A 61,923-nucleotide genomic window follows, 5' to 3' on the forward strand; every position below is an offset into this window, starting at 1 on the left:
AGATACCTCACTGGCACAGTCGACCTCGGCATCACCTTTGACGCTTCTATGCCTATTGATGACCTCGGACTCCATGCTGCCAGCGACGCGGCCTTTGGCGACTGTCGCCTTACCCGAGTGAGCACTGGAGGATACGTCGTTATCCTTGCCGGTGGCCCAGTGATATGGAAGTCGAAGAAACAGACTTACGTCACAACCAGCTCCACGGAAGCTGAATTCATTAACCTTACTCCAACGGGACTTTCGGTCCAATGGGTTCATAAGCTGCTGAGACTTCTCGGCTGCACTCAACCTCGTCCTACGGTCCTATTTACTGATTCCCGCAACGCGCTGATCAACGTAACGAATCCACTAAACCAGGCGCGAACCAGGAACATCGATCTACGATACAAGTGGATCATCGATCAAGTCAAAAACGGCTTGTTCAACCTCAAACTTATCCGAACACATGACATGCCTGCTGACGGACTCACGAAGCCGTTAAATCACGAGAAGCACGCCAACTTCGTCAAAATGCTTGGCCTTACGAAAATCGCTTGCAAATGAGCATATAGATATCCTTATACCCGACCGAACAAACAAGGGATAAAGGATTATTTGGCTCAGGCACAGGACGGAGGATATAGGCGGAGCATGGGATACAGCGGAGGACTAATTGGGATTGTCGGTATTTGAGCCTGCTTCTCACATGTACGATAGTTTTCACTGTGGCTGGCCTGAGGGGCGGTGTGGCAGGTGCAGGTGGGTCACGTGAGGCAGCTCCTTCACATCTCGGAGCTGCCCCACCTACACCTTGCCCAGATATCCAGCCCAGCCAGCGCTCAGCTTTTCCTATCATCATCATCATCAGATCCAATACAGTAGTATTGCCTCCACAGTATATCGTATAGGTCATCCCGGCGGAGCGGGCGCTCCGGCATAAGGCCCAACTAGCCGAACCGCGCGGGGAATAGCTAGAGTTCATATAGCAAGACGGTAACTCGCGGGTATAGGATACTAAGCAGCTCAGCCGGACGATAGCGCGCATAATACAGGCGGCGACGGGCATACGGCTCGGCATAGGACGATACCGGGCTATAGCTATCGAGATAGGTCGTCGAATACGGGGACTCGCGCTAAAACAGATCGAGAGCCGGCTAAACGACGACGACGATAGGGCGAACGACGACGTCAAGGTCGATCCCGTCACTAGCAAGCCGGTATACTACAGAGGAAGCTAGAATATCATATAGGATCTAGCGTCGACTCACGGGAGCCGGGTTACGCAACAGTATTATACCGTATATATTAAGTTCCTAGGAAAGCTACAGCCGGAAATAATCGCAACGTTTAAGGAGATCAGCCGGCTATAGTATCGGTTTCTAGACGGGGAGGCGACCAGGGACGGTAAATAAAAACGGGCCGGCGAGGCGGCGGAGCACGGTACGCGATAGTAGGCGGGACTCGGCCGCTCTAAGCGTATACGGGGCGAGGCCGCCGTAGAGGATACGGAAGAGGCGATGGCGGCGGGGTTGCGTAGGCTGCTCGGGCCCGGGGCGATATAGCGTAATAGTAAATAGGCCGAGAGTATGCGCGCAATTATAGTACTAGAGGGTAGTTAGTCCGTCGTGAGCGTACTGTCGATAGGGGCCGGCAAGAGTATACTATTTATGCTGCCGGCCGTTATGGCGAACGGCGGGACCAATATCGTGGTTATGCTATTCGTGGTGCTGATGGAGGATCTGGTCATGCGCGCCGTGTCTATAGGCGTGGACTATATCCGTTTCCGATCGTTAGCACACGCCGGACGGGAAGGGCTACTACGGGCCGCCCGGCTAATAGTCGTTAGTACGGACGTCGTTAGCGCGGGGGAGTTTTCTACGTATGCCGACGGACTACTATATACCGGCTTACTCCGACGGATATTCATCGATAAATGCTACACTATTATCACGGATATCGGTTTCAGGGCTCGGCTAGGAGAGCTCCGAAGCTTATACCGCTACAGCTACCCGTTAGTACTCTTAACTACGACGATGCCGGAGGTACTCAAGGACTGGTTCCGGGAGCAGATGCTAATAGAGGCGGTAACGATAGTGCGGGATCGGACAACAAAGGTAAATTGCCGGTACCGGGTGGAGCAAGTCACGGCCGGGGGCGGGGCGGTGGAGCGGCAGGTGGCGGAGACGGCCAAGCGGCTAGAGGCTACGATGTCCGGGGGGGAGAAGGGCGTGATCTACTGCCGATCGAGGCGCTAATGCGTCGTCATAGCCGGCGAGGTCGGCTGCGGCTTCCACCATAGCGGCATGAGCGAGGAAGAATGCCACGGGGTGCGGGCAGGGTGGGCCGGGGGTGGGGGACAGCGATGGATCACGGCCACGTCGGGCTTGGGGATAGGGGTGGACATCCAGGGCATCGTGGCAGTGATCCACGCGGAACAGCCGTACGGGCTCGTGGACTTTGTGCAGCAGACAGGGCGAGGAGGACGGCGGGCAGGGGAGGTAGTAGAGTCGGTCATCGTGCACGACGGACGGCCGAGCCGGCCCGACCCGCACGGCAGCTCCGTAGACGAACGTAACCGGGCCGAGATGGAGGCGTTCGTGTCGACGGCAGGGTGTCGACGGACGGTCGTCAGTGCGTTTATGGACGGGGTTGCCGGCGAATCGTGCAAGGACATAGCGGGCGCGGAGCTTTGTGACCGATGCGAGGAGCAGGCGCGGACCGCTGCCCGGTGGAGCAACTTTGGGAAGGGGGAAGGGCGACGGGTCCGGACGCTGTTCCGCTGGCTGGACGAGGTTGCGGATGAGTGCGCGGTATGTCATGTCCGGCGCCACCACGCAAGAACCGAGAGGGAGGGGACGCCAGACGAGCCACGGCACACGCGCCGGGACGAGTGGTGTAATAAGGTATCCGGCGAGGGTTACGCGGTGGTACGGAAGAAGATAACGTTCGGGCCGCTATCGTGCTGCTTTACGTGTAAGCTACCGCTTAACTGGTGCGAGGAGAGGAGGGAAGGCGAGGCGGACGAGGAAGGGCGCTATGAAGATATTAACAAGGTATTACCGGTGGTTCTGATGGGGCTAAAGAGCGGGAGGGTTCGGGAACTAGCGAAGAGGGAGTTTGGGGTTAATGGTGGCGACCGGGAGGGCTTTTTCCGGTAGCTCGGAGGACGGCGGCGGTTCCACGGGTCGGAGGGGACCAATATACATGCATTATGGGAGGCCATTATATGGGAAGCATATAAAGGGGGTATATATTGGTTCGGGACGTAGCGATCTAGTTTCTACCGAGAAAAGAAGGAGAAACTAATAAAGAAACGAATTCTAGGTTTTTTTTTAGTATAGAGGAGGAGGATAGAGAGGTGTTATAAATAAAACGAGGGTTACTTTATATTATATAGAAAAAAGGGTTAACGTGGTTGATAAGCGAGTGGATCAGACAAGCGAGTGGATCAGCCGACCGCGACCACAGCACATTTGCGACCGATACGCAGCACTAAGAAAAGTAATTCAATTGAAACTATTTAAGATCCTCTTCTTCAGACATTTCTTCAGCAAATTGACATGTTCGTGCATTATGACCAGTGTTCCCACAGACGCCACATCGCCGTTGGCCCGTCTCGGTCCTCGGTCGGCGACCACTACTCCGGCGTGTTTCCTCCTCGATCTGAGCTGTTGCTTCTCTCTGCGACTGAAGGTCCTCAGCCTCAGCTATAGTAAGACTTCCTCCTTGTCTGAGACGTGTTTTCTTAGCCCTCCGGCGCCGGCTTAGTAGGTTGTTTTCCTCACGAAGGATTTTGTTCTCAGACCTTAATAACGCAATCTGGTGCATAAATCCACGCGCCCCCTTTGATAGATGCTCAACAGCTTCAATAATTGAAGTTGGTGAGCTATTCTGATGGCGGGAGATCCTCCTTTTGATGAGTTCAGACTGAGAAGATGCTTCTGTTGGGTTGTTTGGCGTCTGAGAAGTCCACGCAGGGGGTGTTGTTGGGAGGGATCCTGGAGGTGTTGGAGTGTGTAACCTGATATCAAGCTTTGAAAGCACACTTTCGGCACTCAAAGGGACAAGCCCAGCCCCTCTGAAACCTCCCTGAATGTTCTTTTCCGTAATAGCTTGGGCAAAAGCCTCGCGAAACGCAGGGAAGAAGTCTTCCTTTGTAATATGCGTATTACCCCGGCGCATCTTATCCTCAATTTGTCGACCATAAGCCGTCTTTAGTGGCCCAAAGCACCCAACGTCTAAGGGCTGAAGCAGATGAGACGAATGGGCCGGCATACAGAGTGTGACGATATTGTTTTCCTTGCAATATATCTCGAAGTCGGCAGCGTGGTGACTTTCATGCCCATCGACGACGAGGAGGCGATAACTGCCAGTTGCACGCAGTTTTGTATGCCGATCAAAGTGCTGGAGCCAATCTAGGCCTCTTTCGTTTGTTGTCCATCCGTTGTCAGACGTTGCAATGACCCAGTCGCGTGGGAGATTGGTTTCCGTGTACCAGGTGGAGAGGTGATATTGGCCTGCAACGATGATATACGGCGGGACGCTGTAGCCCGACGAACTAATGGCCTGAATGACTGTAACCCATTCACGGTCACCAGGCTGCATCATTTTCGTGTTTGAACGCCTTTCGGCGCTCGTGACGACCATCCCAGATGCAATCTGGCCCATCATAAACCCAGTCTCATCAAAGTTATAGATATCAGAGTCCACAATACCATATTTCGCGATTGTGTTCGCCACAAGGCGAAACTACGCGTTTATGGCGTTTGGATCTTCGCATTGGGCCCTCTTGTAGTCGTACTTGCGAGAAAAGCGCGTCTGGAGCTGTGGTTGTCGCTTGACGAAGTTCGAAGCCCAGCGCTTCCCAACTGGGGGCGCGTTGCGGTCGGCGAGCAGTCGATTAGCCATTTCTTCCACACCTCTAATGCGGGGAGGGAATGATCGGGAATCTAGGTCGAGAATATACTCAACTAGCTTCTCTTCTTCAAGCGTAGTCAAATTCCGCGATCTAGGCATAGTGTCGCGTCGTGATAACTTTCCCCTTAGACGATGGCGTAAGGTTGAGAAGGGTACTGAGTAGATCCGGGATGCCGCTCGGATACTAAGATTTGGTGTCGTTTTGATAGCCTGAACCGCTAAGGTTAGCTGGCCTTCATTACTTTGTGATGACATGCTTGGTTGTGGCGTAACGCCTATGAAGGGTGGAAGATATGTTGGTCGCGGTCGGCTGATCCACTCGCTTGTCTGATCCACTCGCTTATCAACCACGTTAAGTTAATGAAGTATATAAAGAAGGTAGAGAAAAAGCGATATATGTTAGGGTTGAAAAGGTCATTATAGATAGAGTTTGATGAGAATAAGGGTTATTATTGATATTGATTTACGCTCTATTGCGAACCTTTATTGTAGTTCTTAGGGTTGTCTCCGTCGCCCGGCGTACTTGTATGCGGGGGCAACCCGTGGTGTCCAGCACCCGGCAGGGCAGCGGTAGCCAAGGTTAGGGTTAGGTTTATAAAGAAAGCTTAGGGTTAAGAATATGGAGAATAAAAAGTAGGTATAAGGTTTGAGGAGGGGTTGAATTTGTAAGAGGAAGAGGGAAAGAGGGTATAAGAGTAAGGATAAAGAAGTAAAATAAGATTATATTTTAGAAGAAGAGTAGGTATAATTAATAGAAGCGGTATTTGAAGCGCTGTTGTAAGCGGTATTTGAAGCGCTGTTGTAAGCGGTATTTGAAACGCTATTATAACCGCTGTTAAAACCGCTGTTAAGACCGCTGTTAAAACCGCTATTTGAGCCGGTATTTGAACCGCTGTTAAAACCGCTATTCGAACCAGTATTTGAACCACTGTTAAAACCGCTATTCGAACCAGTATTTGAACCGCTGTTAAAACCGCTATTTGAACCAGTATTGAACCGCTGTTAAAACCGCTGTTAAAACCGCTGTTAAGACCGCTGTTAAAACCGCTATTCGAACCAGTATTGAACCGCTGTTAAAACCGCTGTTAAAACCGCTATTCGAACCAGTATTGAACCGCTGTTAAAACCGCTGTTAAAACCGCTGTTAAGACCGCTGTTAAAACCGGTATTCGAACCAGTATTGAACCGCTGTTAAAACCGCTGTTAAAACCGCTATTCGAACCAGTATTGAACCGCTGTTAAAACCGCTGTTAAGACCGCTGTTAAAACCGGTATTCGAACCAGTATTGAACCGCTGTTAAAACCGCTGTTAAAACCGGTATTCGAACCAGTATTGAACCGCTGTTAAAACCGCTATTTGAACCAGTATTGAACCGCTGTTAAGACCGCTGTTAAAACCACTGTTAAAACCGCTGTTAAGACCGCTGTTAAAACCGGTATTCGAACCAGTATTGAACCGCTGTTAAAACCGCTATTTGAACCAGTATTGAACCGCTGTTAAGACCGCTGTTAAAACCGCTGTTAAAACCGCTGTTAAGACCGCTATTCGAACCAGTATTGAACCGCTGTTAAAACCGCTGTTAAGACCGCTGTTAAAACCGCTATTTGAGCCGGTATTTGAACCACTGTTAAAACCGCTATTTGAACCAGTATTGAACCGCTGTTAAAACCGCTATTCGAACCAGTATTTGAACCACTGTTAAAACCGCTGTTAAAACCGCTATTCGAACCAGTATTTGAACCACTGTTAAAACCGCTATTCGAACCAGTATTTGAACCGCTGTTAAAACCGCTATTCGAACCAGTATTGAACCGCTGTTAAAACCGCTGTTAAGACCGCTGTTAAAACCGCTATTGGAACCAGTATTGAACCGCTGTTAAAACCGCTGTTAAGACCGCTGTTAAAACCGCTATTTGAGCCGGTATTTGAACCAGTATTGAACCGCTGTTAAAACCGCTATTCGAACCAGTATTGAACCGCTGTTAAAACCGCTGTTAAAACCGCTGTTAAGACCGCTGTTAAAACCGCTATTCGAACCAGTATTTGAACCACTGTTAAAACCGCTGTTAAAACCGCTATTCGAACCAGTATTTGAACCGCTGTTAAAACCGCTATTCGAACCAGTATTGAACCGCTGTTAAAACCGCTGTTAAGACCGCTGTTAAAACCGCTATTTGAGCCGGTATTTGAACCAGTATTGAACCGCTGTTAAAACCGCTATTCGAACCAGTATTGAACCGCTGTTAAAACCGCTGTTAAAACCGCTGTTAAGACCGCTGTTAAAACCGCTATTCGAACCAGTATTGAACCGCTGTTAAAACCGCTGTTAAGACCGCTGTTAAAACCGGTATTCGAACCAGTAGCGGGCTCCCACGGCACCGGTCGGGTGGGGTTAAGGCTAGGCCAACAGGGCTAACAGGGCTAGGTACAAAAGGTACAAGTTAGGGAGGGGGAGGGGGTAGGGTAGGGTAGGTAGGCAGGCAGAGGTAGAGGGTAGTAGTTGGGTTTGGGAGGTATAGGAAGATTCGGGTTACGGTAGATAGAGGAAGGTAGTACGTGGAGAAGGAGGGAGGGATCAAGGTAGGTAGAAAAGCCCCCGGGGGCTTTTCCCAAGTCGCTCGAGGATGGAAAATGAAGAAGCCCCCGGGGGCTTTTCTGAAGTTGGTCGAGGATGGAAAATGAAGAAGCCCCCGGGGGCTTTTCCCAAGTCGCTCTGAAGTTGCTCGAGGATGGAAAGTGAAGAAGCCCCCGGGGGCTTTTCCCAAGCCGGTCGAGGATGGAAAGTGAAGAAGCCCCCGGGGGCTTTTTCAAAGCCGGTCGAGGATGGAAAGTGAAGAAGCCCCCGGGGGCTTTTCTCAAGTCGCTTGAGGGTAGAAAGTAAAGAAGCCCCCGGGGGCTTTTCTGAAGTTGCTCGAGGATGGAAAGCGAAGAAGCCCCCAGGGGCTTTTCTGGAGTCGCTTAAGGATAGAAAATGAAGAAGCCCCCGGGGGCTTTTCAAAGTTGCTCTGGGATGGAAAGTGAAGAAGCCCCCGGGGGCTTTTCAAAGTCGCTCTGAAGTTGCTCGAGGATGGAAAGTGAAGAAGCCCCCGGGGGCTTTTCCCAAGTCGCTCGAGGATGGAAAATGAAGAAGCCCCCGGGGGCTTTTCTGAAGTTGGTCGAGGATGGAAAATGAAGAAGCCCCCGGGGGCTTTTCCCAAGTCGCTCTGAAGTTGCTCTGGGATGGAAAATGAAGAAGCCCCCGGGGGCTTTTTTAAAGCCGCTCGAGGATAGAAAGAGAAGAAGCCCCCGGGGGCTTTTCAAAGTCGCTCGAGGATGGAAAGTAAAGAAGCCCCCGGGGGCTTTTCAAAGTCGCTCGAGGATGGAAATTGAAGAAGCCCCTAGGGGCTTTTCTCGAGTCGCTCTGAAGTTGGTCGAGGATGGAAAGTGAAGAAGCCCCTAGGGGCTTTTCTCGAGTCGCTCTGAAGTTGGTCGAGGATGGAAAGCGAAGAAGCCCCCAGGGGCTTTTCTGGAGTCGCTTAAGGATAGAAAATGAAGAAGCCCCCGGGGGCTTTTCAAAGTTGCTCTGGGATGGAAAATGAAGAAGCCCCCGGGGGCTTTTTCAAAGCCGGTCGAGGATGGAAAGTGAAGAAGCCCCCGGGGGCTTTTCAAAGTCGCTCTAAAGTTGCTCTGGGATGGAAAATGAAGAAGTCCCCGGGGGCTTTTTTAAAGCCGTTCGAGGATAGAAAGTGAAGAAGCCCCCGGGGGCTTTTCAAAGTCGCTCGAGGATGGAAAGTAAAGAAGCCCCCGGGGGCTTTTCAAAGTCGCTCGAGGATGGAAAGTGAAGAAGCCCCCGGGGGCTTTTTAAAGCCGCTCGAGGATGGAAAATGAAGAAGCCCCTAGGGGCTTTTCTCGAGTCGCTCTGAAGTTGCTCCAGGATGGAAAATGAAGAAGCCCCCGGGGGCTTTTTTAAAGCCGCTCGAGGATAGAAAGAGAAGAAGCCCCCGGGGGCTTTTCAAAGTCGCTCGAGGATGGAAAATGAAGAAGCCCCCGGGGGCTTTTCAAAGTCGCTCGAGGATGGAAAGTGAAGAAGCCCCCGGGGGCTTTTCAAAGTCGCTCTGAAGTTGCTCGAGGATGGAAAGTGAAGAAGCCCCCGGGGGCTTTTCCCAAGTCGCTCGAGGATGGAAAATGAAGAAGCCCCCGGGGGCTTTTCTGAAGTTGGTCGAGGATGGAAAATGAAGAAGCCCCCGGGGGCTTTTCCCAAGTCGCTCTGAAGTTGCTCTGGGATGGAAAATGAAGAAGCCCCCGGGGGCTTTTTCAAAGCCGGTCGAGGATGGAAAGTGAAGAAGCCCCCGGGGGCTTTTTCAAAGCCGGTCGAGGATAGAAAGTGAAGAAGCCCCCGGGGGCTTTTCAAAGTCGCTCTAAAGTTGCTCTGGGATGGAAAATGAAGAAGTCCCCGGGGGCTTTTTTAAAGCCGTTCGAGGATAGAAAGTGAAGAAGCCCCCGGGGGCTTTTCAAAGTCGCTCGAGGATGGAAAGTAAAGAAGCCCCCGGGGGCTTTTCAAAGTCGCTCGAGGATGGAAAGTGAAGAAGCCCCCGGGGGCTTTTTTAAAGCCGGTCGAGGATGGAAAGTGAAGAAGCCCCCGGGGGCTTTTCAAAGTCGCTCTGAAGTTGGTCGAGGATGGAAAATGAAGAAGCCCCCAGGGGCTTTTCTAAAGCCGCTCGAGGATGGAAAGTGAAGAAGCCCCCGGGGGCTTTTCAAAGTCGCTCGAGGATGGAAAATGAAGAAGCCCCCGGGGGCTTTTCAAAGTCGCTCGAGGATGGAAAGTGAAGAAGCCCCCGGGGGCTTTTCTCGAGTCGCTCTGAAGTTGCTCCAGGATGGAAAATGAAGAAGCCCCCGGGGGCTTTTTTAAAGCCGCTCGAGGATAGAAAGAGAAGAAGCCCCCGGGGGCTTTTTTAAAGCCGGTCGAGGATGGAAAGTGAAGAAGCCCCCGGGGGCTTTTCAAAGTCGCTCTGAAGTTGCTCCAGGATGGAAAATGAAGAAGCCCCCAGGGGCTTTTCAAAGTCGCTCAAGGATGGAAAGTAAAGAAGCCCCCAGGGGCTTTTCTCGAGTCGCTCTGAAGTTGCTCTGGGATGGAAAATGAAGAAGCCCCCGGGGGCTTTTCTGAAGTTGGTCGAGGATGGAAAGCGAAGAAGCCCCTGGGGGCTTTTTTAAAGTCGCTCGAGGATGGAAAGTGAAGAAGCCCCCGGGGGCTTTTCAAAGTCGCTCTGAAGTTGCTCCAGGATGGAAAATGAAGAAGCCCCCAGGGGCTTTTCTAAAGCCGCTCGAGGATGGAAAGTGAAGAAGCCCCCGGGGGCTTTTCCCAAGTCGCTCGAGGATGGAAAATGAAGAAGCCCCCGGGGGCTTTTCTGAAGTTGGTCGAGGATGGAAAATGAAGAAGCCCCCGGGGGCTTTTCCCAAGTCGCTCTGAAGTTGCTCTGGGATGGAAAATGAAGAAGCCCCCGGGGGCTTTTTTAAAGCCGCTCGAGGATAGAAAGAGAAGAAGCCCCCGGGGGCTTTTCAAAGTCGCTCGAGGATGGAAAATGAAGAAGCCCCCGGGGGCTTTTCTCAAGTCGCTTGAGGGTAGAAAGTGAAGAAGCCCCCGGGGGCTTTTCTCAAGTCGCTTGAGGGTAGAAAGTAAGGAAGCCCCCAGGGGCTTTTCTGAAGTTGCTCCATGATGGAAAGTAAAGAAGCCCCCAGGGGCTTTTCTGGAGTCGCTTAAGGATAGAAAATGAAGAAGCCCCCGGGGGCTTTTCAAAGTTGCTCTGGGATGGAAAGTGAAGAAGCCCCCGGGGGCTTTTCAAAGTCGCTCTGAAGTTGCTCTGGGATGGAAAATGAAGAAGTCCCCGGGGGCTTTTTTAAAGCCGTTCGAGGATAGAAAGTGAAGAAGCCCCCGGGGGCTTTTCAAAGTCGCTCGAGGATGGAAAGTAAAGAAGCCCCCGGGGGCTTTTCAAAGTCGCTCGAGGATGGAAATTGAAGAAGCCCCTAGGGGCTTTTCTCGAGTCGCTCTGAAGTTGGTCGAGGATGGAAAGTGAAGAAGCCCCTAGGGGCTTTTCTCGAGTCGCTCTGAAGTTGGTCGAGGATGGAAAGCGAAGAAGCCCCCAGGGGCTTTTCTGGAGTCGCTTAAGGATAGAAAATGAAGAAGCCCCCGGGGGCTTTTCAAAGTTGCTCTGGGATGGAAAGTGAAGAAGCCCCCGGGGGCTTTTCAAAGTCGCTCTGAAGTTGCTCTGGGATGGAAAATGAAGAAGTCCCCGGGGGCTTTTTTAAAGCCGTTCGAGGATAGAAAGTGAAGAAGCCCCCGGGGGCTTTTCAAAGTCGCTCGAGGATGGAAAGTAAAGAAGCCCCCGGGGGCTTTTCAAAGTCGCTCGAGGATGGAAAGTGAAGAAGCCCCCGGGGGCTTTTTAAAGCCGCTCGAGGATGGAAAATGAAGAAGCCCCTAGGGGCTTTTCTCGAGTCGCTCTGAAGTTGGTCGAGGATGGAAAGCGAAGAAGCCCCCAGGGGCTTTTCTAAAGTCGGTCTCGAGTTACTGTAGGATGGAAAATGAAGAAGCCCCTAGGGGCTTTTCTCGAGTCGCTCTGAAGTTGCTCCAGGATGGAAAATGAAGAAGCCCCCGGGGGCTTTTCTAAAGCCGCTCGAGGATGGAAAGTGAAGAAGCCCCTAGGGGCTTTTCTCGAGTCGCTCTGAAGTTGGTCGAGGATGGAAAGCGAAGAAGCCCCCAGGGGCTTTTCTAAAGTCGGTCTCGAGTTACTGTAGGATGGAAAATGAAGAAGCCCCTAGGGGCTTTTCTCGAGTCGCTCTGAAGTTGCTCCAGGATGGAAAATAAAGAAGCCCCCGGGGGCTTTTCTAAAGCCGCTCGAGGATGGAAAGCGAAGAAGCCCCCGGGGGCTTTTCTCGAGTCGCTCTGAAGTTGCTCCAGGATGGAAAATGAAGAAGCCCCCGGGGGCTTTTCTAAAGCCGCTCGAGGATGGAAAGTGAAGAAGCCCCCGGGGGCTTTTCTCGAGTTGGTTGACGGGGGGAGGGAGGCAGGCTGTTCGAGGATAGAAAGCCAAGATGCCCCAGGAGGCTCCTGACTTACTATAGCCCAGCCAAGCTCAAACCCTGAATGTACCCAAGAGAGCGTTGCCGTACGCTATGAAAGTGAGATTGCATGAGCCCCTGGGCGCCTTCCCCTCTCCTGCGCTGGTTACACTCAACCCTGTAACCCAGATATCCTTCTTAAGGAGAAAAGACTCCTTGGTGGCCTCGGTCGGAACTCCACTAACTTAACTTTACAGCCTCATAATAAAGAGATATTATACGGCCTATAACCTGTATATCCGAACGTATACCCGAGGGCAAATCTAGATATACGGTTAGCCTAGCCGGAAAGTTTCCTATATAGATCTTTGGAGAATTGTAGCAGCATTCTCGCCATAGCTCTGATAACATCAAATAGAGGACGCCTACTAGCTGGAATAGAGTGGTATTAGTGTGAAGAGTACTAGTAGCACTAGAATAGTTGGTAGGTGTCAGGCCCATCCCAGTACACTCGTTACAACGATTGTCACACCATGCCTATGAAACAATATGGTCTTACACAAGCATGACTAAGTTTGCCAAGGATATGCCAGTATAAAGGGTCTTCCACTCACTATATAGATAGTCGGGATATTCCCATAGCCACTCGTTCTTCATACTCATCAATACATCCCATTGACCCCCTACCTGATAATCGCTGCCCAACAGTTATGAGCCCAGTTGTCTTTCTGACCACTGGATACTCTGAATAAGCATCACACAGTCAACTACCTCTTTGTATATTAGCAGCCCAGGCAGGCACCTGGTCAATCCACGGGTATCACAACCGACCTATTAGTCTATCGGACAAGATGTCTACCGTACAGACTACTATTCGCCTTAAAAGCCAATCTGACTGGCCAGACTGGTATACCTTCATCAGGATGAATGCCAAATCTAACGGGATATGGCAGTTCTGCAACCCTGACTCTGATGAGGCCTTGACTGCGCCTATCAGACCACAACTGCCAGTCGACCCAAATAGCGACCAAGTTACTCTGTTTGACGCCAACAGCAGAGTATATATCGAGGAGCTTAGGCAGTACGAGCGAAGAACCCAGGCGCTTCAGAAAACCATGAGAGACATCACCACCACTATCGAGCCAACCATGCTCTCCTGGCTAGTGGATGCTGATACTCCAAGAGAAGCCCTGCGAAGCCTGAAGGACAGGTATCAACGATCTCCTCAAGCGGAGAAAAGACTTACCTACAAGACCTATAGAGATCATCTCATGAGGATCAAGAGATCAGGCACCCAAGAGTGGATTCAATCTTGTGAGACCAATCTCTCCAAAGCAGTCAGATTGGGCTGTGAAGAGATGAGTGTACCTCATCAACAAACCACCCTTCTCAACGCATTGAAAGGGGTATATCCAGACTTCGTCGCTCCCATGGCTAGGGATACAACCAGGGAAGAAATTGACGACGTTGATCCATCAGAACGGCTGACAGGCAAGAAAATCCTTCAGCATTTGAGAACCTGGCTAGAGGCTGGGCATGGAGATGAAGACTCCAAATCAGGCGGTGCATATGCCACTTGGCAACAGCGTGAAGAAGGCCAATCTCCACGGGTTTCAGCCAAGGGCAACACCAACAACGCTTCTTTTGGCCGAAAACCAAAGGATAAGGACAACAGGCCGAAACCCTTTTGTCTATTAGATGGGAAGAAGCACTTTTATCAGGAATGCTTCTATTTGAACCCATACATTCGTCCATCCGGCTGGACTGGAGACACAGCGAAGATCCAGATGGCTCAAGATTTCCTTGCCAACAACCCTAGGCTAAAGGAAAAGATAGAGCAAAGCAGGACCAAGAGCGTCTCTCCAGACCAATTGGCAGAACAGAAGGCCAGCAAGGCCAACTACATACGGGCATCCAGTCCATCAGACTCAGATACTGACTGGTCGGATACCAGCTCAGTGCCAGAAGAACCAAATGGCAGCTGTCAGCACATCGCTCAAGCCAGCGATAACAAACACGCTGTACTTGTTGACAGCGGGGCATCAGATACCCTCACATGGGACAAATCTCGCTTTGCAGATCTAAACCCTGTCAAGAAGACCTTTGACACCCCAAATGGGCCTATTATTGCAACCGCAAAAGGGACCATGATAGTCAATGCAGTAGATGCAATGGGCCAACCTCATCAATTGCGAATCAACAGCGCATATTTAGTACCAGACGCTCCAACTACCCTGATCAGTACCATCAGATTAGAGGAGCAAGGACTTTGGTTCTCGGCAAGGCAACGATGCCTTGAAGACAATCAGGGCAGTCCTCAATTTCAAATCTGGATACTAGAATCACAATACCATCTCGAGCCTCCTGACGGCCAAGGGGCAGTCTATTTCTCATCCTCTTCTCAGCCTCGAGCAACCAGCAAGGAGAACGCCAAACTGTGGCACGAACGACTCAGCCACGCAAATAAGGCGGCTCTTCAACACCTATCCAAGGCATCCTCAGATGCAGGAATAGAGGGTCTTCTGATAGAGGACTGCGAGACATGTAGACAGGCCAAAGCAATGAGGAGCATCTCAAGACGTCAACCAATTTACAAAACCACTTACCCATTCGAGAGGATCAACATTGACTTCTTTCTGATGGAGGAAGCGTACAATGGGGCGAAAGTCAGTATTATCGCCACATGCCCATACACCAAGCTGAAGCTCCAGAGAGCACTTCCACATCGACGACTTCTTGGCCTCCGATTTATCAAGCAACTAGTCAAGTTTCTCTCAGTGCAATACGATATTGTTGTACGATTTTTACGGCTTGATGGGGATGTGTCTCTACAGACCAACATAGAGGACTACACCTCCGAGGAAGGGATCATTCTGGAGAGAACAGCACCATACACATCAGCACAAAACGGCCAAGCCGAGAGAGCTGGGGGAGTTATATTTGCAGCAGCAAGAGCTCTCTGTATACAGTCAAACTTTCCCCCACAACTCTGGCCAGAGACAACAGCGGCAGCCGTCTATCTTGGCAACCGAACTCCAAGAAGGAAGATCAACTGGATGACACCAGAAGGAAAGACGAATGCGTGGCTGAATGCCAACAAGGGTACAAAGCGCCCAGAACTATCATCGCTTAGCCATCTCAAGAGATATGGTTGCAGAGCCTATCCTCTGACCAAAAACTACATGGCTGGCCGCCAAAAGTCAGCCAAGATGGCACCTAGAGCTCATATTGGCTATCTCTGTGGATATGATAGCTCGAACATCTATCGCATATGGGTCCCTACTCTGAATCAGGTTTTCAGATCCAGAGACGTGTCATTTGACGAATCAGTTGTCTACAATCCTTCAGAAGTCCAGCAACTTGATGCCGTACAGATAAGAGAGCAGACAGGGCATCTAGACCTGTTGGAACTCCATGACGATATTGATCACGATATCGAATCCATTCTAGAGGATTTCGCGGCCCCAGATACCTATGCAACTCATCCGTCAGACCGCCAAAGTTCTATTTTCGCTCCAGATAATAGTCTTCCAACTCTACCTTGTCTTAGGGAAGAAGTGACGCTAGGTAACCGCCTATCCAGCCAGCCTGGCAGTTCTGTAAGAGGAACAGAAACCAGCCTCGATATCTCTTCGGCTGGGGGGGTGATGTCTAGTAGCCCTCCACTTCCATCTTCATCGTCAGCCATTACTTCAGACGAAGTAATCCATGACACCATCTATGTCAACACAGAAGAGACAGTGTCTCAACAAGAAGAAAATCAACCCTTACATAGGGACCATCAGATCGAACCTGGGTGGGTGGAAGGCTCCCCTCGACCAGAAGATTCATCACCAACCCAATCAGCGACTTCACCAACTCCAACGAGTGGAGATGGTAGCAATACTTCCAACAATAACACTTTGGAAGGTGTAGGTCAACAGCCCCTCAGCAACGTTATCAAAAGACGCCAGAAATACGACAAAAGTGAAGGGGTTGACTCTTCCAACATCCTGAAATCCCCGAGGCGACGGAAACCAAGTAAAGAGGCAGCAGGCTCTGAATCGAGAGGTCTCTATCAGAAGCAGTATATCGCCTACATATCCGCCAACACAAGCGCACTCCATAGCGCAACGATGGATGCGACAAGAAAGATGCACAAGAGAGATCTTCCTCCAACTCCCAGAAACTGGAGAGAGGCTCAAAAGCACCCCTTCTTCAAGGAATGGAAAGCTGCTTGTGAATCTGAGCTAAAACACCATTGGGATATCGCCACATGGAAGAGAGTTCAGATCTGCAACGTCGACAAGGAAAAACACTTTATTATCCCCTTATTATGGGTGTTCACTTATAAGTTCGACAAGCACGGCTATCTTCACAAGTTCAAAGCAAGGATTTGTGTCCAAGGCAATCTTCAACCGCCGAACGATCTCGACACTTCAGCATCAACTCTTGCTGCCAGAACCTTCAGAACCATGATGGCCCTTGGAGCCAGGTTTGGACTTCGTTTCTGGCAAAAAGATGCAGTCAATGCGTTCACAAACGCCTGGCTAGATGAGGTGGTGTATGTCAGACACCCACCTGGCTTTGAGGAATATGAGAGTTGTCTTTTGCTTCTCAGAGCTTTATATGGCCTCAGGAGGTCGCCTCTCCTCTGGCAACGTCACATTACCAAAACTATGAAGCAAATAGGCTTTCGCCAACTTGAGGAAGACGAGTGTGTCTTCATGAGAGATGGGATCATCGTCTTTATATTTGTAGACGATATAGTGATCGCTTTCCTCCCTGACCTGCAGGAAGAGGCCAAAAAGATCACTGATGATCTTCACAACCATTACCAACTCAGAGATATGGGCGATCTCCGATGGTTTCTTGGCATCAGAATTATCAGAGACATCAATGCCAAAAAGATATGGCTATCCCTCGATAACTACATTGACTCTCTTGAGACCAAGTATAAGGTCCAAAACAACAAAGGATGGCCAATGACTCCAATGGCACTTGATCAACTTGTCAAATACGATGGTCAAGCGTCAAAACAGACAATCATCGAATATCAGAGCAAGGTTGGATCTCTCAACTATGCAGCTGTTATTGCCAGACCCGATATATCACATACAACATCAAGACTCTCTGAATATCTTCAGAATCCTGGTCCATCGCACATGGAAGCGGCAGACAGATGTCTTGCCTACCTTGCCCGAACCAAGGGATTAGCAATTGAATACGATGGGTCAGCAGACGGAAGACTGTGCTGTTCTTCCGACGCAGCATTTGCTGATGACCTCAATACACGACGAAGCAGTCAGGGGTATATCACCATGCTCTTTGGTGGTCCTATTGAATGGAGAGCCACAAAGAAGACCTGTGTAGTTACCTCATCAACGGAAGCAGAACTAGTTGCTCTCACTCAAGCCACAAGAGAGTATATGGCAACCATAAGGTTAATGGAGAATCTCCAGATTCAACCAGACGGTTTCCCTACTATTTACTGCGACAACAGTCAAACTCTTCGTCTTCTGACAGATGAAAAGCCCCACAGAACCTCCAGGCTGAAACATATCGATATACAGAATTTGTGGGCTCGCCAAGTCTGTCGGAAAGGAGACATCACTTTCAAGTGGATGGATACCAATAGCACTATCGCTGATGGTCTAACCAAACCACTGAACGCACAAAAACACCGAGAATTCGTTCGTCAACTTCGTCTTGTTAACATCACACACCTGCTGGGCCAGGAAGAAGTGTGAATAGCTTCAAGCAAAGACTTGAACCTAGGGGGGTGTGTCAGGCCCATCCCAGTACACTCGTTACAACGATTGTCACACCATGCCTATGAAACAATATGGTCTTACACAAGCATGACTAAGTTTGCCAAGGATATGCCAGTATAAAGGGTCTTCCACTCACTATATAGATAGTCGGGATATTCCCATAGCCACTCGTTCTTCATACTCATCAATACATCCCATTGACCCCCTACCTGATAATCGCTGCCCAACAGTAGGTAATCCGAGTGACAGTGGTGGTGGCGGCGGTGTCTCCGTCAGTTACCGGCAGACGGTTCCCAGCAGCCACCTACATCGTCACTCACCGAGGAGGGCAGGGCCTAGCACGATAGCTCTACGTAAAGAGAGGAATTCGGGTTCTATTTCCTTAAGATAAGGTTGAGAAATAAGAACACTAGGCGGAATGGCCGTCCATGCTAGTAACGGAATTAAGGGATACTGGAATGTGCTAGTGAGTCAAGGGACAAGCAGTAAGGATAAGGTCGGAAACAGAAAATGCAGATCGCCGATGACGATGGGGTTTGGCTAGCCGCGCGATCCCCTCTTGGGCCGGGGCCAAAGAATTAGGGTATCGCCGCTGTCTATGTCGTAGATAGTACTTTTTGTTTTATACTATTGACGGCCATGTTTAGAAGCCGAGGCTCTTAACTGCGGCGCCTCCCGCGCCGGCTAGAAGTACTTCCGCCTATGCTACGTTAGGGAGGTACTATCTACCTGATACTTTAGTAAACGAGGCCAGGCGGTATAGCGACGGTATATATGGTGTCGTAGCATTGATAACAAATATCGCCGGAACCGGCAGGTACGGAACAGAAGTGCAAGGGTCCTTCAGCACAAAGGAACCTCTATCGTTGCAAAATAGGGCTTGGAGCTCCTGGGTAGCCTTTGGAGATCCGAGAGATAGTAGGGAATCAGGCAGCTTTGTGAAATATCGTGCGAGATAATAAGAGAGGAAGCGTCTCCCTAAACGCGTATGCTGAACAGGAGCGGGCTGGGGCCGCGGCTTTAAATAGCTAATCTATAGACCACGGGTCTCGTTGCCCAGCCTCCGCGTTCGAAAGTGAGGCTAGACCTATGTCTTTCTTCTTTAGGGAAAGGTCGTACTACATTAGGTATGTAGGGGCAGTCCTTGAGGAAGACGGAAATAAAGGAAAGCTCAGAGGTACGTACTGGGGACACTCGTAGGCCGTGTTATTATGTAAGCAGGGCTGCTTAGGTAACCAGAATCGGCCTGTCATCACGAACGTAGTCCAGCATCACGACCAACGCCGTGATAATCGACTAGATATAAGCGACACGTAGTATAGACATACCGGCCCAGGTAGGTAGAGTAGATGTATACTTTATATACATATACGGAATGGTTTTATTCTATACCATCGCCAATATACCTTAAGAAGAGGGCAGCATGATTTGTTTCCGGTATAACTATGTCGTTTCCTTATTACTTCTACTAAACCTTAGAAGAACAGGAGATTCTCGCTTACCTGACCCCATTTACACGACCAAGTCTTGCTCCCTCCGCTGGCCGTAGACCTCAGACGCCGAACATGGCTTAGTACTCGGAAACTCAACCAAGGAGGAATATACACTCATTCAATTATCCTCCATATTGACTGCCTCATACACACTCTTGTGATACCATAGTCATATACTACTTCGTTATCGGGAAACGATTCCGTAATCAAGATACTCGCCATACGGTTGTATTATCTATCCTATCTCACCTACTGCGCGGATAGCAAAGTGGACTGCTTAATCTCTTTCACCTATCGAACCCCTCATTCGTCCACCGTAGCCCGCGGCGTCTCTACCTCAATCGCTCCATGTGCATCAGCAGCCGCCGGATACTCCACCACGTGATCCACCACGTGCCCAGATTGCTGCACTGCTTTCCTTTTCCATCTTTCCTTCCCTCCAAAGTCATACCACCAATTTATCTCCCTATATTATGATCTATGATAACATATGAGTACCTCGAGGGTACTACTAGCCTACTACGCTTCTTTATTATGGTATCCTTTCTCCGGGACGCGTCGCGCCTCCAGCCCGGAGCCTCGGCTCCTTTCCCGGCCCAAGCAGGCAGAGTATCGGGCAGACGTGCGATAGTCAAGATCAAGGTATTTATAGCCACTATAGCCTGAGACGGATCCAGCTGAGAGAGAGGCGGGACAGGCGACCTTATCCCGGCGCACTAAGGAACTCCGTACTACTATAGTAACTATTACGAGGTGCTATCCGGGGGCACTGAGACTCTTAGAGTCGATTCATCGTAGATAACCTGTACCATACGGGAGCATCAGGCCAAGGTAAGTAAGCTTCATATTATGCTTAGCTACCATACCATCGTGACGTCGGGCTCCCGATAAGAAAGCAAAGCAGGCGTGAGAAGCTGCCCTCCGTCGCTTGAGCAGGAAAAAGCAGACGTTAGAACTCCCCCTTAGCGTACTAGCTCAGTCAGAAGTAAGCCGTCCGTACGTTCGTATGCCTAGACGATTGGTTATGGCGAGGAAATGCCCTCGGAAGCCCCCGGGGGCTTGCGGCGGCACCCTCACACGTCCTAAAAGTGGCACTGGGCAGCCTCATGCCGCCACACCGGGTCGATCTCTATCCTTTCGGGGAGCAGGAGGGCTTGCCTTCGCGGCGGCGGGATGTGCACCACGGCCGCCTTTTGCTCCTACACCAAAGCAAGTGGTGTCCGCCATTGACAGCGGACGAGTGCGGTCCGCCGTGCATTCCACCGCAGTCATGACTTAGACCCATTGCACCACTGCGGCAGGGAGATGCTGGTGGTTCCGCGTAACGTCAACATGAGCGGGAATGCTGGCATCGAGTGAGTAATCCCGATGACCAGTCGTAAAAGGGAAGGATATGCAAGGGAGGCACGCCTGGGATGGGCAGCGCGGCCTGCGCCTTAGGAGCGAGCGACGGCGACACGGCGTCCGAGACACGACAATTACTCTTCGATAGATAACGCCAGGGAGCATGGAGGGGTAACGATAAGGTAGCCTACGGGTCGTTTCCCGGATTAGCGCCGCGACCTAGTTATCAAAACCCTTCGTATCTCCTTCCTATCCCCGCGTCCTTTTTGCTCTATCGATTGTACGGCGATAGTAACGATAAAGAGGAAGCATAGGACTCTCCCGCCCTGCCTATAATAGCGTAGCGGACGGTATAAAGCGTAAAAGAAGCGGCGACGAGGTTATAGTAGGCGATCCGGCGCCGAAATGCCGCGTCCAGGACCAGGGCTTCCGAGAAAGCGAGTCTATCCGGGAGCGTGCTAAACCTTACCTACTGGCGGTAGGCAGGCTATACGTCGACGTACTAGAGACGATATGGAGTACGGGTAAGAACCGTCGCGTCGAGCCGGCCCACGTGCGGGAGCTTACGGAGGTCTTTATAAAGGGCGGCCTTGAACGCGGGGCTCCCGAGAACCGGCTCTTCGTCCTCTGTAGCGCGGACGAGGTCCGGCGGATCCGCGGGTAGGAGCCCCCCGATAATAACGAGAACGATGACGATGGCGACGACGTAAAGGAGGAGGCTGCGTTCCTGCAGTGGGCCGCCGTGAACGGGACGATGGTGGAGGTGATGGCCGGCTAATACCGGTTGTGCGCCCTCCGGGCCTATATCCGGGCGACGGGTACGCCGGCATTGGACGGCTGGTGGACGTGCGAGCTATACGATAGAGGTGAGTCGCCCCCGTCGTCCGTGAGTGGGCAGGGCCGCGGGAGAGAGGCGCTAAGGAGCCGGGACAGATCGACTACCCGCGGACCTGAACATCAAGCTGCGCATCAACCGCAGGGACCCGGGCCTACCCGACAACCACGGCCAGATCTGGACACAGCTCGTCTCGGTCGCCTCGGCCGCGGCCGAACCCGCCGCGGAGAACCAGGTAACCGTCGACCATAAGCTCGTAGAGGCCCTGCGCCTGGGCGGCGAGAAGAGCTTCCCGACGCGGAGGCTCGTGACGCTATGGAACCACGAGCGGTGGCGGAGAATGACGACGCGCTGGTGCCAGACCCGGCTGGGCCTGGAGACGTTCAATATCTCGACGTTCGAGTGGATGGCCAGCCTCCGCGTCGACGAATACTGGTTCTCGACGATGGAGTCCGCGCTGGCCACGCTCGCCGCCCTGCCCCTCGACGAGACGCAGGAAGTGGGACTGGACGACTGGAACCGGCTGGCCGCGGCGGGAGAATTGTCCCCCCCAGCAGCCGAGCGGGACGCCGCCGAAGCCGTCTTCTTCACCGGCGGCGACCTCGGGCGTCGCACGGCGGGCCTGCTCTCGACCCTCGACGACGACGCGTACAGGAGGGTCTGCCGGGCCGTGCTGGACTCGCACGACCTCACGTTCGTCGACCTGAGGCGCCTTCTCCGGGCCAGGAAACCGGAGGCAGAGGCCGCCGTCCGGGCGCTGCACCACGTCGTCGCCTGGATCCATCCTGGCAGCGCGGCGGAGCTCGACAGGGTGAACCCAAAGTCGAAGAACAAGCCGCAGCTCATCGACCACCTACGCACCGCGCTCGACAGCCTCGGCTCTTCCAGGGGGGGCACGTACACGTATGCCAGAGACGCGGCGTCACAGCTCCAACGACGCGTCCTAGACATCGCACGACATAGCGCCGAGGCTTTCCTGACGCCGGACGGACGGGCGCTCCTCGCCAGCAGCATCATGCTCGTCGACGAGCCGGCGTACGGGAGACGCTTTGGCCACGTCTCCTGGGCGCAACTACTCCGCACCGCCCGGCGCATTACCGACCCGGAGCATACGACCTACGTCCTCCGGCCCGATTGGGACACGGCCAACGCCAGCGACGACCGCGGCCGCGCGCGCATGCTCACGCTCGTGTCCGCCTTCTGCAGTGATCTGTTCCGTCTGGGCGACCGGCCCGTCACCTCGAACGACGCCGCACTCCTTGCACTACAGCGAAGAGTCCAGCAGGCCCTCGCGTCGTCCGCCGGGGAGCTGCCAGGTCTCCCGCTCCTCGGACCAGCCGAGCCTGAGGCCAGGGAAGGGAGGGAGCGCAGGGAGTCGGAACTCGAGCGGGAGGGGGGGGCGTTCGACGGGGACGGGCCACACCGGCGCACCGACGCATACGACGACGACGCTGGAGCCGGCGAGCAGGGCACACGCGGGCGTGTTCGAGGGTCCGAGAAGCAACGCCCCCTCCGCCGGCCGCCTCCGCCATCGGCCCAAAAGCCAAGGGAAGTCCGGAGTGGCGACTACGGGAAGACACCCTCTATCAGCGGCGGGGGCCGAGAGACGCAGGCACATGACGACGACGACGACGCCGCCGCCGACGGCCATACCCCGCCCTCGAGCTCCCCAGCGTCCCGGCGACCGTCGCGCGATGGGCAACGGCGAGTGGGGGCCACGTCGCCGACGCCGGGTCCCCCGCGGACGCCGAGCGCCTCTACCAACAAGCCAAGGCCACAGTGGAAGACAGGACCTAGAGCGAGGAGGTTATAGCTGGTCCGCAGCCATGGACGGAAGTCGAAGACGGATAGACGGGCCCAGGAATACCAAAAGATCATCATCATACCACTAAGTTCATCCAATAGCACATTCAATACGTAGCGCCGTAGGGCCCATTCCGAACATCATAATCGTATCTTACCGTCCAATTTCATACATTCTTTCCACCACCTCTATTATTATAGCACCGTATACGAGTAACATATCGGGTTCGGGGCCAGGATAGTCCAGCCTAAAGAGACGGCGGATACGATACGTTATATCATATATATTACTACCCCTGCAAAGCCCCCGGGGGCTTTTCTTCTCTCTATCCCCGTTAAGCAGGATCATCTCGTAGCTCCCGACGCCCCATGCCCGCGTCCTTCTTTCGCCCATCCTTCCCTCCCCACCCCCATTCCGTTACCCACAATAACAACAACAAGGCAGAAGCGGCACAGATCTAGCTACGCAGAGGCGTCTACACATATCCCCAATACCCTCTTACATACGCTCCGAGTCGCCCCCCTCCACCCTACAAATCGGTAACAGGCGCGTTCTATACATACAAATAGGCAGGGAACCCCCCCTCTCCTGTCCCGTCCGACGCCCGATATCGACTAGCCCACCGGCAACGTAACTACTTCCAGACTGTATACTAGTAGCAGCACCAGTACGATGTCCGCCAGTTCGTCTCACGACGTCGAGGATATGCTATGGATGGATGCCACCGAGGCAGGCGAAGAGGAGGAGGAAGAGGAGGAAGAGGATCAGGAGGGCAACGAGGAGAGTATAAGGAGACCCGGCGGCACATCACAGAGGTGGGCGGTTGATCACTCCACGGGTCACCACCGCCTCCACGGTAAATAAGCAAGACCCGACGAGTGAGGAGGACGGGGGGCTAACCGACGTGGCCAGCCGCCCGATTCATCGAGAGAGCCCTCGCAGAGGACTTTGAGCCCGCGGACGCGCTCAAGATGATCCAAGAGAAGCACACCGTCGACTTCGGGTCGGCCCGCGCGGGGGGCACCCAGGCGAGGCCGTCGGACCGCTTCTACCCGTCCTTCTACCTCGACTTCTTCAGCGTGGTCGGCAGACCGGGCCGACCGATCTCGAGGCCCGACGGTCCCATCTTCGATAACATCACCATATCCTTCCAGCGGTGGTCGGCGCCGTACGGCGCAAAGCACGTCAACAGGATCCCCTTCGACATAACAGGCCGGACGTTCAAAATCGCGCAGGCGGCCACGCGCAAGATCTAGTTCATCGTCATACACCCGGTAACGGGGGAGGTATCGGAGCTACCGTCATCGGCCGCCGACGCGCAAAGGCGCCGGGAGCAGGCCGGCGAACGGAGCGGCATACCGGTGCCGCTAGCGTACGAGCTAGCATCGTACATCACCGACATCTTCCAACTACCCGCGCTACTAGGCGAGGGCGTCGAGCGCTCGTAGCGGCCGGGCGGTCGGGAGACCCAACGGATCAGCTCCACGCGGTAGATGGCGTTCCAGGAAGCGTTCATAGCGGGCTAGGCGGCCTAGTCGGCGCACCGCGGGGGTAACAAGTCGTTCTAGGCAAAGCACGAGCCGGCCTTCCACGCTTATAACTATAGCGCTAATATCAAGATCGAGGTAAGCGACGAGCTCTACGACCTACCGCGCAAAAGGCACTGCTCTATAAAGGAGACGGACGACGATAAAAACGAGGCGGAGGGGGGGGATAAGGAGGAAGGGGAGCGGGACGACGACGCCGGTAGGGAGATACTCCGCCTAAAAGAGTTATCCATAGGGGATCGGCCGACCGCACGGGAGAGAGGCGGAGCGGCAAGAGGCCGGCGCGCAGACGGTACGGAGGATACCCGCTACGAGCGGATCCTATGCGAATATAACGGCCTAAGGAAGCTAGTATCCGAGCTCGAGACCCGGTTCTATCTGCGGAACATCACGGCCGTCTCGTACGCACTCGCCGTCTATATCAATAGCGATAGGGCGACGGGCGGCGATGCCGACTTGTCGGAGACACGGTGCCTATTAGCCGACAGGAATATGCTCGGGAGGGAGTTCGCGAGCGCGCGGGACTTTACCTTTTATCTACAGGCCTTCTACCCGGTATACGGTAACGTGTCCTCCTACTACTCGCCTATGTTCCTTAACTCGCTCTTTACCGCTATAAAGGGCAATATAAGCGACCGGAACGAGGGCGCGGACGTCCTCTCCTTCGGCTACTTCCAGGGGTACTCCAATATCAAGCACAGCATCCGCCACAGCCCCCACGACCTGCTAGCTACTAAGGGATATGCAACGGCGGCCATAACCGTGCCGGCGTCGGACGCCAGGGCCACGGCGGCGGCGCGGGAGAAGCGCGAGCGGTTACTGTACATTCTCCACGGACCCGACGAGGCCAAGCCGTTCGCAAGGGAGCGGCGGTAGATGGACGTCGCTATCGAGGCCGAGGAGGTAGCATTCCGCCTCGAGCAGGTGGTCTCGTTGGACGTCCGACGCATAACGGCGGGAGAGCGGACGTTCAAGACCGTAATACGCCCCATCTTCCAGATGATACGCTTCTTCCTAGTCGAGCACGAGTCCTTCGTGCACATCTTCCGGTCGATGCCGCTCGAGGTCTTCCCGCGGATCATGTGCGCCTACGCACGGCTCTTCAAGCTGGGCCTCGACGAGATGCACCGCCAGTTCGTCCTCGGCGGCGAGCAGGGGCTCGACCTGGCGCGGTCCGAGGCGGTCGCCGTCATAGACCGGCTAGGCGGGTTCATGTTCTCGGGCCACCCGCGGCACCTCGCCGGATCGGTACTGCGGCCGCTCGGCACCTTCGCCAGCCTCTGGGCCGGTGGCTGGCCCTTCCTCGACCCGGCCGTCGTAGACCTCGGCGGGTCGGGCTCGGGCGGGGCCGTCATCAACATAGCGCGGTAGCCCCACTGCGCGAAGACGGGCCGGCCCGTGCTGCTCCACGTGCGGGAGCTGCGCCACTACTACGGCGCCCGGGTAGCGTCGTCCCGCAAGAGCGCCGTCTGGTTCGCGCAGCTGGGCAACGCCGCGTTCACAAGCAAGACGGCCGTCGCTGCCTTTGCCGAGGAGCTCGTCCGCGAGCTGTGGGTGCCGCAAACCAAGGCCTTCATGGTGCAGCAGCTCAGGCGCCGCCTTCACGAGGGCGGCGGCGGCAGAACCGGCGACGCGGGCGTGCCCATCACGATGGAATCCGTCGCGGCGTGCGAGCAGGCCCTGACGGACTGGGACGCAGCCGGTGACGCATTCACCTGGAAGGCTCTCCAGCGGCTCTGTCGCGGCCTGAGGCCCGGCGGCGAGCGCGCGGCCATCTCGGTCTCGGCCCAGCGCGCACGGCAGGACTTTATATCGGAGCTATTGCGGGTTGTTGGCGGTGACGCCGGTAGAGATTCGTTCGCGGCTAAGAACGTAACGTGGCCGTCGACGCTGCACTTTACCATCGCCAACGGTCGCGCGTCCCTGGGCGGTAGTGTTAATACGGCGACGTAGGAGGCCGTCTTCACGGGCTGCTTTCTTATCGCCGGTATCGAGTAGGTGCCGGGTCCGTTCCGCAGCCGGCTTACCTCGAGAAGTATTATATAGCTCGGGGATAAGGCCGGTGCCACCTCGGCCCCGACTAGCGTACCCGGATCGCTATAGCGGGCGGCGTAGGAGGCAAAGATCAAGCACGAGAAGACATTAAGAGACCGGGCCGAGCGTCGGGAGCGCCATCTACGCATCGACTTCGGCTGTCCGGTACCCTTCACCAACATTCCCGGACTCGTACTATCCGGCTTTAGTCAGGCGAAATCCATCTTCTCTAACAAGGGAGACGCCAAAATGCTCGACCACTACTAGCTCGCTATAAACTGCCTCGCTAATAATATCGACGATACGTTCTACCATTTGATGCTCATAATTGTCCTGACCGTCTGCTCCTTATCCGAGACGCCCGAGGTCGCGCCCGGTGCCCGGACCTTTAGCGCGGCCCCGAAGCGGAAGAGCCCGGCGTAGCTTGCCCTCGTCATGGTCACGTATATGATGTAGTTCCTTTACCCGGCGTCCTTCCCGTGGGCAAAGAGCGCGAGCGGCACGGCGTACGATATCGCCGAAATGACAAAGAAAATCGGTACGTGCTAACAAGCCTTCGATCCGGTGTTCAAGACTGATACGGCGCTAGAGCACAAGGGTTGCAGTAACCGCATGCTCCGAGAACTGGGCTAGGTAACGTCTAAGAGCTAATAGGATAGCCCGCGAAATACGGACTTATAGCTCCGTCTACGAGACGAACTCCTCGTTCTCTTCCGAGAGCTGCGCACTATTATAAAACGGCCGGACGACTTCATTAGTATGGTCTTCCATAGCCAGGACAAGATTTGGGTAGATCGTTGTACTAGTATTATCTACGGGTGAGGCCAGGTAAAAAACTACATCGAGGAACCTTCCTCTGCCGCTCAGATTAGTTAGCTATAGAACATAGTAATTCTAATTATCTATAACAGAGTTTCGTTATTATTACTCCTTTGATCAATAAGGTGCTGCCTACCGCTTAGGGTCAGCGTCTTCCTACGCCTAACAATCATTGTTTACGTCGATAGCCTGCCGACGATTAAATTTGTATGGGAGAAATTTCGGCGCTAGCAGGTCATGGGGGTTGCGACGATTGGGATCAACGTCTGCCGACGATTAGCGGTCTGGGCGCTACACGTGTCGCGGTGAGTTCAAAACAGGTAAGCTTGTCAAAGGATCAACTACGAGCCGATTGATGTCAACAGTAATACGTTTATATGTAAGTACGGTCGCTTTGAAGCCAGTCTGCTTTTCGGTCGGTTTTTTGATGGTCGTTGAAAGATAGGGTATGTAAGTACGGACCATCTCGTCATATGCGAGCGGGCGGCCTACCTAGACAATATGGTTGCTATTATCTCTGCTACTACGTAGTAAAGATAGCTAACCCTACGATTACTACCTCCCTCTAGCGGTCCCTTAACGGAGAAGATGATATAAATAGGGCTTTAGTAGGATCTAGTTTTCATCCGGTATGTATTCAGTTACGAATATGCATAATATAATAAAGGGACATGGAAAGCGAAGTAAACAAAGTATGAATGAAATCGATGACATGGAGATGTATTTAAAGTAGAGTCAGTGCGAGATGCAAGGGCTCGGGAAGAAAGGTCCAGGTAAAACCCAGACACAAAATGCCGTGCTATTGGGATGCTGGCTGACAGGTTGATGGCGAAGAGGATTAAGTAGAAGTAGTGTTTTTATATAGAGTGGAAGTGTCAGAGCCCTCCCGGGTAAGGGCCAGTTAGAGGTAGTAAGGAGTCCAAGTAACAAAGGAGCAACTCAGATAGATATACAGCGCGGGGAGTGCACGTCGAGGGAGGAGCAGATTTCAGTAATCCATCATGTTACCCCTAACCGCAGTTGGCCTCTAAGAGCTTCCACCCTAACATACAGACAACGATGAATCCGACTCAGATTCATTGAAATGCCCATAGAAATAGAAATGGGTCCCTAAAAACAAGGGGTCAGATTCATTGAAACGACAGGGGGTCAGCTTCATTGAGTTTTTCTTATCTAAAATAGACGATATAGACATGCATCGAAAGCTGAGAATTAGGCGAGCTCAGAAATGATCTTACCTTTATTATAAACCCAGTATTCACCTCTATATGTATAGATTCGTGATTGACGGTTTGATAGGGTCAAGATGGCTCGTGCATGGCTGCACCAATGATCGGTAGGGTGGCCGTTACTCAGATGGCTCGTGCGTCGAACCTTTGAACAGCATCACTACCAAAGCTAGACGTCTAGTAAAGGCTAAGAGCAGTCAAGATCTCAAATCGCATATGTTTAACGAGTTTGTATTTGGCCGTTTGATTCAGCAACTAGTATACTATAACCCCTCCATACATAACCATAGAATCTGCATTCTGTAGCATACGTTCATCATGCCTATAACATCATAAAGCATGCCGACCTCATCCATCTCGGTAAGCCTAACCTCTAGGACACGACGAACTGTAGTAGAGTTCATAGAAAACGCCATAGAAAATAATTATGGGGCGTGAATACTAGGGTGTAGAGTTGATAGAGATTATAGGGGTAGAGTTGGTAGAGGTTTCCTTAGCTAAAATAGACGATATAGATATGCATCGAAAGCTGGCAATCAGGCGAGTTCAGAACTTATCTTATCTTTATTCATAACCCAATATTTATCTCTATTTGTATAGATTCGTGTTTGCCGATTTGATGGGGTGAAGATGGCTCGTGCATCAGTGCACCAATCAACGCTAGAGCTATCATCACATAACCTTGCTATGCTCACTGAGGCAGCAGCCAATCATAGTATTTCTACCTAGCGTTTCCTTTGTGGTAAGCGTTTAGTATAGTTAAACGAGATAAGGAATGCGCTGCAGCTACCGAATGAGGAGATAGCGCCCATGTCCAGTTTAATGCTGTGGTTAAGATAGTTGCCCGTCCAACAGCATCTTAACTCAACCACAGTCAACATCAATCCACCAATATGTAAGACTAACACCACTTATCTCGGTAGTAGCCCACAACTACCACGGCCCAAGACTATCGTAATTACGCTAGTAATGGAGCCGTTTATCTTTTATGAAGAGTATGCACTCGCTATTTGTAAAACATGTCAGTTTGCTGTGGTTAGTGACGAGTTAGCCACCCACCTACGGACACGCCACCGCCATATCCCACCGTCGACCCGTAGTAGCATCGTCAAGGCCATCTCTAGTATAATGGGCATACGTACGAACCAGGCCAGTCTTGCGCAGCTGCAGTATCCCGACCCATCAATAGCCCCATCGACCATCTTGCCGACCTACGTACGGACGGTATCCGATATCACCGATACTCCTATGTTTATTGCCAAACTTAAAGGATCCAGGATCATTGCCGAAGACATCACGGGTGGGTGAACGATTAGAAGAAGGGCGGTAACATAAGGGCGAGATCTTATTAGGAACGTAGTATACCGTGGACGTCCGGTATACTATACTAGCGGTTCTTCTTATCACGGGCTAGGAGCCAATAGTTCGAGGTAGGGCGTGGCCAACCGCTAGACCAAGCGCCGGAGGCGGTCGCCGAGGAGGTAGCGTCACGGCAGGCTACCGAGCTACTCCGTCAACTACGGCAGAACTAAGCCGAGCAGGTCAAGGCGAGCTATGACGATCTCATCCGTGCTACCAACGACAAGCTCGAGCCGAACCCGTGGCTCCAGCGGGTAGGATGGGCAGAGCATCTAAGTGGACTACGCATCAGCCAGCTCTACGAAACCACCGGCCTAATCCAGGAGGCCGTGGAGGACGTGCTCCATGTGATGTGGACTTCGGTCAACGAGGTCTTGGAGTACGCCAGGGCCATATCTACGCCTAATAAGGTCGGGCACGCCGTATTATTCGAGGTCTAGCGGAAGGAAGCATATATTAAGCCCACGAGGCCGTTTAATAACCGCATTGAGGAGGATACTTAGGTACGGTATAAAGATGTCTAGAGGGTCTTGCTCTATGTGTGGTTCCGGACGTAGGAGCTACCGGACGACAGGAGACCGCCGTACCGGCTCACCGAGAGGCAGTACGATGCGTAGGACGAGTTCGAACAATTAGCCAAGGCCGTGGTAGAAGGGGACTCCGAACTACGTCGGATACGCTCCGGCCGGTAGCACTTAAAATGCTCGTTAGCATGCTGGACCACCAGCTTAAGAGAGGGCAGTACGAGAACGCGATAGTGAGCACGCTCGCTATAATAGGCATCCGGGCCGACGGTGGCTAGATGGATATTACCGACTATACAACAAAGTATTCGGCGATCATTAAAGTAGCACGTATGTTAGTCGTTTATAAGGCATATACGCAGAGGCAATACGATGTCGCTCGTCAGGCCGCTACGACGGACGAGGGGGCGGCCGATGATGGCATAGAGAGTCTCTTTGTCTACGTCCGTCGCATGGTACAGAGGTTCATGACGCGTACGCCCGGGGCCCCCCAAGCCGAGCCAACACCGATGGATTGGATTCTCGAGACGCGGACGTATGGCATGCACATACAGTATAACACGCCGGCAGACGGCGTAATCGACTGGGTAGGCGACCGCATATCGTATCGGCGCGTACGGTTTACCATGGACCAGTTATCGGACATGCTCCACGGCGTCGTCGACGAGGCCAGGCTGCTATTAGCGCAGCTCACGATGGTCACAGGCGGGGACGAGCAGGGCGACGCAGTGTCGGACAGCAGCCAGGCGAGGAGCTGTCTAGACGAAGCGCTGCCGCGTATTCACTGGCCGTCGATCGAGGACGACCATAGCGAGACCCGAGAGGGTTACTCGTTTCTATACGACGACCGCAACGCGTGGCTGAGGGAAGGGGACGGGTGGGTGTTCCGGCGTATCGTGGGGTCCCAACCGCGGCGGCGTCAGTGGGGTATAGAGGGACCGACGTCGGGCAGCAGGGCGTTCAGGGAGGAGGTAGTGCGCGAGTACGGGCATACGTTCGAGCAGTTCCGCGAGCGGCTATGGTTGCTAATGCATATGCTAGGGGGCCAGCCGGGACGGGCGACGGAGATGGGTAGCTTACGGGTAGCTAATACGGTAAACAGCGGGGTACGGAACATCTTTATACACGACGGTATAATATATTTCGTAACGGCGTACCATAAAGGGTACCGGAGCAGCGGGCAGACTAAGATTATCCACCGGTATTTACCGAGAGAGGCCGGCGAGCTACTTGTGTGGTACTTATAGCTCGTACTTCCGTTCTGGCAGGAAGCAGAAGGCATCACGAAGCAGGCCCACCACTATAGCGCTTTCTTATGGGCCGACGAGGTCACATAGAAGAGGAGCGGCGGAGGAGCGGCGACGGTAACCAGCATAGATGTCGATAACGCGGGCGATACTGCCGAGGACGGGGACGAGGGTAGGGCGGCGTGGGCTTGGATAGAGGATCGGACGTGGACGACGGACCGGGCCAGGCGAATTATACAACGGCACAGCAGCCGGCTACTCGGTAACAAGCTGAACGTGAGTATGTGGCGGCATATTGCCATCGCTATCGCCAACCGATTCTTACACGAGGCGTTCGGGCGGTGGGATCCAGGGAAGAAGGGAGACGACGAGGACGAAGACGAGCTCGGTGATAGCCCGTGGGATCTACAAGCCGGGCACGGGACGCGGATCGCCGGTATGATCTATGGGCGGCTACTAGTCCAGTTCGGTAGCGGGGTAGCGGCTAAGCAGCAGCAGTTTCGTAAGGTCAGCTCGCAGTGGCATCGGTTCTTGGGGTTTGGGGACGAGGACCGGGCGAGCGACGGTTACCGCAGCGGCTCGAAGCGAAAGGTAGAGCTCTACGACGGCGTCCGTCTCGAGGCCCGGCTACGGCGGTTCGCACGGCTACAGCAGGCGGACATGGCCGGCCGGCTACGGCAGATGACGGGGGACGACGCAGCGACGTTCCGCGGGAACCAGGCGAAGGTAGTCGGGGCTATCGTCAACGGGCATAGCCCGATCATCCAGGTAATGGGCACGGGCAGCGGTAAGAGTTTATCGTTTATGCTATCAGCGTTCTGCTCACCGGACGGCGTAACGGTAGTTATTATACCACTTACCGCGCTTCGGACCGACTTAGAGGCGCGGTATACTAAATTAGGGATCGCCTCCCATATATAGCTTAGCCATAAGAACAACCAGGCCGCATCCATTATCTTCGTTATGCCCGAGTCCGCCGTCAATAAAGGCTTCCAGGACTTTATAGTACGGCTTACGTCACGATAAGCGCTCGACCGCGTCGTAGTTAACGAATGCCACGTTATACTAGAGGGGACCCGGTCGTTCCGGCCGAAGCTATGCGAGGTTAACGTAGCGATACGAGAGTTCGGGGTACAGATCGTATACTTAACGGCCACGTTAGCGCCGGGCGACGAGAAGGCATTCTTCGGGCTTATAGGGATAGATCGTAACCGGACGCAACTATTCCGGGCCCCGATAAGTAGGAGGAATATTAAGTATAGCATCGTAAGGGTAGATAGGCACGGCGGGCGGAGCTCGTCTTAACGCACCGGCAGACGCGGCCAGGGCGGGAAGGGGAGCAGGGAGTTTAATAATATTAACGAAGTATTTACCGCGCCGCGGAAGGGTAGCTCGCTAACGGGCAGCCGGGTAAGGTAATTATCTATGCCATATCGATAAAGAGGGTAGAGCGGTTAAGCGCGGCGCTAGGATATCCGGGGTTCTATAGCGACATCGATACGAGCTAGGGCAAGGCGGATCGACTGGCGGTATGGCGACGGGGTAGCGGGGCTAAGGGTGGGCTGGTGGTCGTAACGAATGTATAGGGCTCGGTATCGATATACCGGACGTACGGCTAGTAGTATACGCGGATATGCCGCGGTAGCTTTACGTTTTATATAAGAGAGTAGTCGAGTAGGGCGGGACGGAGGGCTAAGTAGGTCGGTCGTAGTCTGCCGGGCGGCGGTAGTAGTAGCGGCAGGACTAGGGCGAGGCGGTAGCGGCAGATAAGACAGAGGCTAGTAGACGAGTTTATACGAACGAGCGAGTGCCGGCGGGTAGTGCTCGACCGGGTGATAATAGAAGGACGGACCGGTTATAGTGCGAAGAGGGGGAGGCCAGTACGATAGGTGCCAGCGGCGGAGGTAGGCGGAGGATATAGACGGTATACTAGAGTAAGGAGCGGCGGAGGAGACGGTGCCCGAGGGGTATATAAGAGCTTTTAGGACGGCGAGCGGTAGACGGTAATAATACGGCGCGGGCTCGAGAAGGAGCGGATAAGGGAGGCGGAGTAAGTGGAGAGATTCCGGAGACTACTAGGGACATAGGGTCAATAGTACATATACTACTAGTACCAAGAGCAGGCCCACGAGCACCGGTCGGCGGAGTATAGAGAGCGCAGACGGGCGGAAGACTAGGCGGATATCGAGAAGGGTATCGAGCTAGCGCATCAGGAGATATTTAGGAAGAAGCGGCTAGAGGACTTTTCTACGTACTTCGAGTACGGGCTACTATAGGAGATATATAAGGCTTAGGATAGCCGGGATAAGGAGGGGGAGCGTTATAGTAGGGCGACGGACCGAAGTTACCTATACGGTGGGCGACTACTCGAGATATACGGGTAGGGTATAGTACGAACGGACCCGGACGGGGTAGAGAGGGTAAAGCAAAGGGTGATGGAGGAGGAGGGGGAGGTAAGGGCGTTAGTTACGAAGGACGATTAGCATATCTAGTTAGGCAGACTGATTTTATGGGGTGGGATACAGAGTAGTCGGTTATGTAAGGTGATATATATGCTCTAGGAAGAGGATTTAGAACGTATTTAGGTAGATATTATATAAGGATCTTAGGGTTAGTACTAGTATGAGTATCTTAGGGTCTTATATTTTAAAACTTAAGTAGTAGACTAAATAGAGGATAGGAGTTAAACTCAGTACTAGTATTTATTAGTTATACTTTTTATTAGATTACTTATAAAGATTATAAAAAAGTAAAGAAATAGTAGAAAAGAGGATAAAGGTAATAGAGATAGTTAGAGTTAAGAGGGGTCATAAACAGTATTCAAATAGTAGGGTATTTCTAGAAATATAATAAGAATAAGGATTATTAAAGAAGGTAATAAGGGTTTAATGGACGACGACAAGCGGCTACCGTATAAACTAACGTCGTTATAGGGAGAAGCGTGGGACTCGTTCGAGCAGATAGCGGAAGTAGCTAGCACGGGGACGGGGCACCAAACGCCGGAGAAGCTAGAACGCACAGCGTTTAATATACTCATCAGCATACTGGACTACTAGCTGAAGGGCGGAGATTATAGTAGTGCTTTTTTTTAGCATACTCGCGGTAATAGGCATTACCGAGGATAGCGGCTAGGTTTAGATTATAGACTATATAATAAAGTACTTAGCCGTTATTAAGGTAGCGTATATGCTAGTGATTTATTAGGTATAACGTACTTGATAAGCGAGCTGCCCAGACAAGCGAGCTGCCCACCTAACCATGATCACATTATAAATCTGTCTAAGGAGCAACATTAAAAACATAAAATCAATTGAAACTACTCTGAATCCTATTCCTCAGATATTTCTTCATTAAACTGACATGTTCGCGCATTATGGCCAGTGTTTCCGCAGACGCCACATCGCCGTCGACCTGTTTCTGTCCTCGGCCGACGACCACTACTCTGGCGCGTTTCCTCCTCAATCTGGGCCGTAGCCTCTCTCTGCGACTGAATGTCCTCTGCCTCAGCTACAGTAAGACTTCCTCCTTGTCTGAGACGTGTTTTCTTAGCCCTCCTGCGTCGGCTAAGTAGGTTATTTTCCTCCCGGAGGATCTGGACCTCCGACCTTAATAAGGCAATCTGGTGCATAAATCCCCGCGCTCCCTTTGATAAATGCTCTACAGCTTCAATAATTGAAGTTGGGGAGCTATTTTGATGGCGGGAGATCCTCCTTTTGATGAGTTCGGACTGAGAAGAGGCCTCTGTTGGGTTATTTGGCGTCTGAGAAGTCCACGCGGGGGGTGTTGTTGGTAGGGACCCTGGGGGTGTTGGAGTGTGTAACTTGACATCAAGCTTCGAAAGTACACTTTCGGCACTCAAAGGAACAAGCCCGGCCCCTCTGAAGCCTCCCTGGATGTTTTTTACCGTTAGGGTTTGCGTGAAAGCGTTGTGAAATGCAGGGAAGAAGTCCTCCTTCGTAATATGGGTATTACCCCGGCGCATCTTATCCTCAATTTGTCGACCATAAGCCGTCTTTAGTGGCCCAAAACACCCAACGTCTAAGGGCTGAAGTAGATGAGACGAATGGGCCGGCATGCAGAGTGTGACGATATTGTTTTCCTTACAATATATCTCAAAGTCCGCAGAGTGGTGACTTTCGTGCCCATCGACGACGAGGAGGCGATAACTGCTAGTTGTACGCGGTTTTGTATGCCGATCAAAGTGCTGGAGCCAGTCTAGGCCTCTTTCATTTGTTGTCCATCCGTTTTCAGACGTTGCGATGACCCAGTCGCGTGGGAGATCTGTTTCTATATACCAGGTGGAGAGGTGATATTGGCCTGCAACGATGATGTACGGCGGAACGCTGTAGCCTGACGAACTGATGGCCTGAATGACTGTAACCCATTCACGATTGCCAGGCTGCATCATTTTTGTATTTGAACGCCTTTCGGCACTCGTAACGACCATCCCGGATGCAATCTGGCCCATCATAAACCCAGTCTCGTCGAAGTTGTAGATATCGGAGTCTATAATGCCGTATTTCGCGATTATGTTCGCTACAAGCCGAAACCACGCGTTTATCGCGTCTGGATCTTCGCATTGGCCCCTCTTATAGTCGTACTTGCGAAAAAAGCGCGTCCGGAGCTGTGGTTGTCGTTTAACGAAGTTTGAAGCCCAGCGCTTCCCAACTGGGGGCGCGTCGCGGTCGGCGAGCAATCGATTGGCCATTTCTTCCACACCACTGATCCGGGGAGGAAACGATCGGGAATCTAGGTCGAGGATATACTCAACTAGCTTCTCCTCTTCAAGCTCCGTCAATTTACGTGAGTTAGGTATAGTATCTTGTCGTGTAGGTGTCCCTTTTAATCGGGTGCCTAGGGTCCTAGGGGGGACTGAATAGATTCTTGCTGCGGCTCGAATGCTGAGTTTAGGGTTTTTTTGGATAGCCTTGACTGCTAAGTTCAATTGGGCCTCTTTGCTTTGTGACGACATGATTATTCGTGGCGTGATACGCATTAGAAGTGAGGAGGAAGGATGAACGCGGTTGGGTGGGCAGCTCGCTTGTCTGGGCAGCTCGCTTATCAAGTACGTTATACCGAGCGGTATAATAAGGTTACCGAGCTAGAAAGATCTCTAGGGAAGGATGAAGTAGAGAAGGCGGCGCAGAGCTTGTTCTAGTATATGTGGGTAAAGATACGGCGGTTCATGACGCGTACGACGGGCGAGAAGGACGCAGAGCCGACGCCGATGGACTGGATTCTCGAGACGTGGACGTACGGGATGCATATCCAATACAACACAGCAGCGGCGGGTGTCATGGACTGGGTGGGCGATCGCGTGTTATATAGACGGGTACGGTTCACGATGGGGCAGCTGTCAGACGCACTGTACGAGCTGGTCCGAGAGACGCGGGAGCTACTCGTAGAGCTGACGGCGACGGAGGATTCAGGTTTACCAGACGGTCCCGAAAGTAACGTGCGGTCCCAGCTACCAGCCATCCCATGGTCATCGATCGAAGACGACCACAGCGAGACGAAGCCGGGCTACTCATTTCTTACCGACGACCGTAATAGTTAGGTTTCTAGCGGGGACGGCTGGCTGTTTATACGGCTGGCGCAGTTACCCGCCGCAGCAGAGCGCTGGGGACTGAGCAGCATAAATAACGATTATAGGTCAATAGACCGACCGTTCTAGCCGTCAGCTATGCAGGAGTTCGAGAGGACATTTGAACGACTCCGCGAGCGACTATAGATACTTCTACATATGCTTAGCGGGCAGCCGGTGCGGGCGAGCGAGCTTGTAGGTCTACAGACGGTCAATACGGTCAACAGGAGCGTCCGCAACATATTAGTATATAATAAATATTATGCTTCGTTACGGCGTACTATAAAGGGTACCGGACGACAGGCCAGGCGAAGGTGATCCACCGCTATCTGCCGAGGGAGGTCGGCGAGCTCGTCATATGGTATCTGTGGCTCATCTTGCCATTCTGGCAGGAGGTGCAGGGCATCATGTACGAGGCCAGCGGATACAGCGCGTTCTTATGGGCAGACGACATTATTCGGCAGATGGACCCGGAAGAAAGCAGGACGGCAGCAGTGTTGGAAGAACGGAGGGATAACACAAACGTCAGGGATAGCAACAATCGCAGTATAAATACAGACGAGGCAGGGGATAAGAGCACATACGTAGGCGACTAGACGTAGAAAGATAAGCGAACGTAGACGACAGATAGGGCGCGGCGGATTATACAGCGCACTAATATAAGGCTGCTAGGATACTAAGTTAACGTAAGTATATGGCAGTATATAGCCATCGGTATTGCTAACCGCTACTTGAACGAGTCGTTTGGCCGGCCGGGTGGAGACGACGAAGGCTTGGGGTCGGACGAGGGAATAGACGAGGTCGAGGATAGCCCGTAGGACTTATAGGCGGGATATAGTACGCGGCTAGTAGGCATGATCTACGTACGAGAGCTTATATAGTTCGGTAGTGGTCTCGCGGCGAGGTAATAATAGTTCCGTAGAGTTAGCCGTTAGTAATATAGGTTTTTAAGGTTCGGCGCCGAGGATTCGGAGTCGAAATAGGACTCCGCGGGATATAAGAGGAAAAAGACGGAGGCATACGAAGGGCCACGGCTCGAGGCGAGGCTCCGACGGTTCGAGAAGCTAAGGAGGATAGACTTAGAGGGCCAGCTACGGTAGATGACGGGGACGACTCGGCGGGGTTCCGCGGAAACCAGAGAGAAGCGGTGCTCGCCATCGCCAGCGGGTACACGCCGATCGTGTAGGTAATAGGGACGGGCGGCGGCAAGAGCGTCTCGTTCATGTTGCCGGCGTTCTGCTCGCCGGACGGGGTGACGGTGGTTGTGACGCCGCTGGTAGCGCTGCGGACGGATCTGCACAGGCGATACGTCAAGGCGGGGATCACATCGCACGTATAGCAGAGCCGGAAGAACAACCAGGCGGCGTCCATCATCTTCGTCACGGTCGAGTCAGCCGTTATAAAGGGGTTTAGAGACTTTATCGTACGGCTAGAAAGGAGGCAGGCGCTAGACCGCATCATTATAAACGAGTACTATATCATACTAAAGGGTTTACAGAACTTCCGGCCACGGCTTAGCGAGCTCGGGGAGGCGATTCGCAAGTTCGGTATATAAACGATATACTTAATAGCGACGCTTACGCTAAAGGACGAAGTAGTATTCTTCCACGCGATGCGACTAGAGGCAAGTCGTGTAAGCATGTTCCGAACAGCAACGACGCGCAAGAACATAGGATATTCCGTCGTCATAACAAGCGACAGGATCAGTGACGAGGACGACGGTGGCGCAGAACAAGACGAAGATGACGCGGCGCTCAAGACACTTGACACGGTTGAGGCCGAGGTATGCCGGGTAGCAGTCCAGTAGGTACGTGAGCTTCTGGCCAGCGGCGGGCGAGGCAAGGCGGTAGTATACGCCACGTCAATCGAGCGGGTAGAGCGTTTAGGATCAGTGCTGGGGTGCGCCACGTTCTTCAGCGACGTCGACTCGATAGAGGGCAAGACGGCTCGGCTCGAGGCGTGGCGTCAAAGCAACGGGGCCGAGGGCATCGTAGTGGCGACGAACGCATTAGGACTGGGCATCGATATCCCGGACGTACGGCTCGTGATCCACGCCGATATACCAACGGGACTCCGCCGATTCGTGCAGGAGAGCGGGCGAGCGGGGCGCGACGGGCAGCCGAGTACATTAGTCGTAGTACGCCGCAGCGGCAACAGCAGCGGATCGTAACAGGAGGCGGCAATAGAAGAGTATCTCGCCGGCGACGAATATAGACGGGTCGTTCTCGACCGAATAATAAACGGGAGAAGTAACCGTTCTAGTTATAAAGAGGACGAAGAAGTATACGACGTCTACCGCGGGGGCGATCCAGGGTTAAGATTAAGGTTCGTTCTCGGCTATAATAGCAAGGACAGTATAGTAGAAGATAATAAAGGAGGCCGGGCAGCGTTCCATATGCTAGATAGGTATGTAAAGCTAGACCAATAGAGAGTTAGGGTAGAGAAGATAGGCAAGGCTAGCAAAATAGAAGTATTTCTCGCGCAGCTTCACGGGCGACGTAAGAGGTACGTATTATATTTCGGGGTAAGGGACGACGAGAGGTATACGTTTGCTAGATACCCGAGGAGGGCAGAGACGGAGTGGATACGGGTATAGTAAGGTATAAGGACTACCGAGCGGGAGATATTCGGTAGGAGGCGTCTCGAGCTATTCTCCGGCTACTTTTACTGCGGGTTATTATAGGAGTTTTGTAAGCGGTGGGAAGGCGAGGTAGAGGACGGCGGGCGGTTTCACTAGGTAGAGGGATAAGCGTACCAACTAGGAAGTATACTAATAGAAGTATTTACGGCCAGTATAATAAGACTTCTAGAGGTGGTATAGAGCGGCGTATTCGAGGAGCAGATAGCTGCTAAAGGGGTGCAGATTATAGAAGATAGAAGAAAGGGTTAGGATACGTTTTATATATGGCTAGGAGGGCGAATTCTCGATCAAGACCCGGGTCGGCGGGCACGTATACGCAAGCTCGCTGCTATGCTTTTATGCAGCGCTAGGGATCCGATCTCGTCCGCTCGGGTATACCGAGCCGTACTTATATACGGGCATACTGGCAGCCATCTTATAGTGGTGCCGGCTCTTCTTCTTAGAGGCGGCGTTCGAGGACCAGCCACGGGACTAGGACGAGGTCGGGGTTCCGGCAGTCCTTACATTCCGGGACCAATATACCGCTTAGATATATATAGGCACGCATATAATCGCTAGCACCATCATCGGATAGATAGCGCTCGGGAAAGGCTGGCGGATACGGATAGGCGGGTAGCTATCGGTACGTTAAGCGGATAACGGCGAGTCGCTATTCTATAACGGCGAGCATATCGTTATCCGGGACTTTACGCGGGCGCTCCGGGACCAGGTCGTCGACGTACGGAAGCTACTCGGTGCACTGTGCGGGGGGGACTGGGAGCTAGTTAAGATGCGTATTAAGCTAGGACGGCTCGTCGATAGTATAGTGCGGCTCGGGGCTGGCCAGTTATTCGTAACGAAGGCGGAGAACGACTGGCTAGAGCCCGGACCGGCGGTGGTGATGAGGCAGCTCGGGGCGTCGATATGGGACCCGAGAAAGTAATAGGTCAAGCGAGAGGGGGTTCGGTAGTGGCTGCGACGGCTGAAGATGTTCCGGGAGGTACTGATGGTGCTCGTTTATGTATGGGGCGGGCTGCCCGGCCGAGGGCCCGAGGTGGCGACGCTGCGGCACTGCGACTCGTGGTAGCTCATCCGTAATATCTTCGTGCTCGATGGGTAGGTGATGATCGTGACGGACCGAGATAAGATGAAGGCGATCCGGGATAACTCGCGCAAGGTAGCCCGGTTCGTCCCCGACGTGATCGGGTAGATAGTAATAACGTATATCGCGTGGATTATCCCGGCGGAGCGGGCGCTCCGGCGCAAGGCCTAACATACAGACAACGATGAATCCGACTCAGATTCATTGAAATGCCCATAGAAATAGAAATGGGTCCCTAAAGACAAGGGGTCAGATTCATTGAAACGACAGGGGGTCAGCTTCATTGAGGTTTTCTTATCTAAAATAGACGATATAGACATGCATCGAAAGCTGAGAATTAGGCGAGCTCAGAAATGATCTTACCTTTATTATAAACCCAGTATTCACCTCTATATGTATAGATTCGTGATTGACGGTTTGATAGGGTCAAGATGGCTCGTGCATGGCTGCACCAATGATCGGTAGGGTGGCCGTTACTCAGATGGCTCGTGCGTCGAACCTTTGAACAGCATCACTACCAAAGCTAGACGTCTAGTAAAGGCTAAGAGCAGTCAAGATCTCAAATCGCATATGTTTAACGAGTTTGTATTTGGCCGTTTGATTCAGCGACTAGTATACTATAACCCCTCCATGCATAACCATAGAATCTGCATTCTGTAGCATACGTTCATCATGCCTATAACATCATAAAGCATGCCGACCTCATCCATCTCGGTAAGCCTAATGTTACGCCCGTCGCAACTTGTCACTGTGGGCGCGTAGCTATATATGCAGAACAAGGGACAATGATGACCGGAGTCATCATTATCGAAGCTTTTGCTTTGTGCCACAGTTGGTTGCCTTGTCCAGCTCGTAACACCTAACCTCTAGGACACGACGAACTATAGTAGAGTTCATAGAAAACGCCATAGAAAATAATTATGGGGCGTGAATACTAGGGTGTAGAGTTGATAGAGATTATAGGGGTAGAGTTGGTAGAGGTTTCCTTAGCTAAAATAGACCATATAGATATGCATCGAAAGCTGGCAATCAGGCGAGTTCAGAACTTATCTTATCTTTATTCATAACCCAATATTTATCTCTATTTGTATAGATTCGTGTTTGCCGATTTGATGGGGTGAAGATGGCTCGTGCATCAGTGCACCAATCAACGCTAGAGCTATCATTACATAACCTTGCTATGCTCACTGAGGCAGCAGCCAATTATAGTATTTCTACCTAGCGTTTCCTTTGTGGTAAGCAGTTTAGTATAGTTAAACGAGATAAGGAATGCGCTGCAGCTACCGAATGAGGAGATAGCGCCCATGTCTAGTTTAATGCTGTGGTTAAGATAGTTGCCCGTCCAACAACATCTTAACTCAACCACAGTCAACATCAATCCACCAATATGTAAGACTAACACCACTTATCTCGGTAGTAGCCCACAACCACCACGGCCCAAGACTATCGTAATTACGCTAGTAATGGAGTCGTTTATCTTTTATGAAGAGTATGCACTCGCTATTTGTAAAACATGTCAGTTTGCTGTGGTTAGTGACGAGTTAGCCACCCACCTACGGACACGCCACCGCCATATCCCACCGTCGACCCGTAGTAGCATCGTCAAGGCCATCTCTAGTATAATGGGCATACGTACGAACCAGGCCAGTCTTGCGCAGCTGCAGTATCCCGACCCATCAACAGCCCCCATCGACCATCTTGCCGACCCACGCACGGACAGTATCCGATATCACCGATACTCCTATATTTATCGCCAAACTTAAAGGATCCAGGATCACTGCCGAAGACATCACGGGTGGGTAAACGACTAGAAGAAGGGCGGTAACGTAAGGGCGAGATCTTATTAGGAACGTAGCATACCGTGGACGTCCGGTATACTATACCAGCGGTTCTTCCTATCACGGGCTAGGAGCGAATAGTTCGAGGTAGGGCGTGGCCAACCGCTAGACCAAGCGCCGGAGGCGGTCGCCGAGGAGGCAGCGTCACGGCAGGCCACCGAGCTACTCCGTCAACTACGGCAGAACCAAGCCGAGCAGGTTAAGGCGAGCCATGACGATCTTATCCGTGCTACCAACGACAAGCTCGAGCCGAACCCGTGGCTCCAGCGGGTAGGATGGGCAGAGCATCTAAGTGGACTACGCATCAGCCAGCTCTACGAAACCACCGGCCTAATCCAGGAGGCCGTGGAGGACGTGCTCCATGTGATATGGACTTCGGTCAACAAGGTCTTAGAGTACGCCAGGGCCATATCTACGCCTAATAAGGTCGGGCACGCCGTATTATTCGAGGTCTAGCGGAAGGAAGCATATATTAAGCCCACGAGGCCGTTTAATAACCGCATTGAGGAGGATACTTAGGTACGGTATAAAGATATCTAGAGGGTCTTGCTCTATGTGTAGTTCCGGACGTAGGAGCTACCGGACGACAGGAGACCGCCGTACCGGCTCACCGAGAGGTAGTACGATGCGTAGGACGAGTTCGAACAATTAGCCAAGGCCGTAGTAGAAGGGGACTCCGACACTACGTCGGATAAGCTCCGGCCGGTAGCACTTAAAATGCTCGTTAACATGCTAGACCACCAGCTTAAGAGAGGGTAGTACGAGAACGCGATAGTGAGCACGCTCGCTATAATAGGTATCCGGGCCGACGGTGGCTAGATGGATATTACCGACTATATAACAAAGTATTCGGCGATCATTAAAGTAGTACGTATGTTAGTCGTTTATAAGGCATATACGTAGAGGCAATACGATGTCGCTCGTCAGGCCGCTACGACGGACGAGGGGGCGGCCGATGATGGCATAGAGAGTCTCTTTGTCTACGTCCGTCGCATGGTACAGAGGTTCATGACGCGTACGCCCGGGGCCCCCCAAGCCGAGCCAACACCGATGGATTGGATTCTCGAGACGCGGACGTATGGCATGCACATACAGTATAACACGCCGGCAGACGGCGTAATCGACTGGGTAGGCGACCGCATATCGTATCGGCGCGTACGGTTTACCATGGACCAGTTATCGGACATGCTCCACGGCGTCGTCGACGAGGCCAGGCTGCTATTAGCGCAGCTCACGATGGTCACAGGCGGGGACGAGCAGGGCGACGCAGTGTCGGACAGCAGCCAGGCGAGGAGCTGTCTAGACGAAGCGCTGCCGCGTATTCACTGGCCGTCGATCGAGGACGACCATAGCGAGACCCGAGAGGGTTACTCGTTTCTATACGACGACCGCAACGCGTGGCTGAGGGAAGGGGACGGGTGGGTGTTCCGGCGTATCGTGGGGTCCCAACCGCGGCGGCGTCAGTGGGGTATAGAGGGACCGACGTCGGGCAGCAGGGCGTTCAGGGAGGAGGTAGTGCGCGAGTACGGGCATACGTTCGAGCAGTTCCGCAAGCGGCTATGGTTGCTGATGCATATACTAGGGGGCCAGCCGGGACGGGCGACGGAGATGGGTAGCTTACGGGTAGCTAATACAGTAAACGGCGGGGTACGGAACATCTTTATACACGACGGTATAATATGTTTCGTAACGGCGTACCATAAAGGGTACCGGAGCAGCGGGTAGACTAAGATTATCCACCGGTATTTACTAAGAGAGGCCGGCGAGCTACTTATGTAGTACTTATGGCTCGTACTTCCGTTCTGGTAGGAAGTAGAAGGCATTATAAAGCAGGCCTACTACTATAGCGCTTTCTTATGGGCCGACGAGGTCATATAGAAGAGGAGCGGCGGAGGAGCGGCGACGGTAACTAGTATAGATGTCGATAACGCGGGCGATACTGCCGAGGACGGGGACGAGGGTAGGGCGGCGTAGGCTTGGATAGAGGATCGGACGTGGACGACGGACCGGGCCAGGCGAATTATATAACGGCATAGCAGCCGGCTACTCGGTAATAAGCTGAACGTGAGTATATAGCGGTATATTACTATCGCTATCGCTAACCGATTCTTACACAAGGCGTTCGGGCGGTGGGATCTAGGGAAGAAGGGAGACGACGAGGACGAAGACGAGCTCGGTAATAGCCCGTAGGATCTATAAGCCGGGCACGGGACGCGGATCGCCGGTATGATTTATAGGCGGCTATTAGTCTAGTTCGGTAGCGGGGTAGCGGCTAAGCAGTAGCAGTTTCGTAAGGTCAGCTCGTAGTAGTATCGGTTCTTGGGGTTTGGGGACGAGGACCGGGCGAGCGACGGTTACCGCAGCGGCTCGAAGCGAAAGGTAGAGCTCTACGACGGCGTCCGTCTCGAGGCCCGGCTACGGCGGTTCGCACGGCTACAGCAGGCGGACATGGCCGGCCGGCTACGGCAGATGACGGGGGACGACGCAGCGACGTTCCGCGGGAACCAGGCGAAGGTAGTCGGGGCTATCGTCAACGGGCATAGCCCGATCATCCAGGTAATGGGCACGGGTAGCGGTAAGAGTTTATCGTTTATGCTACCAGCGTTCTACTCACCGGACGGCATAACGGTAGTTATTACACCACTTACCGCACTTCGGACCGACTTAAAGGCGCGGTATACTAAATTAGGGATCGCGTCCCATATATGGCTTAGCTATAAGAATAACCAGGCCGCATCCATCATCTTCGTTACGCCCGAGTCCGCCGTTAATAAAGGCTTCTAGGACTTCATAGCACGGCTTACGTCACGATAAGCGCTCGACCGCGTCGTAGTTAACGAGTACCACGTTATACTAGAGGGGACCCGGTCGTTCCGGCCGAAGCTATACAAGGCTAGCGCAGCGATACGAGAGTTCGGGGTATAGATCGTATGCTTAACGGCTACGTTAACGCCGGGCGACAAGAAGGTATTCTTCGGGCTTATGGGGATAGATCGTAACTAGACGTAACTATTCCGGGCCCCGACAAGTAGGAGGAATATTGAGTATAGTATTATGAGGGTAGATAGGTACGGCGGGCGGAGCTCGTCTTAACGCACCGGCAGACGCGGCTAGGGCGGGAAGGGGAGCAGGGAGTTTAATAGTATTAACGAAGCATATTACCGCGCCGCGGAAGGGTAGCTCGCTAACGGGTAGCTAGGTAAGGTAATTATTTATGCTATATTGATAAAGAGGGTAGAGCGGTTAAATGCGGCGCTAGGATGTCCGGGGTTCTATAGCGATATCGATACGAGCTAGGGCAAGGCGGATCGACTAGCGGCATGGCGACGGGGTAGCGGGGCTAAGGGTAGGCTAGTGGTCGCAACGAACGCGCTAGGGCTCGGCATCGATATACCGGACATACGGCTAGTAGTACACGCGGATATGCCGCGGCAGCTTCTACGTTTTATATAAGAGAGCGGTCGAGTAGGGCGGGATGGAGGGCTAAGTAGGTCGGTCGTAGTCTACCGGGCGGTGGCAGCAGTAGCGGCAGGACCAGGGCGAGGCGGCAGCGGCAGACAAGACAGCAGGCCAGCAGACGAGTTTATACGAACGAGCGAGTGCCGGCGGGTAGTGCTCGACCGGGTAATAGACGGAAGGACGGACCGGTTATGGTACGAAGCGGGGGAGGCGCAGTACGACAGGTGCCAGCGGCGGAGGTAGGCGGAGGACATAGACGGTATACTAGAGCAAGGAGCGGCGGAGGAGACGGTGCCCAAGGGGTACATAAGAGCTTTCGAAAACGGCGAGCGGCAAACGGCAATAATACGGCGCAGGCTCAAAAAGGAGCGGATAAAGGAGGCGGAGCAAGTAGAGAGATTCCGGAGACTACTAGGGACATAGGGTCAATAATGCATATACTACTAGTACCAAGAGCAGGCCCACAAGCACCGGTCGGCGGAGTATAGAGAGCGCGGACGGGCGGAAGACTGGGCGGATATCGAGAAGGGTATCGAGCTAGCGCATTAGGAGATATTTAGGAAGAAGCGGCTAGAGGACTTTTCTACATACTTCGAGTACGGGCTACTGCAGGAGATATATAAGGCTTAGGATAGCCGGGATAAGGAGGGGGAGCATTATAGTAGGGCGACGGACCGAAGTTACCCATACGGTGGGCGACTACTCGAGATATACGGGTAGGGTATAGTACGAACGGACCCGGACGGGGTAGAGAGGGTAAAGCAAAGGGTGATGGAGGAGGAGGGGGAGGTAAGGGCGTTAGTTACGAAGGACGATTAGCATATCTAGTTAGGCAGACTGATTTTATGGGGTGGGATACAGAGTAGTCGGTTATGTAAGGTGATATATATGCTCTAGGAAGAGGATTTAGAACGTATTTAGGTAGATATTATATAAGGATCTTAGAGTTAGTACTAGTATGAGTATCTTAGGGTCTTATATTTTAAAACTTAAGTAGTAGACTAAATAAAGGATAGGAGTTAAACTCAGTACTAGTATTTATTAGTTATACTTTTTATTAGATTACTTATTGTTGGAATAGGCCTACATTAGGCAGCAGGAGGTTGCTGCCGCGGTCCGTTCCAGCCACGGTGGTCCGTGTGGCTCAGCCACACGAGGGTGGTATACCCCAGACTTCCTGCCGCCGCTGGCACCTGGTTAGACTTCCACAAAAGAACAACAAGAACAAGCAATATCACCACTACAGTCGGTGATCGTTACTACCCACGATACTCGAGTATTTTCCTTTTCCACCTATAAATCCAACACTAATCACAGTAACCACTACTACGATATACTGCAGATCAGCAAGGTATTACAGAAGAGACTATTGCGACGCCTCACCACGGGATCCCTTCAGTACTAATCACGAAATCGCCGGCCCTCCACAACCCGCATTATCGTCAACCTTTCTTCCGCAACTACGTTGCCGTTGATAAGGGCGTCTATCACGCTATCGTCGATCGACCTCGCAGCCAAATACCCTTCCGTACGACAAGTGCCGTTGGAGAAGTCCGTTGCTCATCACGATAATTCAACTTCGTCAACTTCGTCAATTTCGTTGCCCACAACGAATTTCCTCACGATACTTTTTTTTTTTCACCTTCAACCCACAAATTCGCGAAGATTCGCGGAAGTACGCGAAAAACACCTACTATACCTTCCTTACCTTCTACACTTTTACGCAATATCCACGCTATGGCAAGGCCGCAGGCTCCTACTTGCTATCTCTGCAACTACTCACTTCACTAATCCTCCTCCCTTAACTACGCTACACCATAACGGAATCGCAGACGTCACAGGATCTGCCCATCCCGTACGGCTTTGGCCGACTTATCGACCTAACGGTATGGGGAAGCAACGATAAGATCCTTTTTAGCGAGCGCGATAATAGGAAGGTATGTACACACATTGCTTACTCCATCGCTACGTGGTTACAAGAACAAATCTTTAGTCGCGAATTATTCGCCGCCTTCCAACGCGACTTCGATGGATGGGACGAAGAATTCTTCCACGCGGCAGGATCAAGGGCACTCAGCCTGCTCCGCGATCACCTCCTCTTCAATGGTGTCCATATCCCTAAGACCAGGGACAAGGTGGCTCCTAGGCTGGTGGAAGTTCTGGATCGTGACACCTTTCATACATGGACGGATGAGGAAGTCGAAGAGATGCGTCATCATTCCCCCTACTTTAACCGTCTATTAGATGAGGATCCACGTATCCTCGAGGATATCCAACGACAATATATCAGCCCGCAACAACGAACGGCTATGAGGGAGAAGCAATATCAACAGCAGATGGAGATTGAGAGACAGCAAAGGAAGAACGAGAAGGAGAAGGAGGACCGTATGAATGAGATTCTTGCCAAGGAGCTGGCAGCCAGGGCAACCAGGGGAGTTGACAACCCTCCTCTACCAGAACGACCAACCCGACAGAAGCCGACTCCTCGACAGTCGCCAGCTCAATCGGTCCACTCAGTATCTCGTCGACCTACCCCAATTACACGCCCATTATATCCTACGATAGCACCTCCCACTACGCAATCTCGTCATATCTTACCAGCGCCCCCGCTGTCGCCGAGACCCGCGATGATGGAGCACCCTCCACAACACCTTCCGCCTCATGACGAAGACTTCTACGTCGGCCCACAAGGCCACAACTTCCCTCTACAGGACTATCCCCCTGTCACCACAGGCTTCCCACCACAACCTCCTATCGACAACGTTGCTACACGAACCAGCAAGCCAACCTCTAGGCAACTTTCCGATCTCGCCAAGCTGATACCTGACGAAAACAAGTACGGTGGCGAGATGTATGATGTATTGGACATTAAGTTAACGAACTTCCGTGATAACTGCGAGAAAGTCGATATCGAGGAGGACCAACTGGGCTACGCCTTCTCTATCATGCTCCGCGGCAAAGCTTCCACATTTTATCTTCAACGAATCTGCGGCAGGGGCCCACGTGACTTTTTCTCGATGGTTCGACAAATCAGGAACCACTTCGAGAATGAGGAAAGTCAGCAGAATTACCTCTCCCAGTGGCGAGAGACTAACTTCAATCGCATCGCTCAAGAGCACCCCGACAAGACGAAGATACAGGTCCTTGAGGCCCTCATCGAGAAGCTCACAGTCATTCAACGAGCTCTCCCCGCTGTGTACCAGTCTGACGAGGTCCTGCGAGGCCAGCTTGTCAATGCTTGCTCCGGGGTCCCAGAGTGTACTTTGTGCCTGTATAACCCCTCCCGGACATTGGAAGGCGTCTGCAACCAGCTTCGATCAGCCGTCAGCACCGCTATCCGCATGAAGAAGGACCACCAGTATGTTACTGAACCATTCAAGCAATACTGGGTCGACCGCACTTATCGCGGCCGAGGCCGAGATGATCGATACGGCAACAGCCGTGGCCGGGGCACAAATCGACCTCATAACCGCGGCCCGCCAGACCGCAAGTCTGACCGCCATTGCTATGTCTGCAAAAAGCCAGGCTGCTGGTCAACGAAACACTCGCTGGACGAAAGACGGCAGGCATACGATCGGTACAAAAGCAATAGATACGTGCAGGATACCTCGTCAACGGGATACGGTGACTTCCTTGCCGAGTACGAAGGCTTCGAATCTCTTGACGACGACGATGGAGAGGAAGATATCCGCCAATACCTCCAGACGACCCCTGCGCCCACCAACAACGATGATGAGGAGGCTGATGACAGTGATGCCTTCCTCGTCAGCACCGCCTTTTTCAACAAGAGCAACTTCAGCGGCAAGGCTATTTTGTCACAATTAGCTGACCAATCGGTCTTCCATCAATTGACTAAGGCAGATCTCGGCGACCAGACTGCCAAGGAAAACGCGGCTGTCTTCGTACTTGACCGATACTCAGCAGAAGTCTTCCAAGGGATATTACCAGATACGGGAGCAGCCGGAGTTTCCACTGCAGGATACTCCCAAGCTCTTGCCCTTCGACGAACCTTTCCATCAGTAGAAATCGACACTTCGCAAGCGGGAAAAGCAAATGTCCGCTTCGGCGGAGGCGATCTTCTGCCCTCAAGCGGCACCATCACGGTCCCCACCCCGTTCGGACATATCGAGTTCTACGTCGTACCCGTCAATACCCCATTTCTGCTCTGCCTCGCCGATATGGACCGTCTGCGGATTCGCTTTGACAATCTCGCCAATACACTGCAACAAGGCAACGTTGTTGTGCCTGTTGTTCGTAAATGGGGCCATCCGTGGCTGCTACTTGGCCCGCCTGAGCAGAGCCTCGCCTGGAACCACCTCACGGACGTGGAATTACGCAGACTTCATCGTCGCTTCGGCCACCCATCTGTCCAACGACTTCACAAGGTTCTTCACGAGGCTGGCCATGACGTTGAGACCGCCGCAATCGAGCAATTGACGAAGTACTGCCATCAATGCCAAATGCACAGCAAGTCGCCCGGCCGATTCAAATTTTCCCTTCGCGACGACTGCTCTTTCAACTACGAAGTCATCGTTGACGTCATGTACCTCGATGGCGATCAACCCGTCCTTCACGTTATTGACCTCGCGACTTCCTTCAACGCGGCCCACTTTCTCAAAGACATCTCTGCGAAGACTACGTGGGAAGCTCTTCGAATTTGCTGGATTGACGTGTACCAGGGACCACCTGACTGGATCGTCGCTGACGCCGGCCGCAACTTCACAGCAGCCGACTTCCGCCGCGAAGCTCGCGCAATGTCTATTGAAGTCAAGATCATCCCTGTCGAGGCACATCACAGCATTGGAAAGGTTGAAAGATACCACGCAGCTCTGCGACGAGCCTACGATGTTATCCGCAAGGAATGCCCACTGACTACACGAGAGTCATCGCTACAAAGCGCGGTCAAGGCAATCAATGATACTGCCGGCCCTGACGGCATCGTCCCTACCCTTCTCGTCTTTGGCGCATACCCACGTATGACCGACGATTCCGCCCCATCTCCCGATATCGTCAAACGCGCCGCCGCCGTACGCAAGGCAAGCAACGAGTTACGCAAGCACTTTGCCAAGCGGCAAGTGAATGAGGCCCTGGCAGCACGAAACGGCCCTGATACAACCGCGCTGAAGTCACTTACAATTGGATCGCAAGTCCGCGTCTGGCGCGAGAAAGAAGGATGGAGTGGCCCTTATCGCCTACTTGCTACTGACGGTGAGGAGTGCACCGTTGACGTCAACGGACCGCGTAACTTCCGATCAACCGTTATCAAGCCCTATTACGCAGACCCTGACGAAGATGTTCCTCATAATACCGACAAAAGCGACGACCACGCAGAGGGTACTATTGTCGTTGCTACTCCCCCGAGGAACCCTGTCGCAGCTGAGACTACTCCATACCCTCGTCGTACCCGCGGCCGACCGCGCAAGAACTTCGTCGCTGACGCGCTTTTACAGGAGACTGACGTACCTGATAACCCGTCACTCCTTCCCTCCTCCTCTACCTTTCTCTCTGCTAAAGAAGAATCCGATAAGGCCCTCGCAAAGCAACTACGCGATAAAGGGACGATAACCACCTCTGGTGAGCCCTTCGAACTATCTACGAAGACCGAGATAGATAGCCTTATCGCACGGGGGGTATTCGAATTCGTCACCCTCGACCTTGCTAAGCACGATAGCCGTATCTTCAAATCACGTATCGTTAACGAGGTAAAGGGCAAGAATACCGATAAGCCCTACGAGAAGTCACGCCTTGTTATCCAAGGATATGCTGATGACGGGAAAGAAGCTATCCTTACGCAGTCACCGACCATACAACGAGCAAGCCAGCGACTGATACTTGCACTTGCTCCGTCCCTCCTGCGTGACAACCATCAGCTCTGGCTTCGCGATATCACGCAAGCATACGTCCAGTCAACTTCACAGTTGAATCGCACTATTTACGCACGACTACCTACCCAGATTCGCGATGACTACCCTCCGAATACGATTATGAAAGTCGTCAAGCCACTATATGGCATTGCCGAAGCTGGCACTCATTGGTGGGCAACGTACAACCGCCACCATAGAGAAAGTCTCGAGATGAGTACCTCATCATACGACCCGTGTCTTCTGCTGTCATCTATTGATAACCCTCACTTCGGCCTCATTGGCATGCAAACAGACGACACTATCGGCCTTACAGACCTGCCCTTCTCTGCGAGAGAGGATGAAGAACTTGTAAAGGCTGCTTTCACCGCTAAGGCAAAGCAGTATCTCTCAATCAATGAGCCACTCATCTTCAACGGTGGCATCGTATCACTAACCTCAGCAAAAGACACTTCGATCGTCCTACGACAGAAAGGGCAAGGGAAAAAGCTGCAACTCGTCGACGGAGATTCGCCCACAGCCCAACAAGATTATGTCCAGCAACGTGCCCGTGGGGCATATATCGCCTCAATCTGCCAGCCCGAAGCATGCTACGATCTGTCAGCCGCCGCCCAGCACAAGGAGCCCGATGCTGAAGCCATCAAGAGCCTCAACCGACGGTTACAGTGGCAGATGAATTCGCTAGACCGCGGTCTAACTTTCATCCCGCTGAACCTGGCAACCGCGAAGCTCTTTGTCTTTGTTGACGGCTCTTTCGCCAATAACCACGATCTTACCTCACAGCTCGGCTTCCTCGTCATCCTTGCTAACGAGACTATTGACGATGATAACGGTACTTTCACGATTGACGGCCATATTGTCCACTTCTCCTCCACGAAGTCGAAGCGAGTGACGCGCAGCGTGCTTGCCTCTGAAGTCTACGGCATGGTTGCCGGCGTAGATATGGCCTACGCTATCTCATCAACTCTTGCAATGGTTACACAAAAACTTGGCAACCCAACCATCCCTACGACTGCCTGTACCGACTCATACTCGCTATACGAATGCCTCGTTAAACTGGGCACCACCCAGGAGAAACGCCTGATGATCGACATCATGGCACTTCGGCAGTCATACGAGCGACGGGAGCTCTGCGAAGTCAGATGGATCCACGGCGATGATAACCCCGCTGACAGCTTTACTAAATCGTCGCCCAATCGAGCCCTCGAGGGCATTATTGACACCAACCACGCGGTCATTAGAATGGAGGGATGGGTTACACGTACGTGAAGGAGGGATAGAGAGGAAGATTCGGCTAATCCAAGTGGATAATCGGCCGACTATTGTTATTTCTCGGTACTGTATAATTAGGTCTTGATTCTGTCCTATTCCCGGCTTTTGCAAGAGAGAAAAGTTGCCAGTGTTGGAATAGGCCTACATTAGGCAGCAGGAGGTTGCTGCCGCGGTCCGTTCCAGCCACGGTGGTCCGTGTGGCTCAGCCACACGAGGGTGGTATACCCCAGACTTCCTGCCGCCGCTGGCACCTGGTTAGACTTCCACAAAAGAACAACAAGAACAAGCAATATCACCACTACAGTCGGTGATCGTTGCTACCCACGATACTCGAGTATTTTCCTTTTCCACCTGTGAATCCAACACTTATAAAGATTATAAAAAAGTAAAGAAATAGTAGAAATGAGGATAAAGGTAATAGAGATAGTTAGAGTTAAGAGGGGTCATAAACAGTATTCAAATAGTAGGGTATTTCTAGAAATATAATAAGAATAAGAATTATTAAAGAAGGTAATAAGGGTTTAATGGACGACGACAAGCGGCTACCGTATAAACTAACGTCGTTATAGGGAGAAGCGTGGGACTCGTTCGAGCAGATAGCGGAAGTAGCTAGCACGGGGACGGGGCACCAAACGCCGGAGAAGCTAGAACGCACAGCGTTTGATATACTCATCAGCTAGTAGTCACTAGCTGAAGGGCGGAGATTATAGTAGTGCTTTTTTTTAGCATACTCGCGGTAATAGGCATTACCGAGGATAGCGGCTAGGTTTAGATTATAGACTATATAATAAAGTACTTAGCCGTTATTAAGGTAGCGTATATGCTAGTGATTTATTAGGTATATACCGAGCGGTATAATAAGGTTACCGAGCTAGAAAGATCTCTAGGGAAGGATGAAGTAGAGAAGGCGGCGCAGAGCTTGTTCTAGTATATGTGGGTAAAGATACGGCGGTTCATGACGCGTACGACGGGCGAGAAGGACGCAGAGCCGACGCCGATGGACTGGATTCTCGAGGCGTAGACGTACGGGATGCATATCCAATACAACATAGCAGCGGCGGGTGTCATGGACTGGGTGGGCGATCGCGTGTTATATAGACGGGTACGGTTCACGATAGGGCAGCTGTCAGACGCACTATACGAGCTAGTCCGAGAAACGCGGGAGCTACTCGTAGAGCTGACGGCGACGGAGGATTCAGGTTTGCCAGACGGTCCCGAAAGTAACGTGCGGTCCCAGCTACCAGCCATCCCATGGTCATCGATCAAAGACGACCACAGCGAGACGAAGCCGGGCTACTCATTTCTTACCAACGACCGTAATAGTTAGGTTTCTAACGGGGACGGCTAGCTGTTTATACGGCTAGCGCAGTTACCCGCCGCAGTAGAGCGCTGGGGACTAAGCAGCATAAGTAACGATTATAAGTCAATAGACCGACCGTTCTAGCCGTCAGCTATGCAGGAGTTCGAGAGGACATTTGAACGACTCCGCGAGCGACTATAGATACTTCTGCATATGCTTAGCGGGCAGCTGTCAGAGCCCTCCCGGATAGGGGCTAGTAAGAGGTAATAAGGAGTCCAAGCAACAAAGGAACAGCTCAGATATATATACAGCGCAGGGAGTACACGTCGAGGGAGGAGCAGACTTCAGTAATTCATCATTCTACCCCTAACTGCAGTTGGCCTCTGAGAGCTTCCACCCTGACAATTATTCGCAGCCGATTCGAGTAGAATCGGCCAGCCAAACCGCGCGACCTGGTCCGAGCGTTGGAGCCGTATCGGTTGGAGCCGGGACGGAGCGGTGATTGGCCGGCGCGTAACCCCAACCGGAGACTTGGGGTTCGCTTTTGCCAGGGTTCCTCCTACGAGAAAGGGGGGCAGGGCAGTCGAAGAAGAGAGGGGGAAAGCGACGGGAAGGAAGGACGACTCGTTGCTTTCCTGCCACAAGGGAAGGGAAAGGGCCAGAGGCAGTGACCTAGCATAGATAGCTTCGTCGAGATGAACGAGGAGCATCGTATGCTTATCTGCCGCCAATGCAAGGCGGCCGTCCGGCCGGGCGGCAGCAGCATCGAGTCGTACTTCCGCCACGAGCACTAGCTGAAAGGCGAGAGTCTTAGAGATATCAGAGACTACTATAGCGGCTCGGACTTGGCCGATCCTAAGGTCGATACTCTTCCCGTCGACGGGAGCTCGGCCGTCGCATAGCTCGATGTCCTCCCGGGGTACAGCTGCTCCGCGTGCCGCTATCTTATAACGGCGGGAGATAACGTTATACGCTATTAGAGGGAGACCGGGCATCCGGTAACCGGGCCTAAGTCGACGAAGGTTCGACTATAGACGTAGATGTGCGGGAAGTATACGCAGTACTAGATCGTCCGCAGCAACGAGGCCGACGCGGGGCCCGACTCGGCCAGTAGCGCCGGGAACGAGACGATGGAGCTACTAATGGCCCAGTGCACGGCTGAACTAGAGGCCGAGGATACCGAGCGACTACGGACGGGCGATCTAAAAAAAGATATGGACCGGGACTCGTCGTGGGTAAAGAGGGTACGATAGGTTAAGCATTTCGGGTCTCGGGATCGTCTCGGTATATTCGAAGCTACCGAATAGATATGGGCGAAGAGTATGCGGGCGGGACGAGGCTAGGAAGAAGACGAAGAGGCCGTGCGAGAACGGTCGGCGTTATTACGTCTTGGAGAGAGCTTCGACCGCGAGGTGGAACGGTACGGATGGCGTCTAGACAGCGTGCCGGCCGAGACGCTCCAATGGCTCGCGAGCATCGTGAGCACCAGCCCCAGCGGGATGCCATTCGGGCTCAAGGGCAAGGAGGCGTCGATGGCCAAGTACCGGTCCGTAGGGCACCGGTATCTGGGATTCTGCTGGCGGGCGCACCATATCGGAAGGGACGAGGCGCTAGAGCGATGGGCCATCCGCTTCACGGAGGAGCAGTGGAGCTTGCTGTGCGACGTGGTAGCCGAGCTGGAGAGGAGCGGGATCGCCAGCAGCCAGGCCAGCGGGTTCCGCAGCGAGCAGGACAGCGACGACGACGACGACGCGGGCGAGGACAGCGCCGACGACGACGGAGCGGGGGACGAGGGCAGCCGTGGCGGGAACGGGAACGAGAACGAGACGCTCGACCGGGCCATCTTCTGCTTCATGGTGGCCTCGATCAAGACCCGGGTCGGCGGGCACGTATACGCAAACTCGTTACTGTGCTTTTGTACAGCGCTAGGGATCCGATCTCGTCCGCTCGGGTATACCGAGCCGCACTTATATACGGGCATACTAGCAGCCATCTTATAGTGGTGCCGGCTCTTCTTCTTAGAGGCGGCGTTCGAGGACCAGCCACGGGACCAGGACGAGGTCGGGGTTCCGGCAGTACTTACGTTCCGGGACCAACATGCCGCTTGGATGTATATAGGCACGCACACAGTCACCAGCACCATCATCGGATAGATAGCGCTCGGGAAAGGCTAGCGGATGCGGATAGGCGGGCAGCCATCGGTACGTTGGGCGGATAACGGCGAGTCGCTATTCCATAACGGCGAGCGCATCGTCGTCCGGGACTTCACGCGGGCGCTCCGGGACCAGGTCGTCGACGCACGGAAGCTACTCGGTACACTATGCGGGGGGGACTAGGAGCTGATCAAGACGCGTATCAAGCTGGGACGGCTCGTCGATAGCATAGTGCGGCTCGGGGCTGGCCAGTCATTCGCAACGAAGGCGGAGAACGACTAGCTAGAGCCCGGACCGGCGGTAGTAATAAGGCAGCTCGGGGCATCGATATAGGACCCGAGAAAGCAACAGGTCAAGCGAGAGGGGGTTCGGCAGTGGCTACGACGGCTAAAGATGTTCCGGGAGGTACTAATAGTGCTCGTCTACGTATAGGGCGGGCTGCCCGGCCGAGGGCCCGAGGTAGCGACGCTACGGTACTACGACTCGTAGCAGCTCATCCGCAACATCTTCGTACTCGACGGGCAGGTGATGATCGTAACGGACCGAGATAAAATAAAGGCGATCCGGGATAATTCGCGTAAGGTAGCCCGGTTCGTCCCCGACGTAATCGGGTAGATAGTAATAGTATATATCGTATAGATTATCCCGGCGGAGTAGGCGCTCCGGTGCAAGGCCTAACTAACCGAACCGCGCGGGGAGTAGCTAGAGTTCATATAGCGAGACGGTAGCTCGCGGGTATAGGATACTAAGCGGCTCAGCCGGACGATGTAGGCGGGACTCGGCCGCTCTAAGCGTATATAGGGCGAGGCCGCTATGGAGGATGCGGAAGAGGCGATAGCGGCGGGGTTGCGTAGGCTGCTCGGGCCCGGGGCGATATAGCGCAGTAGTAAGCAGGCCGAGAGCATGCGCGCGATTATAGTACTAAAGGGTAGCTAGTCCGTCGTAAGCGTACTGCCGATAAGGGCCGGCAAGAGTATATTATTTATACTACCGGCCGTCATAGCGAACGGCGGGACTAATATCGTGGTTATGCTATTCGTAGCGTTAATAAAGGATCTAGTTACGCGCGCCGTATCTATAGGTATAGACTATATCCGTTTCCGATCGTTAGCGTACGCCGGACGGGAAGGGCTACCGCGGGCCGCCCGGCTAATAATTATTAGCGCGGATATCGTCAGCGCGGGGGAGTTTTCCGTATATACCGACGGACTATTATATACCGGCTTACTCCGACGGATATTTATCGACGGGGTTACCGGCGAATCGTATAAGGATATAGCGGGTGCGGAGCTTTATAACCGATACGAGGAGCAGGCGCGGACCGCTACCGCTAGTAAAAGAAGAGGCAGGGCTAGATAGGGCGAGCGGTAGAGCAACTTTAGGAAGGGGGAAGGGCGACGGGTCCGGACGCTGTTCCGCTAGCTAGACGAGGTTATAGATAAGTACGTAGTATATTATATCTAGCGCCACCACGCAAGAACCGAGAGGGAGGGGACGCTAGACGAGCCACGGTATACGCGCCGGGACGAATGGTATAATAAGGTATCCGGCAAGGGCTACGCGGTAGTACGGAAAAAGATAATGTTCGGGCCGCTATCGTGCTACTTTATGTATAATCTACCGCTTGATTGGTGCGAGGAGAGGAGGGAAGGTAAGGCGGACGAGGAAGGGCGCTATAAAGATATTAATAAGGTATTGCCGGTAGTTCTGATAGGGCTAAAGAGCGGGAGGGTTCGGGAACTGGCGAAGAGGGAGTTTGGGGTTAATGGTGGCGACCGGGAGGGCTTTTTCCGGTAGCTCGGAGGACGGCGGCGGTTCCACGGGTCGGAGGGGACCAATATGCATGCATTATGGGAGGCAATTATATGGGAAGCATATAGAGGGGGTATATATTGGTTCAGGACGTAGCGATCTAGTTTCTACCGAGAAAAGAAGGAGAAACTAATGAAGAAACGAATTCTAGGTTTTTTTTTAGTATAGAGGAGGAGGATGGAGAGGTGTTATAAATAAAACGAGGGTTACTTTATATTATATAGAAAAAAGGGTTAAGTTAATGAAGTATATAAAGAAGGTGGAGAAAAAGCGATATATGTTAGGGTTGAAAAGGTCATTATAGATAGAGTTTGATGAGAATAAGGGTTATTATTGATATTGATTTACGCTCTATTGCGAACCTTTATTGTAGTTCTTAGGGTTGTCTCCGTCGCCCGGCGTACTTGTATGCGGGGGCAACCCGTGGTGTCCAGCACCCGGCAGGGCAGCGGTAGCCAAGGTTAGGGTTAGGTTTATAAAGAAAGCTTAGGGTTAAGAATATAGAGAATAAAAAGTAGGTATAAGGTTTGAGGAGGGGTTGAATTTGTAAGAGGAAGAGGGAAAGAGGGTATAAGAGTAAGGATAAAGAAGTAAAATAAGATTATATTTTAGAAGAAGAGTAGGTATAATTAATAGAAGCGGTATTTGAAGCGCTGTTGTAAGCGGTATTTGAAGCGCTGTTGTAAGCGGTATTTGAAGCGCTGTTGTAAGCGGTATTTGAAACGCTATTATAACCGCTGTTAAAACCGCTGTTAAGACCGCTGTTAAAACCGCTATTTGAGCCGGTATTTGAACCGCTGTTAAAACCGCTATTCGAACCAGTATTTGAACCACTGTTAAAACCGCTATTCGAACCAGTATTGAACGGCTGTTAAAACCGCTGTTAAAACCGCTGTTAAAACCGCTGTTAAGACCGCTGTTAAAACCGCTATTTGAGCCGGTATTTGAACCGCTGTTAAAACCGCTATTCGAACCAGTATTTGAACCGCTGTTAAAACCGCTATTTGAACCAGTATTGAACCGCTGTTAAAACCGCTGTTAAAACCGCTGTTAAGACCGCTGTTAAAAACGCTATTCGAACCAGTATTTGAACCGCTGTTAAAACCGCTATTTGAACCAGTATTGAACCGCTGTTAAGACCGCTGTTAAAACCGCTATTTGAGCCGGTATTTGAACCGCTATTCGAACCAGTAGTTGAACCGCTGTTAAAACCGCTATTCGAACCAGTATTTGAACCGCTATTAAAACCGGTATTTGAACCAGTATTGAACCGCTGTTAAAGCCGCTATTCGAACCAGTATTGAACCGCTGTTAAAACCGCTGTTAAAACCGCTATTGGAACCAGTATTTGAACCGCTGTTAAAACCGCTATTATAACCGCTGTTAAAACCGCTATTCGAACCAGTATTGAACCGCTATTCGAACCGTTATTTGAACCGCTATTAAAACCGGTATTTGAACCAGTATTGAACCGCTGTTAAAACCGCTGTTAAAACCGCTGTTAAGACGGCTGTTAAAACCGCTATTTGAACCGGTATTGAACCGTTATTTGAACCGCTGTTAAAACCGCTATTCGAACCAGTATTTGAACCGCTATTAAAACCGGTATTTGAACCAGTATTGAACCGCTGTTAAAGCCGCTATTCGAACCAGTATTGAACCGCTGTTAAAACCGCTGTTAAAACCGCTATTGGAACCAGTATTTGAACCGCTGTTAAAACCGCTATTATAACCGCTGTTAAAACCGCTATTCGAACCAGTATTGAACCGCTATTCGAACCGTTATTTGAACCGCTATTAAAACCGGTATTTGAACCAGTATTGAACCGCTGTTAAAACCGCTGTTAAAACCGCTGTTAAGACGGCTGTTAAAACCGCTATTTGAACCGGTATTGAACCGTTATTTGAACCGCTGTTAAAACCGCTATTTGAACCAGTATTGAACCGCTGTTAAAGCCGCTATTCGAACCAGTATTGAACCGCTGTTAAAACCGCTGTTAAAACCGCTATTGGAACCAGTATTTGAACCGCTGTTAAAACCGCTATTCGAACCAGTATTGAACCGCTATTCGAACCAGTATTGAACCGCTATTCGAACCGTTATTTGAACCGCTATTAAAACCGGTATTTGAACCAGTATTGAACCGCTGTTAAAACCGCTATTTGAACCGGTATTGAACCGTTATTTGAACCGCTGTATAATCGCTATTTAAACCGTTATTATTAATTACGAGGTAGTACATAATAGTATATATAAGAAAGAGATTATAAAGTCTTCTAAGTTCTTTTGGATTTTGGATTCATATAGTTCTCGTAATAGATAGGAATTATATTCAAGAGCATGATGTTAGGGTGTAAGAATAGAGAGGAGTTGATGGAATTTAGAATTAGAAAGGTGGTATAATGAAAAGAGGAAATATATATTAGTACGATGAGGATTATATTAGTATTACTTTATTCTAAGAAGGAAATAAAGATAGAAGATAGTAGTGTAGTTAAGGAATAAGGTTATATAGTAGGAAATAATAAATGAAGAAAGAATAGATTAAAGAGTTTTATATAAGAGGAAGTTTTTATATAAATAGATTTATATAAAGTAATTAGATTACATAGTATTTATTATAGAGATAGTAGTATGATAAATATATAAAGGGGTAAAGAAATAAGAGCAATAGAATTAAGATTAGAATTAAGTACTAGATTATAAAGCAGTATAGTAAGTTAGTTTTAGTATAGTGTAGAATAAGGGTTTATAGGGTATACAGATATATATAGTAAGGTAGAGTAAGGTAGGGGTGTAAGAAATAAGAATAAAGCGATTAATGAAGAAGGTTCTTAGTAAAGATAGGTAGAAGTAATTATAAGATAGAATAGAAAGTGGGTTAGAGTATATTGTATAATGTAGGATGAAATGAGAAGGTGATATAGATGTCATTTTCAAATGGATAGAAGGAGAGATAATAAGGAGTATAGTAGTAGGAGTTGATAAATGAGAAGTAGTA

General features: G+C 52.3%; 8 protein-coding genes across 8 annotated transcripts; 5 read left to right on the forward strand and 3 right to left on the reverse strand.

Moving 5' to 3' along the window:
- Positions 1-21,906: 21,906 nt before the first annotated feature.
- Positions 21,907-23,428, forward strand: BDP81DRAFT_475050 (uncharacterized protein). The gene has a single exon (XM_060594720.1). It carries the CDS (start codon positions 22,373-22,375, stop codon positions 23,168-23,170), a length of 798 nt encoding a protein of 265 aa, XP_060440565.1. The 5' UTR covers positions 21,907-22,372; the 3' UTR covers positions 23,171-23,428.
- A 6,334-nt stretch (positions 23,429-29,762) lies between these two features.
- On the forward strand, positions 29,763-30,005 carry BDP81DRAFT_281268 (uncharacterized protein; the record flags this gene model as incomplete). Its single annotated transcript, XM_060583005.1, has 1 exon — positions 29,763-30,005. A coding segment is annotated over one exon (243 nt), but the record flags the coding sequence as incomplete, so codon positions are not given.
- Positions 30,006-30,814: 809 nt separating this feature from the next.
- Positions 30,815-31,534, forward strand: BDP81DRAFT_110968 (uncharacterized protein; the record flags this gene model as incomplete). The annotated part of the gene is made up of 1 exon (XM_060581480.1): positions 30,815-31,534. A coding segment is annotated over exon 1 (583 nt), but the record flags the coding sequence as incomplete, so codon positions are not given.
- Positions 31,535-31,795: 261 nt separating this feature from the next.
- BDP81DRAFT_437878 (uncharacterized protein) lies at positions 31,796-32,873 on the reverse strand (the record flags this gene model as incomplete). The annotated part of the gene is given in 3 exon segments (XM_060591270.1): positions 31,796-32,364; positions 32,764-32,765; positions 32,784-32,873. The coding sequence occupies 3 exon segments, from the start codon at positions 32,871-32,873 to the stop codon at positions 31,974-31,976; spliced, it is 483 nt and encodes a 160-aa protein (XP_060440568.1). The 3' UTR covers positions 31,796-31,973.
- Positions 32,874-37,588: 4,715 nt separating this feature from the next.
- BDP81DRAFT_501482 (uncharacterized protein) lies at positions 37,589-38,047 on the forward strand. Its single transcript, XM_060595535.1, has one exon. The coding sequence runs from the start codon at positions 37,664-37,666 to the stop codon at positions 37,820-37,822; it is 159 nt and encodes a 52-aa protein (XP_060440569.1). The 5' UTR covers positions 37,589-37,663; the 3' UTR covers positions 37,823-38,047.
- BDP81DRAFT_437887 (uncharacterized protein) lies at positions 37,797-38,168 on the reverse strand (the record flags this gene model as incomplete). The annotated part of the gene is made up of 2 exons (XM_060591271.1): positions 37,797-38,096; positions 38,127-38,168. Coding segments are annotated over 2 exons (309 nt in total), but the record flags the coding sequence as incomplete, so codon positions are not given.
- Positions 38,169-38,398: 230 nt separating this feature from the next.
- BDP81DRAFT_437889 (uncharacterized protein) lies at positions 38,399-39,525 on the reverse strand. The gene is made up of 3 exons (XM_060591272.1): positions 39,006-39,525; positions 38,640-38,951; positions 38,399-38,595 (listed from the first exon to the last, which is right to left on the reverse strand). The coding sequence occupies exons 1-3, from the start codon at positions 39,191-39,193 to the stop codon at positions 38,436-38,438; spliced, it is 660 nt and encodes a 219-aa protein (XP_060440571.1). The 5' UTR covers positions 39,194-39,525; the 3' UTR covers positions 38,399-38,435.
- A 3,096-nt stretch (positions 39,526-42,621) lies between these two features.
- On the forward strand, positions 42,622-43,269 carry BDP81DRAFT_111017 (uncharacterized protein). Its single transcript, XM_060581481.1, has 2 exons — positions 42,622-43,021; positions 43,156-43,269. Exon 1 carries the CDS (start codon positions 42,690-42,692, stop codon positions 42,987-42,989), a length of 300 nt encoding a protein of 99 aa, XP_060440572.1. The 5' UTR covers positions 42,622-42,689; the 3' UTR covers positions 42,990-43,021; positions 43,156-43,269.
- The last annotated feature ends 18,654 nt before the right edge of the window (positions 43,270-61,923 follow it).

This window comes from Colletotrichum phormii, assembly GCF_030913505.1.
Source record: "Colletotrichum phormii strain CBS 102054 chromosome Unknown BDP81scaffold_24, whole genome shotgun sequence".
Lineage (NCBI taxonomy): Eukaryota > Fungi > Ascomycota > Sordariomycetes > Glomerellales > Glomerellaceae > Colletotrichum > Colletotrichum phormii.

Coding starts and splice junctions, on each gene's coding strand:
- BDP81DRAFT_475050 (XM_060594720.1), top strand. CDS start 22,373: ATGCTCGTCGACGAGCCGGCGTACGGGAGACGCTTTGGCCACGTCTCC.
- BDP81DRAFT_501482 (XM_060595535.1), top strand. CDS start 37,664: ATGCTTAGCGGGCAGCCGGTGCGGGCGAGCGAGCTTGTAGGTCTACAG.
- BDP81DRAFT_437889 (XM_060591272.1), bottom strand. CDS start 39,193: ATGACGACGGAATATCCTATGTTCTTGCGCGTCGTTGCTGTTCGGAAC. Junction 38,952..39,005: donor TCGCTAAGCCGTGGCCGGAA/GTTCTGTAAACC, acceptor GATGCGGTCTAG/CGCCTGCCTCCTTTCTAGCC. Junction 38,596..38,639: donor GCGAGCACCGCTTCTCTCTG/GTTTCCGCGGAA, acceptor CATCTACCGTAG/CTGGCCCTCTAAGTCTATCC.
- BDP81DRAFT_111017 (XM_060581481.1), top strand. CDS start 42,690: ATGGAGTCGTTTATCTTTTATGAAGAGTATGCACTCGCTATTTGTAAA.